Source organism: Pinus tabuliformis, chromosome 3_2, assembly GCF_031772625.1.
Source record: "Pinus tabuliformis cultivar Carrire ecotype Pingquan chromosome 3_2, CPIR1, whole genome shotgun sequence".
NCBI lineage: Eukaryota > Viridiplantae > Streptophyta > Pinopsida > Pinales > Pinaceae > Pinus > Pinus tabuliformis.
This window is the reverse complement of record NC_142302.1, coordinates 448,104,762-448,176,850: the sequence shown is the minus strand read 5'-3', so window position 1 is coordinate 448,176,850 and position 72,089 is coordinate 448,104,762. Positions and strand designations below refer to the sequence as shown.

General features: G+C 38.6%; 1 protein-coding gene and 2 pseudogenes across 1 annotated transcript; all 3 read left to right on the top strand.

Moving 5' to 3' along the window:
• The first annotated feature begins 15,762 nt into the window (after positions 1 to 15,762).
• On the top strand, positions 15,763 to 16,295 carry LOC149181240 (ammonium transporter 3 member 1 pseudogene; annotated as a pseudogene).
• Positions 16,296 to 22,882: 6,587 nt separating this feature from the next.
• On the top strand, positions 22,883 to 24,781 carry LOC149181239 (uncharacterized). The gene is made up of 4 exons (XM_089414127.1): positions 22,883 to 23,187; positions 23,313 to 23,453; positions 24,324 to 24,440; positions 24,632 to 24,781. Exons 1-4 carry the CDS (start codon positions 23,044 to 23,046, stop codon positions 24,779 to 24,781), a joined length of 552 nt encoding a protein of 183 aa, XP_089270253.1. The 5' UTR covers positions 22,883 to 23,043.
• Positions 24,782 to 55,758: 30,977 nt separating this feature from the next.
• LOC149181238 (nuclear pore complex protein NUP50B-like) lies at positions 55,759 to 57,397 on the top strand (annotated as a pseudogene).
• The last annotated feature ends 14,692 nt before the right edge of the window (positions 57,398 to 72,089 follow it).

Below are 72,089 nucleotides of genomic sequence, written 5' to 3'. Positions count from 1 at the left end.
CTCCCTTGAGCCTATAAGCCAGCGATTGTGGTCTAATTTTTCCTGTGACAAGCCAACGACTATAACCCAGAAACCCTAAAACATATGCGAGCCTCAGACCCTGTAATTTCAGACCTTTGCGAACTTCTTTTGTTGTCCTAGCCTCAGACATGTGCAAACCAATCAATGAAGAAGAGAAGAAGAAAATGCTTGGTGATGTCCACACAAATTTTAGGTCACTTGTATTTATAATCTTGCATGGGTGTCATATTTGCTTTAGGGCTGACCTGTCCAGGTGTGCATATGTGGGCTTTTCTTCATAAGTACACTTTCCCTTGTCCAAATTTGATTATCTTTAGTTCGATTTTGGTCCTCTCGAAAAGAGGAATTCAATGCAATCATCATGTCAATCAATGATTTTTCCAAAGTGGAATTTGATTGTAGTTTCATAATTTAACACCGAGAAACGTCTTCTTCTTGTAGGATCTCCCACTTGATGAGGTATTCTTTAATTACTTAGGAACATAATCACTTTTCTTTGGTGGAAATGACAACTTCTAGTTCTAATACAACATCTTCCTCACCATTCAATGTGGGAAATGTTGTTTGATGTTTCCCCAACACCCTTTTTAGAGAGGAAACATGGAAAAGGTAATGGATGTGACATTTTCAAGTAATTTTAAACCATAAGTTATTTAATTGATTTTCTTGATAGCTTGATATGGTCCATAGAACTTAGGGGCTAGCTTTTTTTTCCCTGTTGTTTTAATGATAATTGTTTATAAGGTTGAAGCTTCCCATATACCCAATATCCTTTGTGAAATTATATTTCTGACCTATGTTGGTCAACTTGTTACTTTATATGTTTTCTTGTGATATTTAAATTTTCATTTAGTGTTTGAGCAACTTTTGGGTTCTCCTCCAATTGATCCTTTAAAGGTATAATTTTTATATCATTTATGGCTAACTCCCATTTAAGGGATTCATAATCATGGAGAGCTTGAAATGGTGTCTTTTTTGTTAAAGTGTGATAAGTGGAATTATACCACCATTTAGCCAGATGTAACCAATCAAACCATTTGTTTTTCTTAACTATTACAAAACAACAAAGATATGCTTCCAAACATTTATTGACAAATTTATTTTGGCCATCTGTTTGGGGGTGGTAGGCTGAGCTCATGTTGAGGCATGTCCCAAATTGTTTGAAGAACTCCTTCAAAATTTTCCTTTGAATTTGGCATCCCTGTCACTGACAATGATCTTTGGAAACCCATGCAATTTGTAAATATTCTTGCAAAATGTTTTTGGCAATTTCTTTTGTTGTTTGATATCTTTACGCCCATGAAGTGTGCATATTTAGTGAGTCTATCTACCTCCACAAGGATTTATTTCTTCCCATTTGACATGGGTATTCCATCAATGAAATCCACCAATATTTCTTCCCATTTCTGGTTTGGAATATGCAAGGGGTGGAGCAATCTTGGTATCATAATATTTTCATTTTTGTTTCTTTAGCATTGATTGCATTCTACTACATATTTTTTAATGTTCTTGTACATCCCTTTCCAAAAAAATGATTGATGTAAATTATAGTAAGTTTTAAAAAATCCCACATGTCCAACTGCTGGTGAGTCATGACACTCCTTAAGAACTTTGGATTTGAATTTGGAAGTTGGACTTAGATAGATTCGTCCTTTATACCAAAGGATGTCATTCTTCCATTTGAATTTTGAGTTATGAATAAGATTGTTGATTAGGTTACATGTTTATGGATTCTTTGCATAATCACTTTGAATTTTGTTTAACCATTTTGGAACTATAGTTGAGATTGCAAATAATAATGGATCTTTGTATTTTCAAGAGAGAGCGTCATCTGTGACATTGCTTTACCCTTCTTATGTAGAATTTCTTAATCAAAGGTAGTTATTTTCTCCAACCACTTATGATGTTTTGCTAAAAGTGTTTTCTCTTATAGAAGGTAATGTAGGCTATTGTAATTTGTACATATCAAGAATTTTCTTCCTAGAAGATATTTTTTCCATTTGGTTATGGCATGCATAATAACAAGCATCTCTTTATCATATGTCTATTTCAAGTACTCCCTTTTACTTGGCTTCCTTCTCTCAAAAGCTATGGGATATCCATCTTGCATTAATATGGCTCTTATTCCAAACCCAGAAGCATCACATTCGATTACAAAAGGTTTTGAAAAATTGAAAGTTGATAATACTAGTGTTGTTGACAATATTTCCTTTAATACTTCAAAACGTTGTTCTGCTTGATCATCCCTCAGGAACAAATTTTTCTTTAAAAAGATTTGTCAGAAGAGCAGTTATGTGGGCATAATTTCAAATAAATCTTCGGTAGTATCTAGTCAACACTAAATGTAGAAATTGCAAGAAATTTGCTATTGCTAATGGAATTGAACTAAAAACAAGAGACACAAATTTCTTATACTATTCCACGGAAAGGAAAACAGATGATATAAACACACACAATAACATGCAACCATCAAAACACAATGATTTTACAAGGGAATCCAACTGGGAAAAAACTCCTCCATGGCTTTGCATTAATTCAAATGAGAATATGGATCAATTACAATGTCTTGCTTCAATCCTGAAGTACACCATGCACTTCAATTCTGATCTCCTTCTCATTGACCTACTTTGACCAACACTTAGCCAAAATAGGCCTCTGCTTTCCTCCTATTTCCTTGCGCAATCCTTGAGGGAATTAGCCCCTAAAAAATAGGATAATTCCTTATTTCCTTATGCAAATCCTGAAGGAATTGACCACCTCCTTAGTGCAAAAGCAATGTACACTCAACAATACACAATTATAAATACAAATGTTCCTTTTCCATCCACTCAACTAGGAAATCAAATTCCATGCATGAATGGATATAGTTTTAGTTGATTGACTAGTTAACTGAGAGATCACTGAGTTAACAATTTTTATAACCACTCAACTGACCTTTAACTAACTCAACTAATGTCTTAAGCTTAGTTAACTGAGTTTAATTGAAAATAACAAAACGAGATTGCTAGATCTTAGCAATCAACTCATGCACAACTCTACTTCTAGCCTACAAACTCGAATTTACTGGCTTAACTAGTAGACAAGGCCATGTCACTCTAGCTAACTGCAATCTAAGTCATCCTGATAATGTCGAAAATCGAATTTCTCCATTTGACTAAGGCACAAGTAAGATGAAGCCTTTCCTTGCTACAATTTAATCACTCCCTCTTAGCAAGAAAATGATTCTACACAATCCCAAACCTACTCCAGTAGGAATGTACTATAACAAGACTCCCTCTCACTATTTTTGTTGCTACTGCAACAACTACAACTGAGAAGCATCCAAAATACTGAATCAATTGTGTCTCTAAGCTGCAACTATCTCCTGAGCCTTTGATTGCTATTATCATGCAACTATCGCCCAAGATCTGACTGCATCAACTGACACTAATCCTTCTACTGTTGAATACTATAGGCCCATGTAGCAAGGGTAATGATCCATGAGAAGAGTATACTGCAATTGTTGTTGATCTCTTATGGACCCTGCCCAAATATTTGCAACTCTAGGACTAAGGCTCTACATCACCCCACCTCACTCCTGGAGGTATAACTGCATGCATGGCGAAATCTACCTCTAGCTTGTAGATATTTTTCACTCTAACTCCAATCTGTTTCACTTGTCCAGTAGCAACATGCTTCAAAAAAACTTTTCCCTTATTGAACACCACATCATAACCTTGTCCTCCAATACAGCTACAAAAATCAATTTTTTCTTCAGCCCAGGCACATACATTACATTTTTCAGGTGAATATGGGAGCTTGACTCCCTCTTAAAGGTGACAATACCAATTCCTTTGGTACTATACCTCCCATCATCTCCAAATTCTATGTGCAATTTGAGATCCTTCTCCTCTAGGCTACTGAATAATTCCTTGTTTCTTGTCATATGATATGAGGCACCAAAATCTAGGTACCACTCACTCCCTCTTATTGTGCTTGCCATGCAAGAAAAGAGGGTGAAATATAACTCGAATTGAGATGCCATAACATCTCCTCCTGCTCCTACTACAATCTCCTTGCTAGATCTCTTGTGCGGAAACTTAGTTGCATGGTGTCTATATTCATGGTAGTAAAAACATTTTATTTTACTAAGATCTTTCTTCTTGCCATGATTCTGGTTGGATTTTTCCTTGCCTTAGGCCTTCATGACCTTGGCCTTCTTTCCTCTGCTTGCTAGAGCAAAGTTTTCTTCCTCGTCAGATTTGGATGTGACACCATCTCTAGTGTTTCTTTTGATCTCCTCCTGCACCAAATCAGTCGAATGTCTCCCCCAATCTGGTAACTTATCTCTTCCATTAACTAATCCTGATAGTTGTGCTAGGATTTTGGAAGGCCAATGAGTTTTAAGCTCACAAGTTTAGATGAAGGCGCATTTTCTCCTAATCCTCCAAGTTCATCTCAAACCTAAGTGAATCTAGATAGGTACTGAGGAATGGTTTCATTTTTTTGCATTCGAATGCTCCTGAGTTTATCTCTCAATGCCAATTTCTTGGCATCACTGCTGCTCTGGAATAGATTTGTGAGAGTTTTCCACATTGCAAAAGGAGTCTCCTTTCCATGCAAGTTTGAAACCACATGATCTATGACACCCTCCAGAATAATCCTCCTGGCTTTTGTTGTGTCTTTCTTCCACTGAGCAAGTTCTTGTGCATCTGATGCTGTTGGTTTTGGAATATCAGTTTGTGTGTATTCCCATACTCCATTGTCATCCAGGACAACTTCCATCCTGTCTTTCCAAGCACAAAAATTCGAGGTGCCCTCCAATGCATACTCAAGCCTCAATCCATTGAAAGACATTGTTCCTGCACTTGAGAGGATCTACACCAAAAAACTCCACAAATCGAAATTTATCTAAGAGAGGATTTGGAACAAGGTTTCTATATAGTCTTTTGTAGCTCTGATACCATGTAGAAATTGCAAGAAATTTGCTACTGCTAATGAAATCGAACTGAAATCAAGAGACAATTTTTTTTCTACTATTTTGTGGAAAGGAAAACACACGATAGAAACACATGCAATAACATGAAACCATCAAAACATAAGGAACACAATCGTTTTACAGGGGAACCCAACTGGGAAAAAACCCCTTTGTTGCTTTGCATTAATTCATTGAATATGCATCAATTATAATGTCTTGTTTCAATCTTGAAGCACACCCTACACTGCATATCTAATCTCTTGCTCACTGACCTGCTCTAACCAACACTTAGCCAAAATAGGCCTCTACTTTCCTCCTATTTCCTTGTGAAATCCTTGAGGAAATTAGCCCCTAAAAAATAGGATAATTCTAATTTCCTTGCACAAATCCTGAAGGAATTGACCACCTGCTCAGTGAAAAAGCATTGTGCACTCAATAGTATACAATTATAAATAAAAATGCGCCTTTTCCATCCACTCAACTAGGAAATTCAAATTCCATGCATGACTGGGTCTATTTTTAGCTAATCGACTAGTTAACTGAGAGATCAATGAGTTAACAATTATTATAACTACTCAACATACCTTCAACTGACTCAACTAATGACTTGAGCTCAGTTAACAGTTCAATTGAAAATAACTAAACTAGATTGCTAGATCTTAGCAATCTACTCATGCACAACTCTACTTCTAGCCTACAAACTCGAATTTATTGACTTAACTATTAGACAAGGCCATGTCACTCTAGCTAACTGCAATCCAAGTCATCCTGTTGATGTGGAAAATCAAATTTCTCTATTGGACTAATGCACAAGTCATATGAATCATTTTCTTGCTATAATTTCAACACTAAAAATTCTCTTTATTTGGAGACGTTAACTAGTTTAGGCCTTTCTTTAATTACCTTTGATTGTATTGGGATCTACCTTTACTCCTCCTTCGGATATTATGTGTCCAAGGTACTCTACTTCTTTTCCAAAGGTACATTTGGACATCTTTGCATAAAAATCATTTTTTTAGTACAATAAGAACTTGTTCCAAATGTTGTAGATGTTCCTTCCATGTTTCACTATATACAAGAATATCATAAAAAAAATTAGCACAAACTTCCTTAAGTATGGTTTGGATACCTCATTAGTAACCTAGAAATTCGTCGAAGCATTAGTTAAACCAAAAGGAATTACTTTAAACTCGTAATGACCTTCATGAGTTCCAAGGTGGTTTTTCTAGTATCTTATAATCTTAGTCTGATTTGGTAGTATTTGAATCTCAGGTCTAATTTTGAAAAATATTTGTCTCCATGAAGTTCATCTAACATTTCGTCTATGAAGGGAATAGGGAACTTGTTCTTAATTGTTATGTTGTTCAATCCTCTGTAATCTATGCATGGTCTAAATGATCCATCTTTCTTCTAAACTAGAATCACAGGAGCAGTGTAAGGGCTTCTACTTTTTGTAATGATACCACATTTTAAGAGGTCTTGGATTATTCTTTCAATTTTGGTTTTCTGATGATGTGGATATCTATATGGCTTAACGTTGATAGGGTTTAACCTTGCCTTGACTTTGATTATGTGCTTAGTTTACCTTTCAAGAGGCATCCACAAGGGAAGATCTTAGAACAACTTCTTGTGTTTTTAATTAATTCCTGAATCTCAGTTTGTTCGTCACTAACTACTTCTAAGGACAGTAATTCCATCTGACGACATTAGATAGTATATATTGGTGTTTCTTTCTTAATTAACTTCATCATCTGCTAATAAGACACAATTTGATTATGGGGTGACTAGAATCCAAATAATTTGTACCTTTGTCCTTTCCATTTGAACTTAATAAAGTGCTCTTGATGATTGTCTAAGTGCCTAATTATTGTATCCATTGTATTCCTAAGACTACATCTACTCCTCCCAAAGGCACAATATAAAATTGAGGCTTTAAATTGTAGTTTTGAATTTGTAGTTTAACCTTATGGAACTTCTCCACGTCTTCAATCTTCTTTCCATATGCTACCATGACCTTCATATTTGGCATTGGATATATGAAAAGATTAAGTCTTTTTTCCAGGTCCATGTCAACAAAATTATGGATACTTCCAATATCTATTAAGACCATTACATTTTTTTGATATGTCCTTTTAATTTTAATATTTGTGGTTGGGCTATCCCTATGATAGGCGCAAGTAATATTTGCGGCACTTCTTCATTTTCAAAATATAGGGAAAAGTTTTGAGGATTCTTGTCTTCCTCCTATCTGAATCATTTTTTGATTCACATGTATATAGTTTATTTGTGTTGTTTCTTTTAAGACATTTGTGTTTGCGGTCCCATTTTTCTCCATAATATTTATACTTTCCTTCCTTTAGTATTTGGATTTCTAGACTAATATTTTAGTCTTCTCTTAAATGAGGTGGAAGGTACTCCAATTTTTTTTGCATTTTTAGGTTGTAAGGCCTTCCATTTTGAGTAAACTCTATCAATGGTAGTAATGGTGATACTTTAATTTTTTTTCTCAATTGCTTTTGCTTTATGAATTACTTCTTCCATGGTTGTAATATCATGAAGCTAAAGTTCATTCAGGAGGTACATTTTAAGTCCAGTAATATATGATTGAATAAGGTATTGAATTGATAATTTAGGAACTCTTGTAGCTAGTGTTTCCCATTCTCAAGCATACACATCCTCTCTTCCTTTTTGTTGTAGTTTGGTGAGCTGGGTGAAGAATTCTTCTTCCTTGATACACTAGAATCATTTAAAGAATCGATCTTTGAATTTATTCCAATTGGTTGTATATGTTTACTTATTCCACCACATATACTAGTTATATGTGTCACCTTTAAGTTGCATGGATGCACACTTAATTTTTCATTGTCACTATAAATCTTGTAAATTTCAAAATACTTTCCTACTTTGTTGAACCATGCTACACTAATCTTCTCATTATCATCAAATTCTGACAATTCAAAATTTTCCATTGTTGGTATGTGATAATTGATTGGTTGGGGTATGATGGAAATTAGTTAGGAATCATCATATTATGAGGATTAGGTATATTGATTTGTGGTTTTGGTACAACAGATGAAGGTGGAGACTTGGGAGTGTGAGATGGACTTGATAGGTTTGATGTATTCAAATAGTCTTATTGTTAAGCAACCACGTCATTTCTTAATTATATGAGTTGGATTAGAGCACTCATCATTTGATTGTGACTATGAGTGATTTGTTCGTGGTTATGATTGACCAAGCCTTGTAGGTTTGCTTGCTTCTTTTGAATGGCATCATAATTTTGGTTGAGTTGATCTTCTAACTCCTTTTGTTTCTTCTATAGCTCCACATATCTTTCATCATTTTGGTTAATTTTCTTCTATAATTCATCCAATTTCTTGTTGAAATTGCTCATTGTCATCTTTCGGGTAATCGACAATGTTTTTTGATATATCTTGACTTACTTCTTCGAGATTTATTTATTTTTTAATTAATAACAACAACAATAATAAGAATAATAATAATTTGATATGTGTGTGTGTGTGTGTATTAAATTAATAACATAACTTCTAACAAAATTAAATATATTTATTTTAAAACTAATAAAAAACTTTAATTAAAAACTATATTTAAATTAAAACTTGCAATATTAAAATTAACTATTAATTTACCTACAACGTGATTTCAAATTGCTACGACATGCTTCCAAATTACTAACGTTGACGAGGGAACGTGTGAACAGAGGCGATGGTTAACTTGGTAAAAGGCAATGTATTGGTTGGCGTCGACAACAATTTCGACACAAACAAAATAACAAGGTGGACAAGGTGGAACACGACCTATGGTAGAATAATTGAGTAGTTAATCTATTGAGTTAAACAACAAATAAGGTGGAACACTACCGATGGTGGATTGATGGACAATTGGATAGTGGAATTAGTTTGACAACAAATGGTAGACAACATGTTAAAATTTCCATGCCCTCTAGGTCTGGTATGTGCCCTTTCTAGGAACACAACACACTAGAGAAGCCCAACACAAAAGCATTTTTCACAACGGAAAAACCAATAATAATACACAATATTTATGGCCCAACTCTTGATATTTATTAGTCCACTAATAAAAGAATCATTGGGCTCTCATACCAAGGATCATGGCCCTTCAGAAACCTTGATACAAACTAGTATACATAGTATAAAACTAGGGCTTGAGGTCTAGTCCTTCAAACCCTTGATCTACCCAATAAAATGCAAAGACAAATATTGACTTACTTGCTAATGGTAGTCCTTTGTAGTTAGCCCTTCCAGTCCTCTTTTCCATTGCTCTTGGTTGTCCTTTACCTCCTAGATCATACATATATTAGCTCCATTAAACCTTTATCACACAACTTCTCTCAGTAGGGAAACTCCTTCAATCCATTGTATAAATATTAGAAAAAACCCTCTTGCTATTAGGTCTTTCCTTTGACCTAAAAGTCTTCTTTTATCAACCCTTTTACTCTTCCTTCACTTCTTGCTTGCTACAATAACCTTCTCTATTTCAACCAATCCACAAGGCTTGTTGTCCACCATAGTCAACACTTCACCCTTCACATCCCGCTATATCCACAAAAGGGCTAGACTAGCCTATAACCTGTGGCCAACCCTAGATTCTTGCGACCTTGTCACAAAATCAACCCATGACCTACAACTAGGCCCGAATCACTTTGTTGTTCATATCTGACTTGGTTCTAGGCCTCGATTTTACTACAGACAAATTTGGCCTTCCTACTTCTACTTATGCGGCCTGAACAAGGGTCTGTCCAACCCTCTGCTAGGGCTTGGATCACCCTCAAACATGCATAGAAAAACAATAAACTTATCTTGAACCCTCATCCTTCTTGAGGAGAGATACTTGGCCTCTTCTCTAAGACAAAATTCACCTTCTAACATAGAAACAAACCAGACTAACTCATCCTATTCTTGTTGCGACTCTCTTTAGGGCTTCTTTGGGCTCACATGATCACACTCACGCTTGTGGTTTGACCACTGCATTGGCCTCCTATATATAGTGTTCATGAAGGGGTGAATTTTCAACCCCAAGAGTCATGTCACTTGGCTCCTAGCCAACCTGAGCCTGCTCAAACATTGAAAATATTATTAATAAAACTTCTTTTCTTGTTCTAAACCCATTGCTTTGGGTCCAAAACCCTAAACTTGGTTAACTTTCCCAACAAATTCCTTTTTGTGGGTTTTCACCACTCAGAAATACCTTCCGAGCTACCCAAATTTCAACACTCCCTCTTAGTGAGGAAGGTATTTCCATCACACCTTGAAATATCTAGCTCCATGACTTTCCTTGCATACCCATGATTGTCCTTGCATGAGTCATGACTTTCCTTGCATACCCATGACTATCCTTGCATGAGTCACGACTTTCATTGTATGGCCATATCTGTCCTCACATGTATCACATCTTCTTTTGTACTATGCCTAGCTTTATCTTGCATGGTGCATGATTGTCCTTGCATGCAACATGACTTTTCCTTGCACCACCATGAGTGTTCTCACATGGTTCATGATTGTCCTTGCATGGGTTGAAAACTCCTCTCTCTCTCTCTCTATCTTGAACATGAAATATTTAGACTTCCATTGGGCAATTGACGCTCCTTTGCAGTCTCCCTTTGAAGCTAGACTCCCTCTGAGTCTACACAACCTCCACTGGCTCACTCTTCTTTCTCTCTTGGAAAGTGCTACTGCTAAACTTATGTCCTTCCAAATTCAATACCGAGTTGCAGTCGAACACTAGGTCTAATCCACTCTAGACCACCGCAACTCAACTCTGCATGAGTCCTCATCCTCTTGGGTCAAATACCTCATGTGCACATGGCTCCATTGTCGGATGTGCAACTCCACAACCCAATGAAGATATTATCTCACGATCAACTTACCATCCACACGAAACTACCTCATCCATGCCAAAACACCTCCTCTATTGAGCCTCCTGCTCCATGTCTAGGCAACACGTTGCTTCCTGTAACAATTTCACAACTCCCTCTTGAGTTGATACCTTGTGCACACTCTGATCCACCTTCCCTTCAAAGTAGCTCTGATACCATGTTAATTTTTCATAGGCCCTAGATCTGGTCTATGAATGATCTTAGCACATAAACACACTAGGAATCCTTAACTAGCAACTTAACATAAAAGAAATATAATAACAGTGAAATCAATAAAGTACACAAGTTTTATGAGCCCAAATCTAGATCTTTATTAGTCCATTAATAAAGAATCCTTAGGGCTCTTATACCAGGGATCATGGCCCTTCAGATCTCTGATACAAACTAGTATACATAATATACAAATTTTAGGGCTTGAGGTCTAATCCTTTAGACCCTCAATATTCCCATCACAATAAGAACAAAATAGCTTGACTTACTTGCTTTAGTAGTCCTTTGCCTCCAGCCCTTTCTATCCTCTTGGTCCTTGATGTACCTAGTTGTCCTTTGGCTCCAAATTCCATAGAGAATGACTCCTTCCTTCCTCTTTTCAATCAATTGCTCACGGTAGGGTTTGTCCTTGAACCAATTATATATACTAGCCTTCATCACTTGTTATTAGGTCCTTATTCCTCTAACAGACCTCTTGTTTAAGCCTCCTACCAATAGTCCCAACCTTGTCACAAACATAACCAACCCTGTTTCATTAAATAACAAACTTCTATTAGGTCTAGGGTACTTGGCCCTCCACAAAACCTCCTTTACCAACCTTGTTATGCCTTCTTAAGGGTCTTGGCCTACCTGGGTCACGTTCAGCCCTATAACTAGGGCTAGGGAAGCTTGCAACCAACCCTAACTGTGCTTTGTGGATGCCTTAATACCACATAAAAAAACAAAATATATTGTGGCCCCTCTTCAATCAACAAAAAAAACTCAGGAGGAATTATTTCCTAGGTTGTGAATGGAATTTTCTACTATAAAAAAACATAAATTAGACCTCCTTAACCATGGAGCAGTTCAATTTCCTCTTGAACAGATACTCGATCCTCTTGAAGCTAATCTCTCCTTGTTGCGACTGTCTTGTTAGGGTCAGTGGCTCCTTAGACTTGGGAAGAAACTCATCACATGCCTTCTTTTGGCCTTGACTAGGCCTTCTATTTGACAATGACTAGCCTCGATGTTGGATCTAGTCCTCAACCTTCCACAACCATACTCGCTATCTACTCATCCTCACCAACTAACTTGGATTCCTTGCCAACAAACTTCAGTCTCCCTTCTAACTGGCTACGAATTGCACTAGATAAACTTTTCCTTTGAGTTGCAGAGCCTCTCTCAAATTTGCATCCTCTTCTAAGGGTTTTCACCTTACACAAGTGTAGTCCATCACATTTGTGATGAGCTTCTTCTTTGGCTCCTTATTTATACTTTTGTTTTAGGGTTTCTTAGGTAAAAACCTTTTAGGGTTTTTGCTCACTTACCCTTTAACATTAAATTAGAATAAAGAATTAATTGCCTTGGGCCCAAACCCACAACCTGGTTAACTTACCCAACAACATCCCTTTTGTGGGTTTTCACCACTCGGAAATACCTTCTAAGCTACCCAAATTTCAACAGGAGGAATTGACTGTAGAATATGGTCGACCTATGATGGACAGAGAAACAATGACTATGAAATGACAGCGAGTGGCAACGACTATGTACGAACGCGAAGAGGGCATATGACTATGGGTGTTTCATTGTTAGGGTAATACTTTGGCTTTGATACCAGATACTGCAAAGATCTCGAAGTACAAGAATTTTTGAAACAAAACAAATATTCTATTCATTTATTTTTATGGGAAAAGAAACCGATCTCCCTCTGAACGCGAGGGCTAGAGTAAGGATGTTAGTACCAAGCCATCCCACAAGTATACTCACTTAGGAGTTCACAAGGCACGAAGCTAATACAACAATATTCATAGACACAAAGCCATTGCAATAATGTTCATCATGTCACTAGCGAAAATTTGAGCCTTGGTGGGGAAAATAACAACTATTCTGCCCAACCACCTAAAATAACCCCAATTAACTTAATAGATATATATATATATATATATACACGAATCTTACTTAATATATTAGCTAATATGCCTCTTCGTGAATAATTGTGATGTTTAATCACAAATGTGGCATAACTATTATATAAAAATAAAAAGATATCGTTAAGGTCCATAATGTTGGTATGCCCATTTTTTTTTGAAGGCATGGTGCAAAGGAACCATATCATAGTTCAAACATTCTCGGCATTGACTTTTTTTTTTTTTTTTGTTAATTATGTCGAAGGCATTTTTCACTGCGGGTTTTGGATGTCCAAAGACCGTTCACTGAAACCAATAATAATAAAAATTTGACACGTGGAAAAAGTTAGCGGGAGGTCGCTTCACGTACTTACCTGACAAGGCAGTCTTGAATGGCGAGTCCTATTTCAGACCCCATTGAAACATAAATGCTTCTAACATGCAAGGGAAATAACAATTTTCTTGTTGCTAAAATGTCAAAGTCAATTTTGAAGGAAATATAAATGCAAAAAAACTGCTATACTCCCAGCATGTCAGACTGCATTTATGATTCAATGGGATCTGAAAAAAGACTCGCCGTCTTGAATACTAAGATATGTGCAGCTACCAACCTTCTTGTATGGACATGCCTGGATATTATATTCTTCCAGAAACCATCAATCATTGGAGTTGTTCAAGGCATGATAACCGGACTTGTCTGCATCACCCCGGGTGCTGGGCGATTCCGTTTCCCTTTTTTTCTATTCCGTAACGGTCGATTTGAGAAGCTAGTTCTATACTTTCTCTTATGCATTTGGGTTATGTCATTTCACGCCTCTTTGGGATTTGAAATAATTACTCAATGACTGTTAACTGCAGGCAATGAGTATATATTTACTTCAGATCAAGCATGCCCTGTCTTTGCTTTTTCTATGTTTAAATTTCTTCCTCCATGGCAATTTGGCAATTTACAGATGCTTTTCTGATGGGTAAAGAATTTACTGAAAATATTGTTGTTGTCCTGTCTTCCTATTTACACACAAGAAATCAAGTTTCCACGATTGTCAACTACAATACAGTTGCAGGAGCACCTCCGGCACCACCGTCCTCACTGTGCCCAACATTGCCAGAAGTGAGGCCGATAATCAATATAGTTGCCAACATGAAAAACCTGCTTCCCATGATTTTTTACTTAGCTCGTATTTTGCTCAAGGTTTGGGTTGGACTGACACCTAAATACAATTGTCTCATGGTATTGATACATTTTTCTCATGGTATTAATACAGTTTGTTCATGGTATTGATACAGTTGATACTGACACCTTAAGACAGTTGATAAGAATCTTTGTGTGATATTAGCTGCATGGCGGTGCAGGCAACAACTTATGCTTGAATATTTGTGTGGCAACAGTGATGATGCAGGGAACGACTTATGCTGGATCGACAGTAGTAGAAATTGATCTTTACTCCAAAATAGGATATGCAATGTTAGCTTTTTGCTAGGTGTTTAGTAACTTGTATAATCCAATTGATTTTCATTTAAACACGGTAGTCACAGATCTCCGGAGAATCCACAGTATGAACATTTTTATGCCAATGAGTTTATTTTCTTCCGTAGAAGTTCTAATCTAAAATTTGTCGAATGATGATTATATATATAGATATATATAACTTTAAAAACATGTCATAAAAAGTTATAATATTATTTTGAAAAGACATTTATAAAAATTAAAATAAATTTATATTTTATATATTTTATTATAATATTTATTTTATTTATAAATAGTAATAAAGTATATATAAATCCATTTCACTTACATTTACTATATATTAATATGGTTTTAGAATAGGTAATAATGGGTTTCTCAATTTTTCTAAAAGGGTTGATGTATTAAGAAAAGTCTTTCGGTAGAAATCACATAAGAGAAAGTGTTTTGAACCAACAAGTGTGGTTCATCATCAAGACCAGATGAAGATGCACACCATGACAAAGGCTTAAATTGAGAGCAATGTAGAGACCATACTTTCAAGTAACTACTATATTTGAACAATAATATTTAGATTATGATATTAATTTATTAATATATTAAAAACAAATATTATTAAGTAACGACTATATTAAACAGCTAAAGTTGATGTGTTTTTTTTGAAATCTTTCTTCAATTTCTAAGATTAACTCTCATTTATCCTTTATTTAAAGGTCTGTTATAGTGGTGCTTTTCCATTCATGGAATGCTATTACTTCCTGACCATTTTTAGTTCTATGTCAAAGTCAAGATCCATAGAATACAATTTTTTCACAAATTTAGTTGACTCTCTCAATTGAATAAGCATATAGTGCATTCACAAGGCCACACTAGAGTGAAATAATCTTAGCATGGTATCTAAATTGTTTTACATATTTTAATGGTTGATTCATCAATTTAGATTTAGATTTAAATTTATTTAAATAAATTTATATATATGGTGTGTGTGTTTTTTAATTTTTGTATTTAATTCATATGAAATATAGTATAAAACTCAAATATATAAAAGAAAGGAGAGATAAATCTTGAAAAATATCTTTTTGATAGTAAAAAAGTAAAGAACTATGTTTAATTGGTTCATCAAGTGAATGTTGAGCAACACTCCAATTACATGATCTTCATGGAAAATTTACTCCATAAGGATTGTTTAGAAGATCATCCATAACTTGAATGGGAAATTTTTCCTTCATGGTCAAATTTTTGAAAGCCCTAAAATAAGCAGACATGCACCAAGTGTCTTTCTTCGTTAACACTATGACTATCAATGATGAGTAAAGGTTTGTACTAGAATGTATGAACCCCACCTCAAATAGTTCTTATATGATATTTTTCTATTTCATCATTTTAAACAAAGTACCCCACCTCAAATATACCCCACCTCAAATAGTTCTTATATGATATGTATTTCACACATATGCAGTTGAAAGAGTGTTGGGTGGAGCACTCATTGGCCTCTTTGCAAAGCCTATTCTCTGTTCATTATTCCTTGCAGTAACAAATTCTAAGGGAGCATTTTATGGCATTGGTATGCAATTTATTAAACAAATCGTGGGAGCTAGTTTTATCATAGGATGGAACATTATTGCCACAACCATTATCATACTACTTATTAAACTATTCATTCCATTAAGAATGCCAGACGAGGAAATTTTGATAGGAGATGATGCAGTTCACGGAGAGGAAGCTTATGCTCTGTGGGCTGATGGAGAAAAGTATGATAATTCAAGGCACGGATGGTATTCTGATAATACACAGCATTTTAACGACGGTGCAGCAACAGGAGTAACTGTACACTTGTGATCCTACTTCTTTAGATTTGGTATGGAATGTTGATGTTAAAGTCACAAGTGTATTTCAATCAAAGCAAATTGACTCACCACTACTTTCCCTGCATGTATCTGAGGGGAAGCACGAGATATGTGATATGTCCTGTAACGAGCAAAGTTATTTGTTTTATACATAATTGATTTATTGATTTAAAGCTCTATTCTGTGTAATACATTCCGTTGAAATATTTGCTAGTGTTGGCCTTGAATTATTGAATTATTAAAGATGAATAAAAATAGGAATTTGGAATGCACTAACATATTGGAGGCAGTTTCTTAAAAAAATTACTTTTATGTAATTTATATTATGATTAATTTTATTTGACTCATCTTAAATGGTTCCTTTTACATTGTTTAATTATATTTAAATTAAATTTAAAATTTAAAATTTAAAAGATCTGTGATATTATTAATTTTTTGGTCTTAATAAAATTATAATAATTTATTTATTTTTAATGCTTTTTAAATATAAAAATAATTTATTATCTTTTTAAGATTGTATACATTATTAATACATATTAATCATCATCATTAATACTCAATTCTAAAATTTGAAAGAAATAAAAGAAATGCTAACACTCTAAAAGGTTAAATGCGCTGAAATTTGAGATATTTTATTTTGTTCAAACATAATCGACATGGCTTATGCTACAATAATCCTTTCATTGAGAAGAGAAACGTTGGACATGGGCAAGTTGATGGGATCTATAATCATCATTTGGAAACTCAATAGTGGCTCCAACCTCCCCTAGGCAATCCCTGCCTGGTCAATTTTTTGTCTAACTCTTTGAAGTTTTCCTTTGAGTTGTGTTGACTCGACTTGTGAAAGAAACAATGTGAAAACTAATCCATTTTGTCTTCATAGTTTTCCCTACCCAGCATCACAACATAATAAACCAACAATTCCCTCAATACTCAAAGAATTAATTAAGGAATTGTATAAATTTTGTGGTCATTTAGTTATTTACCTATGTAATTTTCCATAAGTCATCTTACTCTAGGCATAACCAAATGCTGCAATGGAAAATTTCCATCACTAAGTAAGCAACCAATGAAGAAGAAGGTTACTCTTTGTAATCATAGTCCCAAATATAATCATCTAAATAGCTCATTTGAAATCCTCATTTTCTCTACATTAACTGTGTCTCAGTTCATACAATATGATTAGTGGATTCCTTCCCATTTCTTTCATTTCACGCCAATAAGTTCACTCAAAATTGCAACTATCAACTCAATTGTTGACATTGTTGGTGTTGTTAGATCAACTTCTCCTACATCCATCATATGCCAACATTATGGCTTACAAAATCCCAAAAAAACTCTCGCCTTCTATGACATGTTAGGTTGCATCATCGATGTCACCTTATGGGGCGTGCAATGCCATGTTGAAGGGGATGGAATTTCTGACCTTGGCACCTCAAAATCCACTCGTTCCTTCTAATCAAAGGGGATCATGTCATCGAGTTAAATGAAAGGACTATTGGAACTGTCCCCACTACTTTCCTTCTTCTAAACTCAAATATTGCCGAAACACATCAGTTCCAAAAATGGTTTCAGGAAATAGGTTCTAATGCATCCTTGCCTTCACTAAGTCAAAAATACATAGGTGTCTCTAACAGTCCCCTCAAAACAAAAATAATCGATAAAATTATTGCAATCTCCCACTCCAAGAAATCTCCATGGATTGTCATATGTGCTACCACTACAAAATTAACATGGAAGATATTCACTTCCTTGCATGCCCCTTTGCATTGATGGGATGAAATGCATGGAAATGGTTGTCCAACAATCCAAAAACATGTGGCATTACATGAAATATTGAATGTGGCTAAAACTATGTACTTTGTCTTGAATTGCATGACCATACTAGCCATCTAGAAAATGCCATTGCTTTCGACGATATTGCAACTAAATTCTTGGCTGCAACAATAAAAGACTTTTTCCTCCTTTCAAGAGAGATAGAATCCATCTTAGAAATCTCCACCAAGATCAAATGTCATCATTTATTTTTCACCCTTTCTATTAAAATAGACACTTTCAACATCATTGAACGCCTCCTCCCAACCCTTGCGTACTTTCATTTATGTTCAAAATTTATTTCATGCCTTTTAAAAAGCCCAAAGAAATTGAACTCCTCTATTATGTACCTTCTACCTGCAAGGATTTCCATTATTCGAGGACCTTTATGTTAGTGTAACTTTCTTCTTAAATTTACTCTCGTGCTACATTATTTAGAAGATATATAGAGACTCAAATTTTGATTATATTTCATTATCCATATATTTCACTTGATTATTGCTTTCCACATTCCCCGATTTCGACGTTCCTTTGCACCTCTCGGTGCAATTGCTAGTGTTATATACTAGGACAAGATCTCCCTCAGAATAAAAAATGTTTTCACATGTTTGTCAAATTGGGTTTTTAATTTTTTTTTGGCTAATTTGATGTTGGTATGCATATCTTAGTGTTAGTATTGCTCTAAGAGGCGTTTGGCATGCTTGACAACAATCTCAAGAGATATAATCTCATATTTTATAGTTTTGAAATCATAGTTGAGTTTGAATGGTGTAATTATTATCTTGTTGTTGGCAGGTATCACCTATTAGTTAACTTCGTTAAACTTGAATTAATCTTCCAAAAATCAAATTACAATGTGTAAGGGTAACATTATAAAATACAAATAATTATTTTCTTTAATTAATTTAATTTAATTTAATTTATTTTAATTCTTATTAGTTCACTTGAGTTGCGTCTTATTGTGTAATCATAACTAATATATAGACATGTACTACTATTACTTTTCTCAGCCACTACAATTAATATCCTACATACCTCCACTCCACTACCATTTCATGGCTGCCACATTTTATTTCGGTTTTGACAAGAATTTGCATGAAAAGAGTATGTATTCAATGTGCACGCAGAAGCTCGAGAAACTTCCTAACGTGCTTAGACATGAAAGTTTACACATTTTGTTCGAAATTTCTCAATGGTTCACATATGCAGTTAATTCACTAAGTTCAAGGAGACATGTGGGGAGCCCTCAGAGTTTTTCGTAAATGGGTATGGGGAAAAGAGTTGGGTAGAAAGAAGAAGTACTACATTGAGGAATTCAACCCTATGTGTGATCTACAACAAAAATAGTTCATTGGAGCTGGCATTCTGTGGAGTGCAAAGGTTCTTATTGCTCAATTAAGAACCAACTCGCATCAAATTCAGTGTGAAACAGGACGTTGGAAAAGGCCTAAAGAAGCTTGTGAAGAACAAGTGTGTACATTTTGCACATCTAGGGCAGTGGAATTAGAAAAACATTTCATTTTGGAATGTGATACATTCAAAGGCATAAGAGAAAGTTATGGGAATATGTTAGCAATGATTTCTTGGCATTGTCTAAACAGCGAGGGGATCGTTGGAAGGTTGGGCCAGCTCATCATCAATTTAAATAAGAAAAGGATTAAATTGTAAAATGTGAAAAGCAAGGAATCGATGGTCCCATGACTATTCTAGTCTCATGGACGTTAAAATATCATATCATTTCATTTCCTTAAAAAATACGATTCTTTCTCTATGAATTCATCTTAAAATGACATTTTCCGAACCTCAATACTTTCAAAATCCACTTTAACAATGTATGAAAAAAACCAATTTATAATAAATCATGATTTTTATATTAATAAAATATTTTAATTTTAATATTAATAAAAATATATATTTTAATATTAAAAAACAAATTAAACCAAAATAATATTCAATTTCATTCTATATAATCAAATTTTATATTATAAAAATAATTATATTAAAATGCTTCAAAATTTAGATTTTTTTGGTTTAATTATTTTCTTTTAAAATTAATTTTAATAATAATAAATTAAAATATTATTGTATGAGAAATTTTATGTTGTCATACAATATAATATTATAATATAATATTTTAAAAAATGAAGTTTCCATTTTAAATAACATAAAATCAAAGTTAAAGAAAATAAAATTAATTATTTTTTTATAATAACATTTAAAAGAAAAGAAAATTAATTATTTTTTTATAATAGCATTTAAAAGAAATTACTTAGTTTAAATCTATTTTAAATATAAATTTATAAACATTAAATGAAATCAAAATTTTATTAATGTGTAATATTTTTAATACAGATAAAATATATAACATAAAATTAAATAATTAAAAATTTTAGTTTTTTCCATACTTAATAAATCCAAATTTAAATAAACTATAAAAATATGTAAAAAGAAATTAACTGAAATGTAAATGTTGTCTCATTAATTTATCTATATTATTAGATTTGATTTATTATATTAAAGTACAATTTCAATTTCAAATATCATTGTGATAATGATGTAGAATTTGGTATTATTATTTTTTAATTTTTAAAAAATAATATTAAAATATTATAGCAATAAATTTTCTTTGTAAATTATATAACATTTTCAATATAATTATTAAAAATTAAAAGTAAATTAATTTTAATAATCTTCTCAATAAAAAGTAAATTAATTTTAATAATTTTTTCAATAAATTATATAATATATTTCACAAAATTATAGTTATTTGGAACAAGATTTCCATTATAACTTTGGATACTATTTATTTTTATTTTCAGAATAATAGATCTTTTTGGAACAAAATTCCTATTATAACCTTCAGATATTGATACTATTTGTTTTAAGGAGAATTCAAGGAGACTTCCACCTAGGTAGTAAAAGCACAACTAATAAACCTCTAAAGTTTAGTGTTTTTTTGGTGGAAGTAGTTCTATTAAATGCAAGTATATGATAACAAGAATGTTGAGATAATTTTCATTATTTTATTAATAAACTTTCTTTCTTTTTTTGAAAATAATAGTACATCAAAGCAATAACTAAAATTAAATGGTAGTTAGAAGACATAAAATTAAATTAGTTATCACCATTCAACATCAATAACCTAGTGCATAATTGTTCTAAAAGTTCCTCTCCATCCATGCATAATCTTCCATTCACATGCATGGATAGAGTTGTGACGAAAACTTTGAGTTCTATGAGCTATTTATAAATTGCAATTTTTTCTTTTATTATCATTTACTTTAATGGATTATATAGTACACATTGATAAATAAAATAACATATTTAACAATAACATATATTTTAATTTAACTATATTTAAAAGAAGTTAATTTAACTATATTTTAATCTAAGATCACACATCTATCTTTTCCCATAAGAGCCTTTATAGAAGGTAGTTGTAACTTTTGTTCAAAACAATATAAAATTTCTATACAAAACTATGGAAATAATAAATTAAAATGAAAAAAATATGATATTAAAGTTTATAAAAAAACCCATCCACAAATAGAGTTCTTACTATGTTTGCCTAGCCAGAGATAATGCAATCATGAAATATTTTGTTATTTTAATTGCAATTTTTATTAATATAAAGTTGTATATCTTTATTGTTTCTTACTCTAATCTAACTATATTTAAACTAAGCCAAAATAGCTATTTTGTAGCCTCATTTAAATGTGGAAGCTAATTCATATTTGTGGAAGTTCAATAACTAAAATAAGTGGCAAGAAACAATACCCACATACCTTGTTTTAGTTACAATCTTATTACATATTAGTATTTTGTTATTTTAATTGTAATTTTTATTAATATAAAGTTGTATGTCTTTATTGTTTCTTACTCTAATCTAACTATATTTAAACCAAGTCGGAACAACTATTTTGTAACCTCATTTAAACGTGAAAACTAATTCATATTTTTTGAAATTCAATAATTAACCAAGTCGGAACAACTATTTTGTAACCTTATTTAAACGTGAAAACTAATTCATATTTTTTGAAATTCAATAATTAAATTAAAAAAAAATGGGGGTGGCTAGTCCCCTGTAAAAGCTTTATATTAGGCTGTATGTACAATTTTTTTACATATATATACAGCTGATCCATCACATCCAACAACATATACCGATAAACTATGCCAATATACAATCATGAATATACGTATAGGCTGTCGCGCAGCATCACCATAGGGAGCGAACGCGGGCCGGGTGCAAGTAAGCCGACTATCCCAATTGCCGCACTCAGGTGCAAAATTCAATAATTAAATTAAGTGACAAAAAAAATACCCATATCATTGATGCTAGTTTGACTTGTAATTATCCACTATCATTGTAACATAAAATTCACTTGTAATTATCCACTATCATTGTAACATAAAATTCACTGTTTTGTTTGTGGAGTGTGGTGAACGAATAGGTGAAACTAACTTTGCTAATAAAAACTTGAATGCATTGTTTTCAGATAAGTGTCTCATAATTCCAAAAAATCAACAATTCCCTAACATATTTTTTAAAATCATCAACAACCACCTTGACTGAGTGAGGATTAAACCTGGTTTATTAGTTGTTTTTATTATAATGTCACAATTAAATTACCTAAACCATTTACCAATAATGAAATATATTTATGTAATTTTATAATAATGTTTTTAAATTATAAAAATATCATCATATATAAAATTAAAATTGTAATAATTCTTTAAAATATCATCTCATCGTACTGAAAACGTGAATCACTGTTTTATATCCCAACATATCGTCGAGGACGTTCCAATTCTTTCCTCCTCCAAAATCCATCTCTGTAGCTATCCTGTTACATTGGAAGATGGTGTAACGACCGAGCTCACTCTACCCATAGCCAAGGTCTCACGTGTGCGCAGAGATAAGCATGGACGTGTTCTCTCATCCAGTAAGCACAGTTACCCTCGCCAACAGAAGCAGCTTCTTTCACAGAAAACCACACTACGGCTCCTTCAGAATGGGGAACCCACCAGTTCCACCATTCCGTAAAGTTTTCCCACGAGCCCTCATGGTAAGCTGCCCCACTCTCAGCCTATCAAACAAAACTTACAAGAAGTGATGTCACATACAGCCCAAACTAAAGGGAGTTACATAGACCTTTGAAATCCAGCTAAAGTTATGTAGCGATGGTTGCAGGCACCGGGCCAGAGGCCTTATACTTCTGTGATGATTATTCCAACTGGAGTCGGTGCTGCCATTGGCGGATTCGCAGGGGATGCTCTTCCTGTAGCGCGAGCCATGGCTTCTGTTGTCGATTGTTTAATATCACATCCCAACGTAATATTTCACCGCCTCTGCAAATAAAGGATTTTCTTTAACTGCTAGTTAAATATCTGCGAATCTTATCTTCTCACATCCGCATCTGTTCAATCTCGCTAAATTTTACCTTGACAGAGCTGGATAAGGGCATCTTTTCACTGCCTGAGTATCGGAGATTTGTCAATTTACGGTTTTCTTTACATTCTCATGGAATTCTTTGACGATTCTGTCAAGTTTTGCGTTTTAGGACAACTTTAAACGCCATGGCAGGAATTATTCTAAGTTTTGAAGAAAGGCGAAGTAATTAGGATTTAGTGCGGAGGAATTTGAGATTTGTATTGATGATCACTAAAAGTACAAAAGTTAAACACCACTTGACAGAAACAGCATGATGACCTTGTACGGATTGTCCCGGGGCAACGACAGACATGAAACTTTCATAGTTCTATTTTTGTTATGATTCCAGCTATATTTCATTGTTCTTGCTTTTTTTATAATTCCGAGCAATTCATACAATGTTTTCTCCCCGCTGCTTAATTTTTGTCCAATAAGACGTAGTGTAAATGATACTCAAATGAAAATTGAGCAGAACAGAGTGGGGGGCATAAAAGCAACTGAAAAATGAAAATGAAAAAAAAAAAAAGAGGACAACAGCAGCATGGAACGAAATGGCATAAACATATGTGTACAAGTATGTTATCCGAAGAAGGAAAACCCTAAAGAGTTATATTTTATTAGAAAATATTCAATCAAATCATTATCAGATACATGTGTGTAGAACTGTACACCAGTTTACTACTTGCCAGTGCCAAGTGTCCCTTAGTTTGCTATGATATGAGCTGTTATGTGAATACCTTCAGTTTTGATTTTAATCCACATAATGTGTAGGTTCTGAATGCTGCAATGCTTTACTGGCCAATGCCTAATACACTGTATGTAGAGGGGTATGCCCTTGACAGGTTTGCTGAAGGATTATGGGGACTTCAACCTGTCCATCAGAACAAGGTATGTCCTAAATCTATTCTTTCTTATATATATCTATATATATATATATATATATAGACACACACACAAAAGTGTGATGAATGCTTGTGTTTTATTAATGCCCAGGATGCACAAATCATCCGTTGCAACTGTCTTTTTTTCATTTAGTGTATTATTCATCTTTGATTTTTTGATATTTTGGGTGTAACCAGGTTGGATTAGTTCTGGATGCTGGAATTGAAGAGGATTTACGGGTACGGCATTTGCAAGTAGCTGATGCTGCTCAAGCATCTTTAGGTCTACCCATAGTGGAATGTATAACAACAGACGTTCCTTTGCAGGTATTTGCTTCCCTCTCTTAAATTATAAAAATAGAGTGGATATTGAAAATTAGCCAGTCCATTTTCCAACAACAATTTCCATTCAAACATATTCCCAATTTATATTCAATAACAAATATATATGCAAATACTACAAATCTGAGGGTGGATTAAATTTGCAAATTCTAATAATGGAAGAAGTATTCTTTATGTTGTATTTGTAAAAAATGGTAAGATATTATAAATGAGGGAAAATCCCTAATTAAAGAGGGAAATCTAACTTCTAGTTAGAATTAGAACCCTTATCACAGAAAGGTTGCCTTTTTACAAATATTGAATTATGAGACTACCAAGGCATAGGACCCAAAGATTATTGTAAAATCATGCACTTACATACAAAATAACTCATGTACATAGATTCTAACGCCTAATGAAGGTGTTGGGGTTAGGTACACAAAATATGGGCTTCTAGTGCTTTCTTGAGGACTATGACTATCTACTATAGAAAAGTCACTTGCTTAACGTTTACTCTTCTTGGTTGGTCATGACTTCACCAAGTTAGTGGTATTATATCGACTTCTTATATTAACCATCAACCAACTTTGATGGCTACATTCTCAATGGATCCCAAGGAACTCAAACTACTCTAACACCAAAGATATTCAATTTCTCTTTGATTGCCCCCCTTATCCAATCTTGCTTTCATACCAAGTATAATCTGGGATTTAATTTGTGTGGAGATTATTTAATTACACTCATATGTTCAACGGTTCTAAAGTGTTTGGTTTGTGACTTGGATAATGACATACGGAACTTGATATACCAGAATTGGTGATCAAGACATATATAGGCTTTGCCTCTTTATTGATTTGAAAACAAAAGCATGGTGTTGTAAGGGTATCTAAAACAAAATGGCACTAATGAGCGCTTGATATAAAATGGCACTGTGAGCAACCGATATAAAATGGTTTCATATGAGTTCCTCACGTGAAAAGCACTATATCAATTTGTAAATTGCTTTTCACGTTAAGTACGAGTGATGGTAGGCATGCTAAGTTGGTGGAATCTTACATTGATGTTGGTGGTGTTATGGGGTTAAAATACTCCATTATGAATCCTCCTAGAACCTCATCCACATGTTGAATTTGGGCATGCACACTTCTCATGGCACTTTAAACTCTTCAGCCTTCTAAAGGTAGGGTTGGGACTATTTTTGTGTTTTTGGATATGTTGTTTCTTGTTGGTTTAAAATCTCTTAACTACTAGAAAGATGGAAGTTGCAAAATCTGCACCAACTTCATAGAGTCTTCTATAAAATTAAATGATGAAGATGAATTACATATTTTCTAACATTGTGAAAGGGAAATGTTGAAAATTAAATAAACCATAAGAATGTGTTGAGAGGAAGGGCATGTCACAATGGGGGCCTATCCAATTGAAAGTATAAATATCAAATGCACCAAAGCCAAATAAGTTCATCCACGCACAAGTTGTTTAGCCCAAAAAGTTATCTTCAACACTTGTCCTTATCTGCTTTCTAGAGTTAAAGGAAAGAAGCTTAAATATTATAGTTTTCAAGAGTCATGGCATTGCATTACAACCTTTGGGTTGATTCCTGATCTATAAATGTGGGATTTCTACATGTCTCACCAACACGGATTATCTGTGGAAATGTATTTTGTCTTTGCAATTGCTGCTCAGAATTGATTACAAGGTATCTATTCTCAATGCAATTCTAAGTGCAAACTTCTCTTTCAAAGTTTCATGCATACGATTGTTCAGTAGGCATATAAGGATGCTTTTGTTGTGGTCTTTCTAATACCACGATGATTACCAATCAGGTCTGTACATGAATGGCTGTAGCCCAAGAGTGCTATGCTGTTCCCAATACCCACTGAACATAAATATATTCTCAGAGGGCTCTCAATGTGGTCTTCAATGGGCACTTGACTCAACGACAAGGCAATGGGATATAAATGTGTCCTTGCTTCTGAATTGTAGTGACCAATTACCAATGTTGCTCACAACAGGAATTTTATACAGCACTCCAACAATTAAGAGCTATATATATATATATATATATATATAGTGTTGCGGGGGAGTGCCCCTCCCCCCCCCTCGATTCCGCTCCCAATCCGCGCTCCTGGCAGGAGCAACTCGGGAGCGGGTCGGGAGTGCACTCCCTAAAAAAAAAAGGCTCCCTGCCTTTTCGGGAGCGTTTAGCCTTTTTTGCAAATTTTTTTGTGCAGTAATGTTCCAAATGCAATTTTTTTTCAAAGAAACAAATAAGTTTTGAGTGAGGCAACTTAATGATCAGGCCTATGGCCCTAGTATTGATATGCGATTCAGGGTAATGTTAAATCCTTAATGTAAAAGTGACATTCTCCTTAATCTCCATTTTCATCCATTTAAATTTAACATTACCATGAAATGGATCGGGATGTTTGAGAGTGGTTCTGACCTCATTGGATTTCATATGGAGAAAGTAGAATTTTAGATTTCATTCAAAATCCAGTAGACTTATCAGTTTTTCAGGATTTCAGCATTGCAATGTTTCCATTGAATTTTGTCATGTATTAGGGTATGGAACTCGTATTTAATCAAGAGCACCAATCCTCTATGTACCTTGATGTTAGTGACATTAGTTGTCGAACTCCTCTATCACGACCCTCCTAAAAATGTATGCATCACTCAGACAAAATCTTGACTTGACATGCTATGCTTTTTCTATCTTATGTTAATGCTTAGAGGGTGATATTAATGACAAAGATCCCTATACAGATACAGAGTTAATGACAAAGATACCTCTGGATATTAATGCTTAGAGGGTGATATTAATGACAAAGATCTTGATTTTCCAACAAGACTAAAAAATTAGACATTTCTCGTGGTGGCAAGAGGCCCAAGCATAAGCAATAGATAATAGATTTACTTGTCTTTTCTAGATTGAGCAATAGATAATAGTTTTGATTTAGCGAGGTCAAAGAAGGTGGAAACAAGCAAAATTAGGTTGAATGTTGACTTGGAAGTTGGGGCAACCCTAGTTGAATGCAACCCTTGTTGTAGCCCTAGTAGCTTGCCTCTCATTCAAACCCTTTTGCTCCAGGAAATACCATAAATTGTTGTGGTCAGTCCTAAGCTAACCATAAATATGCCACCTACCAAATATTGTCTAAACTTCGCCAAGGCATGCATAATGGTGAGCCTCTCCTTGTCGTAGACGGAGTAAAGCCTTTCTGGCTACTTGCGCTTCAGACTCTCAAATGCTATTGGACGTTTGTTCTGCATCAAAATAGCCCCTATGCCTTCTCTCATAGCATCACACTTGAGCACAAAGGGCTGAGTGAAATCAGGTTATGCCAAAACTAGGCAAGTGCCCGTGACCTCCTTGATCTTGTCCACTGCCTGGTGTGCCCTGTTTGTCCATCTAAAAGCTCCTTTATTCGTCAAATTTGTTAGGGGTGCACCCAATTGCGAAAACCCCTTAACAAAGCGTCTGTAATAACTGCTTAGCTGCATGCATCCTTGTAACTTTGTAAGGGTCCTCGTTGTTGGTCAATCTAATAGGCCTAGATCTTTTCTTGATGTATTTGTACACCTTGTGCACTGATCACATGACCCAAATATAGGATCTTTGTTATGCCAAACTCACATTTTGACTACTTGGCATATAGCGATTGCTCCTCCATAATACCCATTACCACAAAATCTAGCAGGCCTTGGAGGGGGAAACCCTATAAGACAAAAGCTAGACACAGTGCTAACAATGGGGTAGAGGCCCAATGTCACCTCAGCAAAAACCCCCTACTATTTATAGATTTTCATTGACGGGAGGAGTCCCGGTAAGGATGAGATCACTTGAAATAGATATGCTATGGATAAGGTGCACGATGATCTCACTAGGACTCATTCGAAGAGAGACACAATCAAAGTTGAAGGCTTCACAAGAAGCAATTCGCTCTCCATGAAAAGACCTAGCAAGGAGGGTTCAAGACCTAGGGTGCGATGTTTTTAGGCAATGATAGAAGCTCCAAAGGTCAAGGTCAATGAGAAAAGGTTCGCTATGATGGATTGCAATAATTACAAGGCTCATGAAATCTTCAAGAAAGTTCTCAAGTTGAGGGAGAAGAAACTAGTGTTTCCCTCTTAGCGCTGTTGAGAAATCTAGGGGCAACAAGATTAAGTGATTTCTCTTACTTTGATAACTACTTGTGATGTTATTTTACTTAACTTGATTAGCTTCTTCTTTCACTTGACTATGATTAGTGTTCTTATCACCGAACAACTACCAAACAATAAATAACAATGAGACAAGAGGACACAAGATATAGGCTATCATCCATGGCCAAAACCTCTCCTCTTGAGAGGAAAACCCACAAGAACTCTTATCTTCTTATAAAACTTCAAATGACGAATTCCAAGACCTATGACCCTTGAGTAAGATCCCTCCAAGACCAAGCCAAAACTTTCCTTTGAAGAACTTCTTCTAGCAAAGTCAACTCAAGTCAAATCAAATTCACAACTGCTGCAACTCTTCCTCTGACCTCAACTTCGGACCTACAAATGTGATTGTAATTTCAGCCTGTAATTTTTGGCCCTTGTTGCAAAAACCCTAGGTGGCACGTGTGAGGTTTTATGGTGATTTTGTCCTCCTCTCTCCTTCACTTGAGTAGTAGCTTCTTCTCTTGCAACTCGACTTACACAATAGTACCTCTTTTACTTGTTTTCAGCCTCTTATTGTGACTGCAATAAGTTGACTTTTGCTGCAACAAATAGTACCCAAACTTCTTCGCATGTGTGAAGAATTTCAGCCCTAAAACAATCTTCAAATTTCGGATTCTCCCTTCTAGAAGTCTTCTCTTCCTTCATTGGCTTTAGGTGACCTCTCCTTGCTTTGATTGAACTTCTTGATGCTTGTATATATGCACTTTGAATGAGGCCTAATACTTCTATTTATATGCTTCTTAGAGTGCCCTAATAGGCCAACTTGTCCTTCTAGGTAGATCGACTTGTTCCTTTTGAAGGCCGACTTGTTGTAGCACTATGACAAGGTCTTGGAGGGTCTTTGACTCTAGTTTGACTCAACTAAATTTTCTTTACAATATGTAACATGCACAACAGGGTCTTCCATACATGACAATGACTCAATTGACTTCATGACAAACCTAGAAGGCACTCAATGGGTGCTTGACCTATAAAAATAAATTATCCTTGAGCATGAAACCCATGCCTCCAAAATGACAATAATAAATTGATTTTTCTTTTTACATCAAATACATAAATCATGATTACATATGTCATTATGAAGACCGAACCTAGTTTACATATTTCAACACTCACTCTTAACTAAGGAGGTATTCATAATCCATACACGGTACTTGGACATTCTCAAACTAAAGAATTCTCATAAGAAGAGTCGGATTGGTAAGCCATCTCATAAGCTATCTTATCAGTTTATACCAAAGCATCTCATTATACCAACCAACATTGTCACATAACAAGGCCTTGACTAATAACTCTATCTCTCCACAAGATCAAAGCACGATGCTGGCGAGACCAATCACTGATAGACACCATCATCATTATCTCTCAAGGCACATACCCCACTTGGGTGTTCACAAGGTATGTCCTTTTCCAATAATTCCTATCTTGGAATAACACATCCTCAAGGAATTTCCTCTTCAACTACTCTTACCTATTGGATGCCCTAACCACATCCCTAACCACATCCTCAAAGAGTATCAGAATCAATCTCAGATACTTACCCAATCCTCCATTCTTTCTTCACAACATGAAGACAAAATGATGTGTCTATCTCTCCTTCTCAACTAGGGAAGATATACTCATTCATATAAAAGGAATATACCCAAGCTCCCTCTTAATTTGGGACTTGTTACCAACAACAGCGATCTGCTCTTTGGTGGAGATCATGGTACTATCAATTGCTTATAGGGCTCCTCCTTTCGATGTCATGAAATTCATCTTCTTCATTATGGAGCCTTCATCTTCTAGATTTTCTTCGTAGGGCATTGACCATCCATCACTTTCCTTTCAACGAACCATAGTGTTGAACCAATAGTCATGTCATCCTTCTTTGCATCAGAAAGTGATATTCCAGTCCACATTTGGCTTTTCTTCACATAGCTACCTCTTCCAAGTCATGTTTCTTTCAGGATCTTCCATCCATTCCCATGAGTACTAGTTGTAGGTGACATCTACAACTCTCTTTCGGTAGCCCTATTTCAACCCAACCAGATGTTGTTCAAAAAATAAAAAATGAACATCAAATCAAAGTTACCTTTTATGATGGTCTTTCATCATGACATCTGCTTCTTGCAACATCAACATCCTGCACATTCGTAAACACATCTCCAAGACTTTCAATGTCAAGGGTCTCCTTCCTTTACAGACTTTATCAAAGTCTTCATATCTTCTCTATGGAGATGTCATAGCTAATTCTTCTAGTTATCGGATGTTGATCACTTATCTTATCTTATGTGACTATAGTTGCATTTCTCACGAATTCTTCTTCCTTTCTTCACATATTACTCCCCAGGAACTTCTATACATAGTTCTTTCATCTTGTCAACCACCTCATATTCCATATGAGGACATATTATGTTGATTTCATCTTATCAATATGTGAACTAGTTCAAGGTATTGCCTTCATGCATCTTTCTTAAAGGAAGAGATCCTTCTTCTTTGATCATGCTCATGAGATAGAACATTCAACCATGCTATTTGCAACTATATGATGACATGACTTAATCTATCAAATATATACATACCTCTTTTCTTCTTTTGGTCATCTAGACTTCCTTCGACAACTTCCTTTTTGAAGGTACTTCAACCATCTTGACATGTTGCACTCCTTTGTCACCATACCATCATCCTCCTAAACAATGGATCCCACACAAGGTGGAATTTAATCATCAGCAAGACGCTTCTTCCAAGTAGAAGTGAACCTTCTAATGAAGATTCCAATGGAGGATATTGATTATCCTCATCCTGCAAATGCTTATTTCTAATAATGATGATGTATGATGATGATATTTTTCTATCATGCTAGATGACTTTCTTCCAACCATATATACTACGATTTCGGTTTCCTTTTCATGCTTTCAATGAGGATATCATGAGCTACTTCCTTTCCATCATAATGATTGCTACAACCATGTAGACTTCTACTTCCGCTATTCTTTCAAGCTTCTATAATGATGTCACGATCTACTTCAATCGTATGCTTCTAATATGATGTTGTCATGTCCCTTCTCAAATATGTTAGTCATGGGGTGCAGCTACACAATTTTGGCATCATTTTGGTTTAGGTGGAGGACCCCACACGCAGAACTTAGGAACTATAGGAAATTCGACTTTATTTCTGGTAGCTAGTGGAATGTAGGGGCCACCCACATGAATAATTCGAACTTGGCCAAGGCATACGTTGGAGGGAATCGAATTAGTGGAAGGAGGGACCCACAAGAGGCTAAGGGGACCTAAGGTGATAAAAGGGGAAAGATCTCTCATTTTATAGCATCTTGAACATGTGCAAACAAACACCCATTTGTATGCTCTGTTGCTTAGCGAGTCTACCGACTGTTTAGCCACGAATCTCTCACGCGGGAGATTCAACCTCTTCTTCGGGGGACCATCTGTGCCCGCCCTAGGGAGGCTGTTACACAGGAGTTTTCAGGGAGTTCGGTACAGTCACACACTTCAGCCATCAGCGCAGGGAGGAAACTGCGTATTCCTGGGTAGCCAGAGAACACGCAGGAGGAGTTGGAAATCAACAAGGGGGATTCACAACTTGCTGGGAGAGCTGGGAATAGATCAGCAAAGGGATTCACAGCTTGCTGGGAGAGTCGGGAGTTGAGGAGGCAACATAGAAAAGGAAATTTTGCTGGAGTAGCAGCCAGCTAGACCAGCGCAGCAGTCAGTCGAAGTTCTGGATAGAGGTGCTGTGCAGAGGCCTCTGTAGCAACAAACTCGTGGTGTTGGGAGAGCAGTCATCTGGGCCAAGGGTCATCCGGGAGCAAGGAGTTAGTCAATACAGGTGAACCCAATGTTCTAGGGGTATTTTCAGAGGGATTTGTAGGTTGTTTCCTACAAGTCGAATTTGGTAGTAGCAGTTGGGGAGAGGCTCTAAGGAGGCCGAAAATGCAAAGTCAAAACCAGAGAAATTCCCTTCTGGGTTTTTCCGGGTTTTGTCCAAGGAATCTAAGGTTGAAAGGACATAATTTTCTGGGCGGTTTTTGGGCACATTCCAACAGGTCGAAGTTCAGTAGGACGACAATTTTATTGTGAGTCGTGACAACGCAATGCTGAGTGGTGCAACAACTGGGCAGCGTTTAGCTCAGTTATTCCATCCCCAGGGTTTGGTCCAACTTGTCCTTGAGACAAGCCCAGGTGCACCACTCCATTTTATATTGTACCTATGCTCTCAGATTTTATAATATATGGCTCAACAATTCTAGATTTACAGTGTTTCCATGGATGTATAATGCATGTTTTTAATTTTATGTTGTTGCACTGTTTATTTGTTTAGAATATCACTCATATTACCACTTAGGAACATTACAGTGGTATCAGAGCCTAGTTCTTGGCTCAGTTGTGGGGTTGGTTTCCTATGAGAGGAGAAGACCGGGAGAACATCACTTACCGGAGGTAGAGGTACAGGAGCAGAGAAAGGGAGCTAGAAATTACGCCAGATACAGAGGAAAGAGGGAAAGCAGTGGCCGAAGAGGAGGAAATGGCAGAGCCCAAGAGCAGGGAGGAGATGGCTTTCGATAGCCTCTTGAGGGCTTTGAGTGACTTGGCCAAGGGGCAGAAAGACATGCTGGAGGAGATCAAATCACAGAACAGAGACAGGCCACACCTAGAGGGTTTTTGTGTGGAGAAACTTCTGGGGCTTCTCAGCCTTTCGATCACCCCTCACCAGCAGCGCAATGCCCTTCAGTTAGTGTGCCAACTAGGGCTACACTACCCTCTTTCGTGCCAATGGCACAAATCGAACCAGCAAGGGAGGAAGACACTCCCCAGATGGGGGATTACTTCAGAGAGTGGCAGGCGATGGACGAAGATTTCAAAGAAGCCCTCTCCTTCAGAGATTACTGCAAGCTCAAGCAGAGTGAGAGGAACAAGGGGTACGGAGGACAAGGGACCCAAAATTATGAGTTGCATAGAACTATAGGGAGGATGTATTTCCCTACATTTGATGGCACTGGCAAGTGCACAACCAGGGCTTGGGTTGAAAATATGGACACATACTTCCAACTCAATCGGATGACGAAGCAGGGAGCCATTAACATGGCAGCGCTGCACTTGGAGGGGGAAGCCCATGACTGGTGGTTTCACGACCTGACTACTTTGGGGCATGCCCAAATAGTTTCGTATGAGGACTTCACCAGGAGGGTGGTGGAGTGGTTTGATCAGAGGGACCCAGAGGCATCTTTCAGGGAGTTGACACAACTATGCCAAACAGGCAACCCAGAGCAGTACCCAGATTTTTTGCGTGTGCCAGTGATGGTCTCGGATCTGTCCGTGGCAAGGAGGGTATACACCTTCATTGAGGGCTTGCTTAAGCCTATGCATGGACTAGTGAAGTCAAGTAGACCCTCTACACTGCAGGAAGCGTTTGTGTGCACCAAAGATTTACAGGGAGGCATCCCCAAGACCAGAGCGCCATTTCCTGCACGGACCCCTTTTCCATAGAAGGGGCATGAGACTAGACCCCCACCATCGAGGACCACACAGGGGAGGGGGCAGCTAGATGAGGAGACATAGAAGGACCTCTGGAGGAGGAAGCTGTGCTTCACATGTAGAGAGCCCTGGGCACCTGGCCATAGGTGCACAGCGGGTAGAGCACATTACATTGAGGTCTTTTTTGACAGTGACCAGGAGGACGAGGTGGAGCAGGATTGTGGTGGGACAGATGGAGAGAGTCTAGGGGACAGAGGGCCACCACCACCACCTCCACAGGGAGGGGCATCTCTTGCCTCATCAGGAGGAGTCCTTGCTTCTTTATGTGGGATTCCTAAGTTTTTGACACTCAGGATCAGAGGTACGGTACAGGGATAGAGGGTGTCGGTACTGGTGGACAGTGGGGCTACCCACAACTTCATAGATGCATAGTTGGTCCAGAGGAGGGGCCTCACCACAACAGAGTTTGAGGGGTTCTTCGTCCTAGTACCAGGTGACCGTACCATCCAGTGTACCAGATACGTGCCCTCCTTCACAATAGTTATGGGAAACTACTCGATGACATACCACTTCTTTGTGGTTGATATGCCAGACACCAACGTGGTGATGGGTGTTCAGTTTCCCTTGGGCGAGTCACGACAGATTGGAGGAAACTTGAGATGGAGTTCATGGGGTTAGATGGGAAACTGGTGGTCTTGAGAGGCATGCAGTCTTATCTGCCTTAGACAGTTTCGGCCCACAGGATGGAGGTAGATCTTCGGCATGGGGACATTGCATGGGTAGTCGAGTTGAGGATCTCAGAGGTTGGGGGACAGGCACAATCACCACCAACAAACATACAGGCTCTACTAGACAGGTATGCAGTAGTGTTCGAAGACATTTTTCCAGGGCAGCCACTGGATAGAGGGTTTGAGCACACCATTGAGTTGGAGCCAGGCATACAGGCAGTCATCACTACTCCTTACAGGCGCCCCAAAGCCTATAAGGACGAGATAAAGAAGGCCATTTAGGAGCTGCTTGCGTTGGGCCATATCAGGCCTAGTTCTAGTCCTTTTGCTTCTTCTGTAGTGCTGGTGAAGAAGGATGGCATCCTCAGGATGTGTATCGATTACCGAGCCCTTAACTAGAAGATCCTCAAGAACTGGTACCCCATTCCCCGCATTGATGAGCTAATGGATGAGCTTAGAGGAGCCAAGTACTTCTCTAAGATTGATCTGCGTTCGGGGTACCACCAGATCAGAGTTCGGGATCAGGACATCCTAAAGACAACATTCTGGTGCCACTATGGGCACTTTGAGTTTCTGGTCATGCCATTTGGACTGACCAACACTCTCGCCACATTTCAGTCTTGCATGAACCATATCTTTTGGGGACAGCTGAGGAGGTTCGTTCTAGTATTTTTTTATGACATCCTGATCTATAGTCGGATGTGGGAGGAGCACCTCCAACACTTGGAGGAGGTACTGCACATTCTGGAGGAGCAACAATTTTATGCCAAGCTCTCCAAGTGCGAGTTTGGATTGATGGAGATGCTTTATCTCGGGCATATCATTGGAGCAGACGGAGTGAAAGTTCACGAGGAGAAGATTCAGGCCATCTAGGATTGGCCAGTACCCTGAGATGTGACTACGTTGAGAGGATTCTTGGGCATTTGCACTTACTATAGGAAGTTTGCCAAAGGGTTCTCGCAACTGGCAGCGCCCTTGATCGACTTGACCAAGAAAGGGGCCTTCACATGGACTGAGGGAGCACAGGCCACCTTCGATCGCCTCAAGGAGGTGATGAGCAGTTGCCTTGTTCTGGCACTCTTGGATTTCTCCCAGCCATTCAAGGTGGAGTGTGATGCATCAGGGGTAGGACTTGGAGCTGTATTGTCACATGAGGGGCATCCCATAGCTTTCGAGAGTCGGAAGCTCCTACCGCATGAGTTGTCATATTCCATATATGACAAGGAGATGCTGGCCATTATGCATGCATTGGCCAAGTTTCGCCAGTACTTGGTGGGCAACTGATTCCGAGTGAAGACTGATCACAGCAATTTTCGACATTTCATGTGGCTGCAGGGCCTCAATGGCAGGCAACAGAGATGGGTCAGCAAGGTGTAGGCCTACGATTTTGACATTAAGTATGTGCAGTGCAGCACAATGTGGTAGCCGATGCTCTATCCAGGAGATCGGTTGGGCTATCTCTCATGAGCATTTGCCAGGATTGGAAGGCTCAGTTGTTGGTAGAGTACTCCAAGGACAGGAAGGCCTGCGAGGTGCTGGAGGGGACACATGCAGATGAGCGTTACCGTGTGATGGATGAGGTCATCTATTACAAGGGGCGCATTTACTTGGTGCCCAACTCGCAGTTGAGGGAGAGGGTACTCTAGGCAGCTCACGATTCACCACTGTCCGGACACCAAGGGTTCTGGAAGACTTACATGGCTGTTCGGGAGAGGTTCACGTGGAAAGGCCTCAAGGAGGACGTGCTGCAGCACGTAAGGGAGTGTGAGGCCTACCAGTGGAACAAGGGGGAGCTGACTCACCCTGTAGGGCTACTACAACCACTTCCCATTCTGGAGGGGAAATGGGAAAGTATTTCGATGGATTTCATCATTGGGCTCCCCACGGTATAGGGGAAGGATTGCATATATGTAGTGGTCGACAGGTTGACCAAATTTGCCCACTTCTTCGCCATCCCCACTAGATACACGGCTGCACAGGTTGCTGAGTTGTTCTTTCGGGAGGTTTTATGATCCAAATGGATACAATAACACTCTCTAAGTCTTGAAATCTTAAAATCATGCCAAAGATCCAAATAATCGCATATGAAGAACCCTTAGAATGGCGGAAAACCACTATCGGGAGGCCAAAAACACGGGAAAACAGTGAAAAAAAAGAGTATCGGAGGTTTGAACAAGTGAATGCACAGTAGCCGTTAGATTTGGCCGATCAACGGTCTAGATCTGATCGGCGAATCGCAATCGGCGATGGCAATCAGCGGATATCGGCGTAGACTACATAACACTTGTGATGGCGACTGGCGGAGTTAACTAGGACCGTTGATCAAGCGCGCAGATCAACGGCCCATGTTGCATCGCAGGATCGCTATCGGAGATTACAAGAGCACTTACAATGGCTCGGGGTTATCGCGATGTGCGATTGCGATCAATCGCATCGCGATATCACAATCGGGGCTACACAGGGGAGTGGGCATATACACATACACATCTGCGATCCGATGAACCGGACCCGACGGTTATATAAATATTATTGCATAAGATTTGAGATCCGCAGAAAAGGCATTTCCAATGTATTTTGCGTATTTCGTTCATTAAACGAAATACAAGGGGTGAAGCGCCGATGTGATAAGTCGGACCCGAAAGGGTTCCTTAAGGCTATTATATATTGTTTCAAGTCCGGAGAAAAGCCATTTCTAATGCATTTTCACAGTTTTAACGTATTTCTAAAATACAAAGGGGAACCTTGGAGCAGGACCAAAGCGACTTGCGATAACGATTGAGGATGGACTCGATAGAGGAATAGACAGTATTTAAAGACTTTTGAAGTTCGAAATGAACTGTGTTTTGGCGGAATTTCGTGGTTGTGAATGCATTTTCCTGTGTTAGCAGAAAACGACTGCGTTTGGGATTCCGAAGGATTTCAAGGGCCCAAGGCACTCTTAAGTTACAGAATAGGTGGTCACCTCCCCTTTAGGCGTTATGTAATGATTGTGTAACACTATAACACTAGAAGAGGGATTCGGGGAGACAGAAGCCGGGGAAACTGAAAGCCGAAAAGCTGAAACGAACAGGCAGTGCAGTTTTGGCTTTAAAGCCACAGACAGAGAGCAAACAGAGGCAAGTAGTATTGCAGGCACTGCCGAGATAGAGCTAAGACAGAGACAGAGAGTGATTCAGAGAGTCTGTGTACTCAGAGAAAGCTTGAGAGGTTCAAGCAAACTCTTACTGTTATATCTATTGTGTATTGAGTCTCAAATTGAGCTCATACTGTTGTAAAAACTCTGCTTGAAGACATAATAGAGAGGCCACCATTGAAGGTTGGACTAGGAGATGTAGCCCAGGAGTATTGGGTGATCCATTGCATAAAATAACATAGGAAAATCCATGCAAATGAGTCTGTAGTACCTTATTAATTATCTTAGATCTCATTATCAGATCATTTTCAGGCTACATGGGCTCCCCAAGAACATTGTGAGCGATAGAGACAACAGATTTATGGGTGGATTTTGGTAGGAGCTCTTCAGGTTGGTTGGGACAAAGCTCACTCCTAGCACCAGTTATCACCCTCAGACGGACGGCTAGACGGAGAGGGTCAACCAGTGGTTGGAGGGGTACCTGAGGAATTATGTGACAGGTCAACAAAGGACGTGGATTTGGTGGTTGCACTTGGGCGAGTTCTGCTACAACACCACGCACCACATGTCTATTGGTATGACTCCTTTCCGTGCCCTCTATGGTTATGATGCACTAACTTTTGTTGATGTTATTTTCGGAGACAGTCGGGCCCCAAAGGCCAAAGATTGGGTCCAAGAGAGCCAAGATATCCTCAAAGCTCTCAAGGATAATCTAGCGACAACCCAAAATCAACAAAAACTATATGCAGATCGGCACAGGATAGAGAGGCACTTTGAGGAGGGGGACTTAGTATACCTCTGATTGCAACCTTACAGACAGTCTACGCTAAAACAAAAGGGGGCCGAGAAGCTATAGCCACGCTTCTATGGGCCCTACCAGGTGACTAGGCGGGTTGGGGAGGTGGCTTATGAGCTAGAGCTGCCTTCGAGGAGTAGACGTATTTCATGTCTCATGCCTGAAGAAGGTGCTGGGACAATAGGTGACTGCAGTAGTTGATCTACCCCCGTTGGATGATAAGGGCCATTTGGTGTTGGAACCAAAGGCCATTCTAGAGAGCAGGGAGAGGAGACTGAGGAGTAGGACCATCAAGGAGTCCTTGGTACACTGGAAGAACTTGTCGGATGAGGATAACACCTGGGAGGGTGAGCACATACTAGGGCACCCGACTTTGAGGTTGCTTGGGGGCAAGAAACATTTGGGAGGGGAGGAATGTCATGGCCCTTCTCAAATATATTAGTCACGGGATATAGCTACACAATTTTGGCATCATTTTTGGTTTAGGTGGAGGACCCCACACGTAGAAATTAGGAACTATAGGTCGTTTGACTTTATTTCTGGCAGCTAGTGGAATGTGGGGGCCACCCACATGAATAATTCGAACTTCGCCAAGGCATGCGTTGGAGGGAATCGAATTAGTGGAAGGAGGGACTCACAAGAGGCTAAGGGGACCCAAGGTGATAAAAGGGGAAGGAGCTCTCATTTTGCAGCATCTTGAACATTTGCAAACAAACACCCTTTTGTACGCTCTGCTACTTAGTGAGTCTACTGGCTGTTTAGCCACGGATCTCTCATGTGGGAGATTCAACCTCTTCTTCAAGGGACCATCCGTGCCCGCCTTAGGGAAGCTATTACACAGGAGTTTTCAGGGAGTCCGGTACAATCACACACTTTAGCCATTAGCGTAGGGAGGAAACTGTGTATTCCTGGGCAGCCAGAGAACACGCAGGAGGAGTTGGAAATCAGCAAGGGGATTCACAGCTTGCTGGGAGAGCCAGGAATAGATCAATAAAGGGATTCACAGCTTGTTGGGAGAGCTAGGAGTTGAGGAGGCAGCATAGAAAAGACAATTTTGCTGGGAGAGCTGGGAGTTGAGGAGGCAGCATAGCAGCCAGATAGACCAACGTAGCATTCAGTCGAAGTTCTGGACAAAGGTGTTGCGTAGAGGCCTCTGTAGCAACAAACTTGTGGTGTTGGGAGAGGAGTCATCTAGGCCAAGGGTCATCCGAGGGTAAGGAGTTAGTCAATATAGGTGAACGCAACGTTCCAGGGGTATTTTCAGAGGGATTTACAGGTTGTTTCCTGCAAGTCGAATTTGGCAGTAGCAACTAGGGAGAGGCTCCAAGGAGGTCGAAAATCCAAAGTCAAAACCAAAGAAATTCCCTTCTGGGTTTCTCTGGGTTTTGTCCAAAGAGTCTAAGGCTGAAAGGACATAATTTTCTGGGCAGTTTTTGGGCACATTCTAGCAGGTCGAAGTTCAGTAAGACGACATTTTTACTAGGACAACGTAGTGTAGTGTGGTGCAGCAACTAGGCAGCCTTCAGCTCAGCTATTCCATCACCTGGGTTTGGTCCAACTTGTCCTTGAGACAAGCCCATGTGCACCACTCCATTTTATATTGTACCTATGCTTTCAGATTTTATAATATATGGCTCAACAGTTCCAGATTTACAGTATTTCCATGGATGTATAATGCATGTTTTTAATTTTATGCTGTTGCACTGTTTATTTGTTTAGAATATCACTCATATTACCACTTAGGAACATTATAGATGCCATCTTCCAATGTGATGCATCCTATCATACTTATGATGCTTCTCATCTTGATTGGAATCTTTAACCATAATAGAGGTCTTTTCTATGTACCTGAAGACCGTAATAGTGAAGATATATCCCTTCTTCCTTCCTGGATATCTTCTCATCAGGCTCTTCTTCTTCGGTGATATGAGCTTCATTCCTTTCTTTCCTTTTCTTGTTGTCCTTCTTAAGTTTAGGACAATCTCTCTTGAAATGCTCATCTTCCTGACATCCATAGCATTGGATCTTTGACATATTGATCTTCTTCTTTTTTAGAGGACCAAACTTTCCAAACTTTCCTTTTTCTTCTAGCCATGACAACAAATCCTTGAACTTGTTCATTTGATCCCACATCATTTTTTGCCTTTAACCTAGTTTCTTCAATCTTATATAATGACCAAAGTTCACTAAATGGGGTAGCTTCCTTCTTTCCATAGATGCTTGATACAAAGTTGCCTCATTCATCAGGTCATGCATTGAGCACAACGGTGGTCATTTCTTTATCGAATATTATTTTTCCTAACTCTTGTAGTTGGTCTCTTATTTGTGACACGCTCATAAGCTATGAGGCTATCCCCTCTTCCTTTGATACCTTCATCTTATATAGCTCAATTCTCAAAGATATAACTTCTCATGCAGTGCTTATGGAGAACAATTCTACCAACTTCTCGTAGATTTCTTTTCAATTCTCTAACTTTGCAACATGAGGGATTAGGGAATCCTTGATTGTTCTATAAGGATTCTTTGAGCCTTGATTTCCCCTTTCATATATTTCGATAGAGCTTGAGCTGCTTCTTGTGGTGGTTTGACGATTGAACCCTTAACATGTCCAATGACTTCATTTTCTGTGAGGATCAAGTCTATTCTCTTCTTCTATTCAAGGAAATTTGATGACCCAACCAACTTGTTGCTCTCCTTGCAGAATGAAGTCATTTTGATAGTAGATTCAAACATAAATATAAAGGTACTTACTTGTCAAGTGAAGATGCTTCTTTGATGATGATATCTTCAACTTGATGCCTTTCTTGATTTTGATGATAGTTGATGATGATAGCTTCCTTGAAGATGACAATACTTCTTCTTCTAGAGATGTCTTTCTTCAAATATGCTTGAGATGTGATCCTTGCTTCAATGAGAGGGAGATCACCTTGATGTCTTTGATGATGATGGCGACGCTTCTTCTTGCTTCCTTAGAATGTGGAGACTTCAAGATGCTTCTAATGTGTAGTCCTTTTTGGAGGTAGGGTTCTTCTTGAAAGTAGAGTCTTTGTGGTCTTTTTCTTGTTGTTGCTTCTAGATAGTATGATCCTTGAGATGAGATGGGTAGTCTTCCTTGATGTTCCCTAGATTTTTTCTTCAAGATAATGTGAAGACTAATCCTTCTTGATGGTTTGATGTCCTCTTTGATATCTTGACTTTCTTGATATTCTTTTTGATAATCCCACTTTAATCTGCCTTTCATTGTCTTGTCACCTTAGGTCTGTTACCATGTTGAGAAATCTAGGGGCAACAAGATTAAGTGATTTCTCTTACTTTGATAACTGCTTGTGATGTGATTTTACTTAACTTGATTAGCTTCTTCTTTCACTTGATTATAATTAATGTTCTTATCATCAAACAACTACCAAACAATAAAGAACAATGAGACAAGAGGACACAAGATATAGGCTATCAACCAAGGCCAAAACCTCCTCTTGAGAGGAAAACCCACAAGAAATATTCTCTTCTTATAAAACTTCAAATGACGAATTCCAAGACCTATGACCCTTGACCAAGACCCCTCCAAGACCAAGTCAAAACTCTCCTTTGAAGAACTTCTTCTAGCGAAGTCAACTCAAGTCAAACCAACTTCACAACTGCTACAACTCTTCCTCTGACGTCAACTTCGGACCTACAACTGTCATTGTAATTTTGACCTACAATTTTTGTCCCTTGTTGTAGAAACCCTAGGTGGCACATGTGAGGTGTTATGGTGATTTTGTTCTCCTCTCTCCTTCACTTGAATAGAAGCTTTTTCTCTTGCAACTTGGCTTACACAATAGTACCTCTTTTACTTTTTTTCAACCTCTTATTGTCACTACAATAATTCGACTTCTACTGCAACAAATAATACCCAAACTTCTTCATCGCATATGTGTGAGGAATTTCGGCCCTAAAGTAATCTTCAAATTACGGATTCTCCTTTCTAGAAGTCTTCTCTTCCTTCGTTGGCTTTTAGGTCACCTCTTCTTGCTTTGATCAAACTTTTTGATGCTTGGATAGATGCACTTTGAATGAGGCCGAATACTTCTATTTATAGGCTTCTTAGAGTGCCCTAATAGGCCGACTTGTTGTAACAATATGACAAGGTCTTGGAGGGTCTTTGACCCTAGTTTGACTCAACTAAATTTTCTTTACAATATGTAACATGCCCAAAGGTTCTTCCATACATGACAATGACTTAATTGACTTCATGGCAAACCTAGAAGCACTCAATGGGTGCTTGACCTATAAAAATAAATTTTCCTTAAGCATGAATCCTGTTACCGCTCAAACTAGCAGGGGACCTAAAAGGGGTTCCTATGAGGACAACTGCTAGGTCAAGGGCAACGATGGAGACTTAGCCCACTGTCACCACAGCTAAGACTCCCTACTCTTTACGGACTTTCACCGATGGGAGGAGACCCGGTAGTTAGGAAGTCACTTATAAAGTATAGATCAATGAAGGGGTGTGAAGTGACCTTAGAAACCCTTTCCCTAGGATAGAATGAAGAGTGGGACTTGCTTGCCTTTTAAGCAAGGGACTTGATTTTCTAGGGAGAGGGGATGAGGATTAGAGGGTTGAGGTAGAAGGATAAGACCTATGAAGGAGGTTCTCAAATCCCTAAAATCCTTTTGAGAACTTGGATTCTCGAGTAGTCCTTGATAAATAGGCTTTGGTGAAGAATGGGACCACACGAGGCCAAGTGGACCCAACCCAGGTTAGGGGATGGATTTAGGCAACCAATGATGTTCTTAACATGGCCAAGGTGAGGGGAAAGGATCAAACAAGAATTTTCTTCCAAAGATGTCAAATTGATCCTACTAGGTTCTAGCCTTGGGAACACCTAGGCAAAACTTGATCCTAGAGCTAGGGCTTGAGGTATTCGGAGATTCCATCATCAGAATTGCTTCAAATTTGGAGGAGAGCAAGGGGACCCACCAGTGCAATTGTATCTAGGAGATCAAAGTTTTCTTGTGGCCAGTTTCCTAGGAAATTGATGCCCTAGGTGACCTAATGAGGCTAGACCTAGGGAAAAAGGGAAAAGGGGTAAAAAGAGGGTTAAAATGATCACCCTTTTTGAGGGACAAATGCCTAATTCACTTGGGGATATGGAGTCAATGATAATAATGAAGAGGGATTTAGTTTCTTGTTCAAGGAGGCTCCAAAAGTCAACTTCGTCCAATGTTAGAGGAAAGAGAAGAAAAGTGACTTTCAAGCATTTATACTTCATACAAATGGTGCAAGCTTATCAAGATAACATGATCTCTAGGACATTTCATTCATCTAACAATGGCCCATACAAAGAATAAGCTAAATAGACACATAATTCCACATTTTGTACATGCAACACAGTCTTAATCATAGCGAAATTCAAATGTATGCAACAATTAAAAAAATAGCGTTAAATTTGCACTTACAATGTTAGAGAGTATATCCAACCAGCATCACATTTGCAAATAAGAAGCTCCAAGATAGAAATAGCCCAAATCCATACATCAAAATTCATCCATCATCCAAAATAATCCTCCAAGGAAAAAGTGTGAAATTCTCTAAAGATAGAGAGATCCCAAGTCAAGTGATGATACAAATGAATCCAACTAACTCCTATTTATACACCAATTAGGAGTTTGATTTAGCTAATGAGCCTACATTAGCCCCTAAAAATAAAATAATGTGCAAATGACATAACTTTGGTGACAAGCCCACCAAACTAGCTCACAAATGAAAAGATAAGCCTCTCAAGAGGACAAATAATAATCTATGCATGTCGTAGGGCCCTCTAAGAGGCCTAATGAGGTCCATGGGTGCCACAATGAAGAATAAGACCCTCAAAAGCAGTGGACAAGGGGTTGGCCCCTTGTAATAACTTGTGGTGCTCCAAATGACTGTGGGGGCACACAAGTGTCCTCATGGGTCTCCAAACAAGTCGAAGATGCCTGTAGGTTGCCCTCAAGGGCTAGGATGACAATGTAGGAGATGCCACATCATCGTAGAAGTCCTGGATCATCTGCCAAGTGTGTGGTGTAGATCTGGGGCTAACTGGGCATGATGGATCAGGTGCATCCTCCTCGTCCAATAAGTGAACCACGAGCAATCTCTGAATGGCTGTGGGGATCCATGAAGTGCAATCTGCTGCTATGGAGGCCCATGGCTCTCAACGCTCACCCTATATGTGCCAATGTAGCCCTTTGGAGGATTAGGACCCCGTATAGGGAGACCAAACCCCAAATGGAAACCATCTGCAATCTTGCATAAGATCCAATGCATCCCCTAGGCTTCCAGTACAACAAGTCATTAGAGAAATCGAGTAAATGAGCTTACCTAATCATGGACCACAGGTGGGGACTTCATAATGGCCTGCCCTTCCATAATGGGCTTTGGGTGTGCCAATGTCTCCTAAACTCCCAATGGGGTTAACCAAGTACCCTATTAGGTGGTTTCTGCTTCTAAAGGGGATAATATAGTCAAGGTACATCTGTCAAAGGTGGTGGCATGTGGTAGATAGGTGAATGATGTAGGGAATGAGAGGGGGCAGCCCTGGGTCACATGCTGGGACACAAGGGTAGCCAATAAGAGGGAAGCCCACACTTGGGTTTATAATGTATAGGAGGGAGCAATCGTGGTACATGAGGTGCCCTGACCTTGATTTTTCCACCCTTCTTTTATGCCTTTTTCCTTTTTTATGATTTTCTTTGATTAACTACTCGGAGCTCAAGGGGTTAGAGCATGATGTGTATGATATAACAGTGAATTAACCCCTTTAAGGTGGGGTGGTTCATTGCCCCCCAAGGGTTGGGACAATCATGGGTTACTATATGATGAGGAAGGTTAATAGAATCTGTTGGAACCAAGGTGACGACCATGATGATGAGGTAGAGCTTCATGTAATGGCTTTTGCCCATGTGCTAAATGCTTTTGTCCCGACCATCTTTTGCATTTTGTGGTACTTTTCCTGTTGAATGTGGCCATATATGCTTTTGACTTTCTTTTTAATTGCATCAATCTCCGGGCTTCATTCCAAGCCATGACCCAAGGTGTGGGCAAGGGGAAGGGGTGAGCTGACCCTATGTGGACCCGATGGAGGAATGTGGACCCAGGTGGGAGAAGTGATGGATGGGGTAATAATGAATGGAAAGGGGGTAATGTAAGCGGATAAGGGAGCGGGACCACGCAACCAAAATCGGGGTTTCCCATGAAATACCATCCTTGAAACAAGTGGTCAGTAAAAGAGATCCATGAGACTAGAATCCAAGGTTAAGTCCTAAAAGGGGTCTAGGGGACAGAAGCATAGACCTAGCCCATTCTTTTCGCCGAATCCCCCCATTAATCCATACCCAGAAGTGTCCATGATAAGCAAACTACAAGACTCAATTTCAAAATGACAAGGCATACCTTTAGCTTCGGGAGGCCCACCTTCAAACATACGATCATGGCAGATGGGCGAGGGACCACATGGCTGGCTCAGGTGGTGGAGAAATGGCACAATGAGCTAGTTGATGGCTGCAAGGGGCTGCTGGCTACCGATTGAGGACCATCTTGGAGAAATTTTTTCTCCTAGGGATATTACCCACAAAATGGTGGGTAACAAAACCCATGCCTCAAGAATGACAATAATAAATTTATTTTTCTCTCTACATCAAATACATAAATCATGATTACATATGTCATTATGAAGGCCGAACCTAGTTACATATTTCAACATGAGCAACACCTAGGGCAAGAGATTTTATGGATGAAATTTGATTGGATGCCCACCAAAATGATAGGTCATGTAGTCAAGACCTACCTCTTGATGTTTAGGCTCTCAAACCATCAAAAAGCCTCCTCCCTAAAATTTAGTTCCAAGCCCTAGATTCTCTTTCCTAGCCTTAAAAGGACCGAATTTGAAAAGAGAAAATTATGGAAAAATTTAAGGCTGATCACCAAAGCCTTGGACTAGTGCCTTTCCCTTTGGGCATATGGAGTCAAGGATGCTCTAGATAAGCCAAAATCATTGCTAAGGATGCTGAATTTGATGCCCTAGATATCAAAATTCCAACATTTACCCACTTAATGATAAATGGAGTTTTGTGGGAGAGCTTTAAAAAGATTCGCCAATAGGAACATTCATTGCATGTTATGCATGAGTAACATATGCAACATTCATCTAGATAGCCTTCAAAATTTATTTTCAACAAATTAGGGCACAAACTAGCATAATCTAGAAGCAATAGTTCCATACATTAGACATTCAAAATGATAATATTCAACAAAGAGCACTTACAAGATAACATGCAATATATCCATCCATTTGCCAAAGAATAGCTCCAAAGACAATCCAAATTTAGTTTCCACACATCAAAATGCATTCCAAGAATCTCCAATAGCAACAAAGAAACAAATGTGAGTTCTTGTAAGAGGTTTGAAATTTCCAAGTGTGTGATGATGAGAGATTCAAATGAGATTTCTCTAATATATATGTGGTCTAACATGATCTATTTAGCCTACAAGCCCCTAAAATCATAAAGTGGTGGGCAAGAAACACCCCTAGGTCACAGGTCGACCTAGTAACCAATGTAAAAACATAATAATCAACCCATAAAGAGGCTGAAATGTTGACGTCATGCATGCGAAGGCCCTTCTAGGGCATACGTTGGGTTCCTCCAACGCTAATTGAGTGTAGAAGGCTACAGAATCATGATATAGGGGTTGGCTCCTAGACCTCCATGCAAATCATCCTGTGGACCCCAGTTTTGGATTTGGGGCACAAAAGTTGGTCATGGGTCTCCTGGTGGTGAAATAGCATGGTTCTACGCCAACTTTGAGGGCTTGAGGATGGTGCTAGCCCTCCCATGTCTCAAGGGGTGAGACAAACCTCATCTGGGCCTCGGATCAACTGCCAAACCACGTGATCACTGCTAAGCTGGCTGTGGCATGTTGTCCCAAGTGCATCATCTCTTGAAGGATGTGGGGTGAAGTGCAGACTATTGGGGGTTTTGTAGCTTCCCATGGAATGAAGTGATGCTATGCAAGTAATAGGAGTCCCATGGCTCTCAAAACTTCACTTGTAGGGTGTCAATATGATCCTCTGGTGGACTTGGGCCCTAGTTAAGTTGCCTAATCCATAATAAAACCACCCGCCGATCACAAACAATATCTAGTGCTACAACTTATGACACTAGGTACATTTAATCATTTTTGCATCTAAGTGAACCAAGCTTGCAAGTAATGGGCAATGTGGCACTTCATACAAAGTCTCTCTTCCAGAATTGAGGCCTTAGTCACATAAAGGTGTTATCTCCCTAGGTAGGAGTGGCTAATAGATGAACCTATTAGGCATTTCCAACCCCCAAAGAGAAGTGACATGTCCTTAGTCATCCCTTCAATTGATAGCTTTTATGTGAATGATGATGGAATAGATGGGAAGAAGGGATTTTGGGGCCAAATGCCATGCTCAAAGGGGTAGCAATGCCGAGGAATTCCACATTTCAAGTGTATAGATGTGAGGAGGGAACATCTCTACAGATTGCATATTTAAAGTAAGAATTACAATAACATGCAAGTTGGACATGACTTAGTAGGTATGAAGTTGTAAATGACTTAGCAGAGATAACAATGTTTGAGAGTTGTTGTAATTGGGTCACTATCCCTGGTACGGGAGCCCAAAAGATCTTATTATTTTTTTATTATTATTAAGGGTGGCAGGGTGGTGCTAGGCAAGGAAGTTGTAGCTTCCTTCAGGAGGTTGTCGCCTCCTTCTAGTGGGAGCTGGTAAACCAAGGGTTGTAGCCCTTCTAGTTGTAGTTGGTAAAGCTAGAAGTTGTAGCTTCCTTTCAAGATATAAATAAATTGTTAATACAAATCTTGTGTACTTTTGATGTGATATGATTGGTTAATGCTCTGTGATATTAAATTGTTAGAAAAAGTGAAATACTAATTCACCCCCCTTAGTATTTCCAACAATTGGTATCACAGCAAGTTACCTTCAGAACAATCTAATCACTAGAAGGAAGATCATGAACAAATATGGATGAAATGAAATGCCTCTCCAAACACAATTTAGGTATTTGATGGAAATGATTATGCATTATGGAGCAATAGCATGGAAACCTACTTGAAGGATTTAGGAGTGGATGTTTGGCTCTCCATTGTTAATGGCTACAAGAATCTGAAAAATCCTCCAACTGATCTAGATGAGAAGAATTTGTTCAACTGTAATTCAAAAGCTCATCATGCCATCACAAGTGGATTGTCAAGAACCATAAGGACCAAGGTGATGACATGCACCACAGCTAAACAGGTTTGGGATAAACTTAAAAGTCTTTATGAAGGTGATGATAAAGTCAAGTAGGTCAAATTTCAACGACTTAGAGCACAGTTTGAAAATCTGAAAATGGATGAAACAAAAAATATTGCAACTTGTTTACTCAGAGTAGACAAAGTTATTAACGCCATTAGAGGATTAGATGAAGAAGTCAAAGAATCTTTGATCATACAAAAGGGGCTAAGATTGCTTCCTTTGAGATACAATGCCAAGGTATCTACCATAGAAGAAACCAAGGCTTTGAACAATATGACAATGGATGAATTACATGGCACCCTTCCAGCATACCAAATGAGAATAGATACGAAAACCAAACAATCAATCATAGAAGCAACTTTCAAAGCCATGAAGAAGACAAGAAACAAAGAACTCAAGGTAGAAGGAACACTAGGCAATGAATCAGATGAAGAAGAAGCAAATTTTGTTAGGAAGCTCAAGAGGGGAACTGGAAAACACAAAGGTAAGTTACCCTTTAAATGTTTCAGTTGTGGCAGAATAGGTCATTATGCTAAGAGATGTCCTTTTGGGGAAAATAAAAGCTTCCACAAGAAAAATCTTTATTCTAAAGAAGACAACAATTATTTAGATGAAAGTGATATAGAAGAAGGGGATGCAAGAGAAGTTCTCTTCATAACCCAAGAAACCCAAAATAATGATCATGATGAAGAGGTCATTGATTCAAATGAAGAAACAAAAGAACCAAACATGAAAATAGATTCTTTTTGGGGACTAAAAAATGATTCAGAAACTGAACAGGAAGATGATGATCTTAAAGAAAAATTGAAGAATAATGAAAAGGAAAATGCGAAGCTCAGAAACAAAATTAGAGAATTAAAAAACCTACTTGAAAAACATGATGAAGAAAATATCTCTTTAAAGGTCCATCTTGAAGAAGCAAAAAGAGTTGAGGAAGTAATAAAGATCCAGATGAAGAAGAAAGAAGAAGATTGTAAGAAGCTTGAAGAGGAAGTTGTGTCATTGAGGGTTGAAGTTGATAAGCTCAATAAGAACTTGAACAACTCGCTAGTGATGGATAGCATTCTTAGTTGTCAAAGACCACCAGGCAATAAAACAGGTCTTGGTTATACAAGTACATCTTCAAGCAAAGAGGACATAACTGTTGAAATTCTAGTGATGCAATGACTAGAATAGTTTTTCACAACTGATAACTACTTCTATTGATACAAACAGTTCCTTCTTTATCCTTTAATCAACAAGTAGCTATACATGAAAAATTTCAACCATTAATTCTTCAACAAGAGCAGTAAATAGAGATCACAGTAGACAATGAACAATAGACAATAAGCAAGAGACAAGAGACACCAAGATTAGGCTCACAGCCAGGGCAAAACCCACAAGGGGAAAACCCAAAAATTCTTTCCTTATGAGAGAGAGATTTTGTCCATCAATAGTACATCAAAATGTTCCAATAAATCCAAAATAGTCAACAATGAAATACCCAATCAAAGTCTGCTCATTAAGAGGAGAGAGATTCTACTTCTATCCAATGAGTAAGGTCTGCAAAGAGGCCGAAACTTAGGCCTGTAGTCACTATGATAGGAGGCCGAAGTTTTCATTGTAGTTACCACAAAAGTCTGCCAACGAACTGTCAAGAATTTGGCCCTAAAACCCTCAATCAACTTGAGGATAATGTCATAACAAAAGAGCAAGCTATCAATCAGATTCTTTTGTAGGTTTTAACATAACAGATGCCAAAAGATGCTGAAATTTCCCAAGTCAAGAGTAGTCAACAAAAGGAGTCAACGCAGTTGTAATGAAAACCCTTATTTGACCTTCGCATGTGTAGACAAGTTTTGAGATTGCAGATTGAATTGATGTGATTCATGGTGGACAAAATGAGGGTCAATGGACTTATATAAATAGGCGTCATGTGAGGGCTAATTAGCCCTAATGGGGCTGACATGTAAACCTTATAGGAGCTGACTTGTGGGGCTTAGATGAGCCAACTTGTAGGTTACCAAAGATTGATTTCTTTATTGTGTTTGCAATGAAAAATGCCGATCATAGCTACATCATATTTTAACAATAAGCTCCAAGCCTCTGAAGGAAGAAACTAAAAGGGAGTTTAGAAATGTTGCTGCTTCAAGAAGTTTTGTTGATATTCCCAAGAACATCCATCACGAAGAAGATTAACAATGGATTGAACCACCTCCAAGACAGAACAACTTCAGAATATCATCCTACTCTCCTAGATATGAGAATATTTTTCTTGGTCATTGTTACTCTTGCGGAAATTTCGGACATAAAGCAATTCATTGTAAAATCAATACAAGATGCAATTATGCAAGAAGCAAGAATGATTATGGATTTGCAAGAAATGACCATAGATCAAGAATTGTTCATGGATCTACCAACAAAAACTACAATCCATTTGAACCACTAATGAATTAGAACATTGTATGCTACAAGTGCAATAATATTGGTCACAAGGCACAGGATTGCAGGCTTGTGAAAGAAAATGCTCCAATCATAAAGACAAAGAAGCCAACTATGATATGGGAAAGGAAAAAGAAGGAAGATTGCAATCTAGCATTGATCGTTGAAGATAAAGAAGATGAATGGTACATAGACAATGGATGCTTGACACATATGACAAGAGATCAAAACAATTTTTGTCAGCCTAAAAGGAAAAAGCAACAGTGTTGTGTTTGGAGATAACTCCTCCATTAAGATACTTGGAAAAGGTGTAGTAAATCTTGGAAGTGAACATGTCAAAGCAACAAATGTTTTGTTGGTTGAGGATTTGAAGCACAATCTCCTCAGTGTCAGCAAAATGTGTGATCAAGGGTATAATCTCTTGTTTGATTCTCAGAAATGCAAAATTAGAGAAGAAGACTTAGGAATATTGGTTGCAACAACTACAAGAAGACCAAACAACATATACATTCTAGATCAAGCAGAGCAAAAGAAAATTCCATCCAAGCAAAAGAGCTCCAGGAACAATAAAGAAGGAAAGGACAAGAAGACAAAATTAGTGTTGAATGCGATGTATTCAGGGGGAGTAGCCCAAAAGAAACAAGTCACCCTTTGCCCTCGATGTCAAAGGGAGAGAAAGGAAGAGAAGCATTGAGACAAGGGGAGCGTGAGTGTTGACATCATTGACAAAGGGGGAGATTGTTAGAATAAATTGTCATTGATGTCAGGGTGAATGAGCCATTGGTACAGTGCACTTGTTTGATGATATGCATGCACAAGTTAGTGAATTTGGATGCAAGAACACTCTATATTGGTAGTCGTTTTCATGCCATGTTGTTTGATAAGTGGTACACCTTGTGGGTCCTCTTCGTTGGAAAGATATTCAAGTTTGAAGTTTGTTGCCCCAAATATTAGGTGTGCTGCCAGTTCATGCTCCAAGAAACCATGGTCTAAATAGTTCATTGTTGCCCCTTGAAGATCTAAATTATGATTTATTTTGCCTTTGTCCGTATGGCCCTCATTACAGTCCTCATTTTCAAGACAAAATAATTAATTTTCATCCAATTATCTTTAGTTCAGCTCTTGTAAATGGAAGTGACTTTTAAAGTGAATTATTTATGTCTCTAGGATCAAGTCGACCCCAAAATAGGCCTCTCCAAACTATATATATAACCTACCTGTGGAGCATCAAAAGCTCATGAATTTGGTGCATCTGGATAGATATATCTATGGAGTAGCTTGTGGTTAATAAAAGAAGAAATCTCCTGATATGAAGAGCAAGGATCAAGGCTAATGGAGTGAGTATTTCTCTGATCTGAAGTAGGAGACCGAGATTTTTGTTGAGGCATTTCTTTGAGTGTTGGACATATCTTTTGTTTGATTTCTAAGGCAGATGCAAGCTTCTGAACAAATCCGAACCTGAGGCTTCACCTGCGGCAAAATTCAATCTGCCTGAGGTAGACTTCGGCCTGCTCTGAGGCCCCCTTCTGAGACAGATTTTGGCCTCCTTCAAGACTGTTCCTGAGGAAGAATCTGGGCCCCTTCCTGAAGCAGACCTAGGCTATATCCTGAAGCAGTTCAGCCTGTGTTGAGGTAGTTTTCTAACACTGTAAGTGCATACTTTCGTTTGATTTCTGAGGTCAAGTTCAAGGAGAAAATGTTCATTGTCCAGGACTGTTAAAAGGCTTTATCCGAGACAGATTGAGGTCTGTTCAGAGGCCCTATCCCAGGCAGACTGAAGCCTGTACAAGCAGCCATTGAAGAGGAGATTGGAAGAATGTCTAAGGGTAGTTAAATTACATTCCTTGAGCAAAATCGAAGGGCATATTAAGGGCACCTTCGAAGGCAGAGCTAAGGACAATTTTCAGGCCATATCAGTGAGTAAGGAGGCACATACAGAGTCCTAAAGTTCTACTATAGTATTGATGAACTGAGGTATGAAATAGAATCCTTCTTTCATTATTGGACTGTATTTTCTTGAATATCTCTACAGATTGTGTTAGACACACATGGAATGTGAGCAGATATGAGTGATAAAACAGTGAATTGCATTTACTATTAACATTGATGGACATTTATAATACATTCTTGTGACTGTTGGATTCATCTTCCAACATCTCTTGGACTCCTTTTGACTGTTCAACTTCTTCACTATAACCCTTAGTGGATTAGGTTTCCAACATTCCCCCCCTTAATCCGAAGGGGTATGTACGAGTCCAAGAAGAGAGATATAATACAACATACAATAATGCATGACAACAATAGGCTGAATGTGCTCTCTAAAATGAAAGTATAAGGTGGGAGAACTTGAGGTTTCAACCGACAGTGGTTTAAGGATTACCAGCAACACTGGAACGCTTAGTGCAGTTCCCAGAACTCTTCCAAATCTGGCAAGAAGCTGAAGTCTTCTGTTAGAGGAAGTGTCCCCAATTCTTTGAGGGAGAAGCTCAACCTGAAGAGGGAGGTCTCAACCCTGCATAGATGGTTTAAGGCTGACCACCAACCAAAGGCATGCTCAGGGGCATCTCTGTCTCTGGCTACAACTTTGAATCTGGTATGGCAGGTTGTGGCTTAGGCTCGCTTGATGTGGCTTTGAAGCTTGTAGATGACCATCACTTCCCCCCCCTGTCAAATACAAGGTGAGATGATGGAGAAAACTCAACTGCAAGACTTTTCAATACTCTAGAAGAAATTTTGACATATGACTGAAATATCTTCTTGGCTGTTGAATCCCATTGCCAAGAAGTGATCCATCCAAGATGAATCTTTGTTCTTGCAGGAGGCTTGTTTTTGAAGCATTTGTTTGAAGAATGAGTGGTTTTATGACAGTGCTCACATGGATGAAGATCAAAACAATGATCTTTCATATGGCCAACTCGGTCACAATGTTGGCATTTAACATTATGTTGTTGTTGCTGTGGAAGAGGAGCAGAATCTGGAACATCTGAAGGTGAACTGTCATGAAGGAATCCAACACTCTGAAATTGGATGGGCTTTGAGTAATCTGGAATATGAAAGGACACATCCTTGTCATATCCAAGACCAGTTATGTGCTTGTTATGGAAAAGCTCTTCCCAAGGTCTGATGATGGGCTTGGGAAGTGCAGGCTGAATTTTTGCTTCTTTCTGCAAATCTACTCCTTTATTGGGTACTAGATTGATTTTCTGCTTATGGGAGTCTATCTCAATGTTATGAATAGAAACAGGTTCAGAATGATGACTCCACTACTATAATTCTTCTTGCTGAAGCTGAGATTCAAGTTGCAAAAACTCTATCTTTTCTTGTGCACCTTGAAGACAAATTTGAATATCAGAAATAGTGTCCTTGCTGATTTTAACGGTGCTTTCAACACTAGACACGATTAGAGTTTTCAATAACTCTAATACATTGTCAATTTGATCCATTTAAAACTTAAAATTTTCTTGCAATTCCACCCTTCAACAATTAGCAAATAGTAATGAGGAAAATAAATACTGACTTGAGGTCTTAACTCATATGCTATTGATTTTGCTAAGCAAAAACAATCTTCTAGCTATGCTTTGAACAAGGTATATAATAATCCTGATCTTATGTTTTGAGACAACACTGGTTAATCCACACTCAACATACAACTCAATATTCCACAAATGCCTCAAGAGGATTTGAATTTGATCATCCCAAGTCCAAGTCCTTTATGAGGGTTGCTTCAAGATCAAACAGTTTTCCAACCAACTCCAAGTGAAGGTTCATCGAATTGAATCCTCTTCCGGTGAAATGCCTAATCCATTTGCAACCATAGAATTGGTTCCACCTACTGCTACTCCGCAAGTGGTAGATGCCTCTGAATTCGACAGAGCTTAACACAGAAGAGCCAGTTCATGCTATTCCCGTAAAGGCATTCTGGGCATTAGAGAGTTGCTGGAATGTCTTGTTTTTCCTTCTCCAGCTTCTCCTTTGACACTAAAATAACACCATTTGGATCAACCCCAAAGTTTAACTTTAGCTCAACATCCGCTTTTGGTTCTCTATCAAGTACAGGGTCACTGACTAGCACATGATCCTTGTTTGGGACAAAGCTAGTCAGTGATGATTCAGCTCCAATTGATTCACCTGGAACTACAAGTGACAGTGCAAAATCGCTCTAGCTATTTGGAGAACCAACAATTGAGAAAGCTTCTATGGCTGGAAGTGGCTTCGGTAGTCTTGAAGAAGTATCAATAGAAACACGTGAAGAGAAAGAAAAAGCAATGTTTACTGTTGATGCTTCTCTTTTTCAGTATATAAATGGGGGATGGAAGGAACGAGGAAAGGGTGAACTTAAACTGAACATCCCCACAGTAGATACTGGAAGGGCAAGGCTTGTGATGAGGTCAAGAGGTAACTATAGGTTGATCCTCAATACTAATCTTTATTGAGATATGAAACTGACGAGTATGGAGCAACACGGTTTTTCTTTTGCTTGCATCAACAATGTAGGTGATGGTAAGGATGGCCTTGTTGGTGTAAAACCTAAGTTGCACGAAACGGGGAAACGCGGAAGCGAAACGAAACGGGGAAGCGAAACGAAACGCGACCTCCCCAAATTTTGGAAACGGGGAAACGCGAATATATATAATAATATATATATATATATTAAAAATATTTAAAAATTATTATTATATATATGTGCAATCATAAAGCATGAATGATACATTTACTTACATAAACATTTAAACATTAAGATTAAATTTACATCACATTTACTACCTGGAAACCCTAAAAAAAATTAAAAACAAATTAAAAAAAAAAAAAATAAATAAAAAAAAAGTGTTTTTTTGGGGGAAACGTGGCACAGACAGCCTGGAAACGCGTTTCCGGCCGTACGGCCAAGTTTCCGTTTCGGGAAACGTGGCCGTACGGCCGGAAACGCGTTTCCAGGCCGTACGGTACGCGGAAACGCGTTTCCGTTTCGTTTCCGTACGGAAACGGACCCTGTACCTGCGTTTCCTGCAACTTAGTGTAAAACAGTTCTTTTTGGAAGAGTTGGTGATTGCTCCACTCTCAGCAAACACACTTGCTAAGAGAATTCCCTCCTTCTAGCGCTTCCAGAGTATACATATATATATATATATATATATATATCTATATATATATATATATATATATATATATCTATATATATATATATATATATATATATATATATATAAGCCAATGCACCATAAAGACTCAATCAATACTCTCAGTGTTCAGCCAAATTTAACACAATTCAATGTTCAACGCAGAATAGCAATGACAACATGTAAAAACTTTACCATAAAGAGAACTGACCGACCTTCAATGCATCAAGGACTGGCTAGAGAAAGCACATGTAGTATTCCAACACATGGACTGAGTGCTCCATTCAAAGATTAAACTCCTTACGGACTTTAAGGCTCAATGTGCTGAGAATTCAACAGATTTCTACCAATGTATTGAAACTTCGTACAGAGATTGCTAGGAGATGAGCCAGTGTATCGATACAATACAAAGAGGATAAACTTAGAGGGAGAGAATCAACAGAGTAGATGGGCAGAGATCTAGTCATTGGGCAGGCAGAGAGACAGAGCTGAGAAATGTTACCTCTATGCTGACAAATGCTTAGAAAGACACAAACCCACAAGCTTCATTGAGACAAAGAAGTGCAAGTTTACATAGGCCACAAAAACAATTGGATGACACAAGATTGAGCAAATTACAAAGGAACTCGCTCCGATACCATGTTAGACACACATGGAATGTGAGCAGACATGAGTGATAAAACAGTGAATTGCATTTACTATTAACATTGACGTCCATTTATAATACATTCTTGTGACTGTTGGATTCATATTCCAACGTCTATTGGACTCCTTTTGGCTGTTCAACTTCCTCACCATAACCCTTAGCGGATTAGGTGTCCAACATATTGCATATTTAAAGTAAGAGTTACAGTAGCATGCAAGTTGGACATGAATAAAGGGCAGATACGAAGTTGTAAATGACTTAACAAAGATAGTAATGTTTGAGGATTGTTGTAATTGGGTCACTATCCTTGATATGGGAGCCAAAAGGATCTTATTATATTTTTATTATTATTAAAGGTGGCAGGGTGGTGCTAGGCAAGGAAGTTGTAGCTTCCTCCAGGAGGTTGTTGACTCCTTTCAGTATGTGCTGGTAAACTAGGGGTTTTAGCCCTTCCAGTTGTAGTTGGTAAAGTTGGAAGTTGTAACTTCCATTCAAGATATAAATAAATTGTTATTACAAATCTTGTGTACTTTTGATGTGATATGATTGGTTAATGCTCTGCGATATAAAATTGTAAGAAAAAAGTGAAATACTGATTCACCCCACCCCCCTCTCAGTATTTCCAACAAAACACAAAGATAAAAATGTCTCCAAGCATCATGATCATCCTCCATTTTAGGAAACTCACCAATTTATGAATCAAAGCAACTCCAAGGGTCCAAAATCCTAGTGTGCGTGGCACACATTATCTCCATGGGTGTTAAGGGAGCAACATGGTGCCTCGTCTCCCTGTTGAAATTTCTAAGTCTATCCGTTAGAATTTAATCTGTATTCTTCTGGTTTATTTCTTCTACTTGTTTAAATTCAAACAAGCTATTTAAAACATATAAATAACGAAATAAGCACAATACAGTCTCAACATCTACAGATCATCAGTGGAAAGAAAACAAACACACAAGTGACACCATTATTTTTGGACAAATGTCCCCATAAAAACCCAATGCGGGAAAAGCAGTGCCACTGTTATGAGGGTTTATTATTATGCAGTATTTCCTTGAGTACAACTAGGTGCCAAACTGGCTCACCCAACAATGAAAAACAACTGGTAGTAATACCTCTCTATTCAAAAACATGTATTCAAAAAACCTGTCCCACGAAACCCTCTCTAGCAACTCTGAAGCATTGCGTCAGCCTCCTGCTGCTCTGCATCAGCCTCAGAACCCTCAGCGTCAGCCCTCTGAGGCATTGCACAGCCTTTGGGACCCTCTGCGTCACTCCTGTTGCCTTCTGCGTGGATGATGCAAGCCCTCTAGCATTTGCGCTATCTCTGTTGGGCTCTGCGTGGCCTACTCTGGCTGCTGGTTCTCGCTTTTTGCCTCTGCGCTGGTCTCTCGGCACTCTCGGCACTATCTCTACCTCTCTGTCCAGTGCTCAGTGCCCCTTGTTGCTGATCACTGATTCGACTTTGCTTAGCAACCCCGCTCTAGCAAATCGAATGACTGATCACTCTGGTGTGTTCTCCAACTGACCCTCAAGCCTTCTCTTATAATTTTCTTGTTGGTCCTTCAACTGCCGAGATTAAATCTCTAATCGGCGGCTAAAATTAGATTTTGCTTGATTCATGAGTTTTGGAACATTCTAACCCAATTTTATATTAATACCCATTAATATTTTTTTTCCTAAGTTTAGACTTAGGAACTCCATTAAAAATATTAATTATTTTAATATCTCCCAAATCAGGTACAATCTGTCCAAACCATTTTTGGGTCTTGGAGATCTCATGTGCTTTAGCCTCTCCACCAATTTTCATAGCTAGAACACATCTGATGCTACCCCAAATCAACACTCCCTCTTAGCGAGGACTGTGCTCTAGTAATACTCCACACTGAGCATCACTCTGATTGTACGACACCGATACCTGTGTTGATGCTAGGCCTCCCCGCCAACATCCTCTGTACTGTTGCCCATGGCTCTGCCACTGTCACTGCTGCATCCATACGACAGCCCCCTCTGCATCTGTGTTGCTACTAGTCCATCCTCCCAACAATACATCTGCACTGCATCCCCCTCTCATCATGCTGCATCGTGCTACTGCACTGCAACTCAGTTACTGAGAAGTAAGTAACTGATCCACCCAACTTCTGACATCCCTGTTAGGCTAGAAACACTCCCGATGCTGAAGCTCCCTCTGCCGCTAACAAGTGCTCCCTCTACTGACCTTTGCACTGCTGCAACAACTCCCTGCATCTCGCACCGTTGCACACCTCTTTGTGCCATCTTGCACTGGTGCAACACTCTCCGTGCCTCTCACACTGTTGCAGCCTGCTAGCCTCGCGTTGTCCGGGGACTCCTGCACTGTAGCACTCTCTGTCGCTTCATCCGCATCTGTCTCTATCGACATCCGCCAGTCCTGCTACTCTCTCTTCGGGGCTCCCATAGCAAGGTATAATCCAAGAGGTTGGGTACCTCAAGGATCTTGCCCCTCATCGCCTGTAGTCCTCCTGACTACAACTCGATGTCTCCCCACCTCTTCTCTAGAGCACTCATGGCAAAATCGCCATCCTCCTTGACTTCTTTCTCCACCTTCGCTGGCGCTGCCTTAGAGTCAGATGCCTCTCCCTTGTTCTTCTTCCTTGGACACTGGTTCACATAATGACCCAGTTCCCCATAGTGGAAGCACTTGACCTTGGAGAGGTCCTTCTTCTTCCTCTTCTCCTGCTTTCTCGTAGATGCCAGAGTTGCATCCTCTTCCTCTTCCTTCTTGATCTGGACTCCTTTGCTGCTACTTCCCGTCTTGGTCAGCCTTCTGATTTGTTCTTGACGAAGAGCTGCCCATAATTCTTCCCAATCTGGAAGATTTGCCCTGCCCAGTGTGCTTTGGACAAATGTATCCCACTCCTCGGAGACTACGTTTAGTGTGGTTCTTACAATCAACTCCTAATCTGGTGTGGCCCCTATGGAAGTCAGTTGGTCTTGGATCTCCTTCAACTAAACGAGGAAGAGATCTATCTGCTCTCCCTTTTGCATCTGGTATGATCGTAGCTGATTCTCAAGTAGCATCTTCCTGTGCAAGGAAGTATGATGGTACAACGTCTTCAAGGTATCCCATATTTCCTTTGCCATCTCCTTCTCGACAATATGTTGGACCACATGATCCTTGACCCCATCAAGGATGATGCATTTTGCCTTGGCCATTGCCTTCTCGTACCTTTCATTAGCTACCGAGTCCACTGGAATAGCCATTACTCTCAAGGCGAAGCCCTTGATGCGATGTCTATCTAGAATGGACAGGATCCTGGCCTTCCAGACCACAAAGTTGGATGCTCTATCGAGCCTACCTCGATCCCTTAGCCCATTTACGATCATTCTCTGCTCTTCTCTGTCAACTCCGAGTCTCTCTACTTCTTGCCTAGAAGTTCTCGGTTCGACTCCTGTTGAGTCTCTCTATTTCCTGTCTGGAAGTGCTCGGTTCGACTCCTCCGAGTCTTTCTAGTTTCCATCTGGAAGTTCTCTTCTAGATTCCCTCTGCGTCCCGATTTCCCTCCTAGAAATCCTTTTGCCAACTGTCAAGTTGCCCCTCTCTGATCGTCTGTGCAACTACAACACTGATCCGGATTCCTTGGCTAGAAATCTGCCTTGGTAGCAACTCCCTCTACCGTGGTTTTGCCCTGTTAGGTACTATTTTGACCACAGTACCCCACCAGCTTCGCTTCCGCAAACTGTCGACAGCTTCCTTTGCCCTGACAACTGAAGTATTGAGCCTCTTGGCTCTGCGCAATCTCGGCACCGACAAAACAACTCCCTCAGCCAACTGCGTCAACCCTCCTGGCCTCTGCGTGAGCCTGTTTCTGCCCTCCTTAGCCTCTGTGCTGGGCTCCCTCAGGCCTGGACTGATGATGCATTCCCACTGCATCAACCCTTCCTCTGTCGCTTTCTGCAAGGATCAACTTTGTCACTTGGGACAGCTGAATCTGCCTTGTCAGACATTATTTCTCCCAACTCTTGGAGTTGGTCTCTTATTTCTGACACCCTTATAAAGTATGAGGCTATTCCTTCTTCTTTTGATATCTTGATCTTGTAGAGTTCTTGCCTTAACGAGATCCCTTCTCCTGGAGAACAATTCTACAAGTTTGTCATATATTTCTTTTGATGTTTCTAGTTTTGATACATAGGGAATGAGGGGATCCTTAATGGATTCTATGAGAATCCTTTGAGCCCTTACTTCCCTTTCATGTACTTTGCAAGAGCTTGAGCTTCTTCCTTTGGAGGTTTTGTGATTGAGCCCTTAACATGTTCCACAACTTCATTTTCTATGAGGATTAAATTAGTCCTCTTCTTCCATGCAAGAAAGTTTGATGACCCAACCAACTTATTGCTCTCCTTGCAAAAAGACATTTTGATAGATTCAGATGTGGACATAAAGATACTTACTTGTGAAGATACTCCTTGATGACAATATCTTCAATCTGCTGCCTTCTTGAGTTTGATGATGATATGGTAATAGAAGATTTCTTCTTGAAGAAGATGTCTTCCTTCAAATAGTGATCCTTGTCTTAGAGAGAGGGAGATCACCTTGACTTCTTGATGATGTTAACAACTCCTTTCTTGCTTCTTTTGGATGAGTAGACTTCAAGATGTTTCGATCTTCTATTTGAGTAGAGATAAGGGTCTTTTGAGATCTTCTTCCTTGAGATGATGATTTGAGCGAGGTTCCCAAGAATGCTTCTAGTGTGGGCTTCTTCTTTGATCGATCTAGGGTTTTGACACTTCCTTCAAGATGATGATGAAATCCTTGTCTTCGAAATGCCTTGGAGATGAGAGGATCTTCTTGATGCTTTGAAGCCCTTGATATTCTTCTAGAACTTCGGTTCTTGAGTGTCCTTTATTGAGCTGCCCTTCCTTGACTTGTCACCTTAGCTTTGATACCATGTTGAGAAATCTAGGGGCAGCAAGGGGTGATTTCTCTTCTTGATAATTGCTTGTGATGTGTTTTTAATTTCACTTATTTAGCTTCTTCTTGTACTTATTATTATTGATGTTTTTCTATCATCAAACAGTTACCAAAACATATAGAACAATGAGACAATAGGACACAGTATGTAGGCTATCAGCCAAGGCCAAAACCTCTCCAACTTGAGAGGAAAACCCACAAGAATTCTTCTTCTTATAGAATCTTCAATTGATGAATTCCAAGACCTAGACCCTTGACCAATATCCCCTCCAAGACCAAGTCAAATCTTTCTCCTTGATGTGCTTCCCTTTCACAAAGTCAACTTTAGTCAAACTCGCTTTCTAATGGCAGTAGCTTCTCCTTCGACCTCTTTCTTGGACTTGCAACTTCTTGACTGCAACTCGACCTTACTGCAAAAACCCTAGGCCACACGTGTGAGTGAGAATATGGAGAAATTGTCCTCTTTTCTTCTTCGCTTGGTAAGATACTTCCTCTTCAACAATTCGGCCTGCAATATGAACTCTTTGTCACCCAAATTCAGTCCTCTTAGAGTGACTGTAATTTTTGGTCTTCTTGCTACAGAGAGATGCCCTAATATTCACATGTGTGAAGGAATTTTTCCCTAAAACAGATCAGAAAAATCTTCGCTCTTCCTTCTTCCTCCTTTGCTGGGTATTAGGCTCCTTGTCTCTAGATCGAACTTTTGTGATGCTTGAGTGAGTCCCTTTGAGAGAGGTCGAGTCCTCCTTTATATAGGTGTTGTTGGGCTCCAAAATAGGCCGACTTCACTGGCAGGCCAACTTGATAATGCATATAGGCCAACTTGACTTGTAGCTTGTATATTTGGTCTTGGAGGGGTTTCCTTGACAATATTTAGACAAATAATTTTCTTACAATATATAACATGCCCAAATGGGTCATTCATACATGCCAATGACTCATAAGCCCTAGAATCTCTCAATGGGAGCTTGACCTATAAAATAAATAAATTCCTCTTGAGCATGAAATCCATGCCTCAAGAAAACCAGCATGGTTTCTTGCTTTCTCTAAAGGTTCCTTTGAGGGTAGCATGTCTATCAACATCTTGTAGAGCGCCACGAAGCCATAATGGTCTCTTTCTAGCATGAGGATCAGATGGAGGAGGATCCAAGTGGTTCCATGGGCTCCTTGAGTTCATCAGCAAGATCAGGTTCATGCTTAGGATCTTCTTGAGTATCCAAGGCATCATCTTGACTTTCAACATTAGCAGGAGGAGGAGGAGTGTCTCTTGCCTTTCCAAGAGCTGCATCTTCATCAAATGTTACATCCCTGCTAAACTCTATAGTTCTTTGACCAGGCACATATATTCTGTAAGCTTTAGAATTTTCACAATAACTGACAAACATACCTTTCTTACCTGAAGCTTCCAGTTTGTTCCTCTTTTCCTTTGGCACATGAAAGTAGACAGGGCAACCAAAGATCCTCAAGTGCCCAACTTCAAGCTTTTCACCAGTGAAGACTTCTTCAGGAGTCTTGTTGTTTAAGGCTTGGTGTGGAGATCTATTTTGGACATAGACAATAGTGTTAGTTGCTTCTCCCCAAAGAAACTTTGGTAGCTTTTGATCATTCAATATAGCTTTGACTTCTTCAATGATAGTTCCATTCTTTCTTTCAGCCACACCATTTTGTTCTGGTTTATATGGTACAGTGGTCTCTTTCTTGATTCCAACTTCTTTGTAGAAGTCAATGAAATCATTTGAAATGAACTCTCCTCCGTTGTTAGATCTGAAGATTTTGATCTACTTTCTAGCCTGTTTTTCTACCAGAGATTTAAAATCTTTGAACATGTTAAATGCTTGACTTTTGTTTTTCAAAAAGAAAATCCAAGTTTTGTGAGAGAAATCATCCACAGATTATATAATACAAGTAGTCATCAAGCAAAGTTATAGGCATAGGTCCACATAAATTAGAATGTACAATATGAAATACTTGATTGGTTTTGCTTTTGCTTGAAGGGAATGGTCCCTTTACATGCTTTCCACTTGCACACCCTTGGCAGACTCCATCATGATCCACTCTAATTTCTGGCATTCCAAAAACCATCTTTCTCACTTGAGGCAATGCTTTATTGTAATGTCCCTTCTTATAATCAATTTGTCATAGGTTCATTGTTCTACAATTTTGACAATTTTGGAAGCCATGGGACCCATAAGATTTTTGGGAAAAGACTTAGGAAGGAAAAGGAGGCCAAATATTTTGTTGGTAAAGCGGGGGCCACCCACATGAGGAAACACGCACTTGGCTAAGAGGAAAGTTCGAATAGCCAAGAAGGGAAAGTTGAAATGCTAGATGGAGGGACCCACATGGGGAAAAGAGGCCCACGAATTATAAATAGAAGAGGCCCAACCTCATTTGGTATCTTTTGCCTATCGAACTCAACTCAGTTGCTTGAGCTGCTTAGCCGGGTCACTTGTTGTTTAGCAACGAGTTTTCCAAGCGGAGAACTCACCCTCTCTTCGGTGGACTACGAGTGCCACCCTAGTGAGGTTCCATTCTACCATTTTGGAGGAGTGTTGGAGAGGATTTAGAGCATAACACTCAGCCATCATTCAGCTAGTGCATATTCCAGGAGGACGCAGGAAGGGAACATGTGGGAGCTATTTCAGGGATCTTCCGGGGTGCAATTGCCAGGAGAATTTTGGTGAAAGAGTTTCAGGGGAATACTAGCCTTTGGGAGAAGTTTGGGAGTAGGAGCTTGCTGCTAGAGAACAATACGATTTACCATACCCAAGGCAAGCACAAAAGCCTCTCACTGGGCACACGTGGGAGTTTGTGGGCCAAGTATTTGCTGGGAGAGATAAGGGAATTTTTGGGGGAAGAGTATCTCAACGTTTTTGGAGTGATTTGGAGGGGATTTTCTGAACATACAAGCAGGCCATACTTTCCAGCAACTGGAGGAGGATGTGGCTCTTGGGAGGCCGAATTTCTGGGGTCAAAACCAAGCCAAACCCTTTTTGGGTTTTGGTGGGTTTTGTTTGAGGAGCTTGGGGTTAATTTGGTAGAATTTTTTGAGCACTAGAGGTGGGGTTTCCAGCAGCATCTTTACAACAGACAACACAGTTTAATGCAGGGCATCATTGTAGCAACTGTTTCTACCATCTGGGCTTGACATTTTATCACCTGGGCTTGGTCACGCTTGCCATTGAGGCAAGCCCAGGTGCACCTCTTCCACATTATTGTACTATTGCTCCCATATCATAATAAAATGGCTCAACTGGTTGTTATTTCTGGACTTTTCATGGGTGTGCACTGAATGTTTGAATTTTATGGTGTTGTCTTTATTGTTTGCTTTGCATATCACTGTTTTTCCTAGTTTGGAACATTACATTTATACTGCAGATGAGCAAACCTTTAGTGCCAAAGTTCACATTGATGATTGTTGTCATGAATCAATGCATGGATTGGTCTTCCATTGACTTTATAAAGACCTTCAAATCTCGATCCCAAAGTGAAGGCATCTCTCATGCTAGATCTCATTGGCCAAGTGAGAACTTTTCCATTTATGAAAGCAACTTTCATTCCTTTATCTTCTAAGGCAAATATAGATACAAGATTCTTTTTCAAACCAGGTACATACAAAACTTCTTGAAGAGATATAGTTTTACCTTGATCTAGATGAAAAGAAACAGAACCAGATCCCTTTATAGGATATGTAGAGTTATCTCCAAGTATGATTTTCAGATTTGTCTCCCTCTCAACCAAATTTGAGAGAACTTCTTTATAACCAGTAAAGTGCCTTGAAGCACCATTATCAATCAACCAACTATCACAAGAATCTACAGGAGAGGAACTAGAAAGAGCAGAAACAAGAAAGTATCGTGTCTCAACTACATTATTATCATACCTTGGGTTCCTTGAAGTCTTGGAAGAATGGTAGCTTTCTTTACGAACAACAAGAGCTTCTCTTCTTCTTCTATAATTAGATCTAAAGTTGTTGCTACGATTGTTGTAGTTGGATCTTGGTGCTCTTCTGTTTTCAGGATAGTCACAGGCATAGTGGCCATGCTTATGGCAGTTGTAGCATTGAACTTTTGATAAGTCCTTGTTCCATTTATAGGAATTGTTGGATCTGGGAGCAGGCTTTCTTGAAAAATGATGACCTCTTCTTCCTTTCTGCTTCTTGTCTTGGACAACAAAGGTAGTAGGTTCTCCCTCTTCATGCTTGGGAATTCTTCCTCTGGAAATCATTCAAACTTCTTCTTGACTGCACTTTCCCAGGAGCTCATCAAATGTGGGAAACTTATCATTATTGTTGATGGTAGTAATAAAAGTCTCCCAAGTAGGAGAAAGACCTCCAAGCATAATCAACACCAACTCTTTATCAGATACAATTTCACCAACAGTTGACAACTGATCCTTGATTTTTTATATCCTCATGAAGTATGCTTGAAGGAAATTATGAAGACCGAATCTAGTTATATTCTCCAACATCTCCCATGGAAAGATAGATAGGGCAAGAGAAATTATGGAGAGATTAGCCACCCAGAGGAATGATTTTGAGGCAACCACTTCTACTCTTGATGTTGAATCCTTCCAATGCCAAAAATTCTCCTCCTAGACAAATTTTCACTAAGCCCTAGATGAGGTCGCTTGTCCTTAAGAGGGCTGAAAATAGAGGGATAAGGAGAGGGAAAATTAATTTATGGACAAGATAAATCTTGATCACCTATTAAACAAGGCTAGTGCCTAGTCCTTGGGTGGATGGAGTCTATGGATGTTAAAGATTGGCTAATCCTTGCAAAGGAGTAAGGATATTTTGATGCCCTAGTAACAAAACCATAACTATTACCTTTGTGAAGGACCAATATTCACTTGGAAGAGCTAGTTTAAAGATTCACCAAGGGGATTTTCATTCACATATTATACATGAGTAATACATGCAATGATGATGCCTACTCTTTATACAATTTATCTTCAATAACAATGGTGCAATAGAAAAACCCTAGGTCATCAATATAGTTGATAATATCCTCAATATTTCACGAAATATCGCGATATTTTTCCTAAAAAGATATATTGTCGGGTAAATATCGCGATATTTTCCCCAAAAAGATATATTGTCGGGTAAATATCGCGATATTTTCTATTTTGAAAATATCATGATATTTACGAAATATCGCCGATATTTCGGCAAAATTCACGCAACAACTAAAATATCGCCAGGCGCGCAGGGTCGCGGCTACAAAACCAATTTTTTGACTTTTAATTGGTCATTTTGCTTTGTTGGTCTTGGAGAAGGAAGGGGAAGAGCTTTGTGGTGGTTTTCAAGGAGGGATTGAGGATCAAACAACCATTATCATCACCAACCAATTTTTTTTTGTGGATCAAAGATTCAAGATCAGTGAGACAAACTTCATTTCTTCCATTAACAGGTATGTTCTTAAAAACCCCTATGTTAATGATTTTTTTCATAGATTTAGGCTTATGCTTGCTTGCCTCTTTGCCTACCAACATTTTGCTTCTTTGGTTTTTTGTCATTTGCTATGATTTTCATGCCCATGAACCAATTCAAGGGTTTTCTCCATATTTAGAATTTTGGACAACAAACTTCATTTTTTTTTCAAACTTTCTTATGCACCCTCTTATTGCCATTTTTCATTGCAAATAATGTAGTAAAAAATTGATTTTTTAAAATGAGGTGGCTGCTATTTTTTGTGTATGGGGGTTTAATGCCAATTTTTTGTCTTTTTGGTGCCCTAGGTTTGAATTTTGATGTTGTCCATTAATCCACTACAAATATGCCAAAGCCCTTGGACCCATTTTGGCAGTATGGGGAACCTAATGGTGGGACAAATCAGGCATATCTTGTTGAAAAATGTAACTAGGTTCGGTCTTCATAATGACATGTGTAATCATGATTTTATGTAATTGATGTAAAGAAGAAAAATAAAATTATTTTTGTAATGCTTGAGTCATGGGTTTCATGCTCAAGGAATTTTATTTTTAGTTAAGGCTCCCATTGTGAGCCTTTAGGATGAGTCATCATGTCATAAAAGTCTATAGAGTCAATGTCAAAGATGAAAGACCCATTTGGGCATGTAATTTATTGTAAAAGAAAATTTGTGAACCCTCCAAGACCACGTCACAAGGTCACCTTGAAGTCGGCCTTAAGATGTTTCTAGTAGGACATGTCGGCCTAGGCAGCAATTCAAGTCTGGTTATTTTGGACGTGCTGACCACTATATATAGGCATCTCGACCTTCATTTGGAGACAAGAAAATTCAATCAAGAAATCTACAATAGGAAGAGGTGTGAAGATCATAAGGAGCAGTCTCATAACCAGCGAAGTGAAAGGCAAGAAGAGCGAGGAGGTTCAACACTGTTTTGGGTAATTTCTCCTCACATGTGTGGCAGAAAGTTAGGGTTTCTACAGTAGGGATATAACAGTCTCTAGAGAAGCCATTAAGGAAGCCATCAAGCATCATTCTTGCTAGCCGAAGCCTCAAGGAGGAATCTCCAAGTCAAGTGAAGAAGAAAGGGTCTCCAAATGATCTCAAATCAAGTTCACACGTGGGAATTGCAGGACTGTGGTAGGAAGCCAAAAAGTCAGAGTAGTCGAAGTTAGCAGTACTAGAAGCCAGTTTGACCAAGTGTTGACTTGGGCAAGAAAGAGAAGCAGTGAAAGGGATCTTGTGACTTGGTCTTGGAGAGGTCAAATAGGTCAAGGGTCTTGGTCTTGGTATTTGTCAAGTAAAGTCTCTATAAGAAGAAGAATTTGTTTGGGTTTTCCTCTCAAATTGGAGAGGTTTTGGCTCTAGCTGATCCCCTATATTCTGTGCCTCTTGTCTCTTTATTGTTTATGCTTTGGTCCCTGTTTGATGAAGAAGAACACTATAATAATCTAACTAAAGAGAATATCATAATCTAATGAAGTAAAAAGCATTCACAAGCAATTATCATTAGAAGAGAAATCACCTAATTTCTATGCCCTAGATTTCTCAATGTGGTATCAGAGCTAAGGTGACAAAGTCAGGAAGGGAATCTTATCAAGGGAAACTCAAGGATCAAATCTCGAGAAAGACATCAAAGCAAATATAAGAAGATTGTCTTGGAGTAAAGATCTACAAAGAAGTATCAAAACCCTAGATCGAAGAAGAAGTCTACACTAGCAGAAGTCTTGGGATCCTCAAGTCATCAAAAGGACCACAAAGACCCTACTCAAGATGAATGGACTTATTACTAGAGAAGCAAGATCAAGGACGTTGTCATCATCTTCAAAAGTTCTAAGGCAATTTCCTCTCATTGAAGCAAGGACCTTACCATTGAAGAAGATCATCCAAGAAGCATCAAGACATCATCAAGAAGTCATCATTGATCATCATTAACAAGGACATCACCATCAAAGGATATAAAGTGATCTCCCTCTTTGTAGGGTCAAGGATCATTCTTGAAGAGAACTATCTTCATCAAGGAGAAGCTCTCTATTAACTATATCATCATCAAAATTCAAGGAGGCAACAAGTGGAAGAAGCATCTTCACAAGTATATTTATGTCTGAATCTGTCAAAATGTCTTTTTGCAAGGAAAACAACAAATTGGTTGGGGCTTCAAACTATCTTACATGGTAGAAGAGGACAAATCTGAATCTCATTGAAAATGAGGTGATGGATCGTGTCAAAGACTCTATCACCAAGCCATCGAAAGAAGATGCTCAAGCACTTGCAAAGTTTATGAAAGGGGAAGTGAGGGCTCAAAGGATTCTCATAGAATCCATTAAGGATCCCCTCATTCCATATGTATCTAAACTCGACACCTCAAAAGAAATATATGACAAACAGGAGAAGTTATCTCTCTAAGGCAAGAACTATACAAGCTAAGGATATCAAAAGAAGAAGGAATAGCCTCATACTTTATGAGGATATCTGAAATAAGGGATCAACTTCAAGATCTGGGTGAAATAATGTTTAACAAGGAGATGACCATTGTAGTACTAAATGCACTACCAAAGGAGTGGGGTAACTTTACTTCAAGTATTTATGGGAAGAAAGAAGCTACTCCATTCCAGGATCTATGGTCACTATGCAAGATTGAAGAAACTAAGTTGAAGGCTAAAACTGATGTGGGATCAAGTGAGAAAAATCAAGCATATGTTGCTATGACAAAGAGAAGAGGAAAGTCTGGAAAATTTGGTCCTCAGAAAAAGAAGAAGAACTTGGCTAAGGTTCAATGCTATGGATGTCAAGAATATGGGCATTACAAAAGAGATTGTCCTAAGCTCAAGAAGGACAATAAAAAAAGAGGTAGAGAAGAAGCCCATATCACCAAAGAAGTGGAGGAAGCTGAAAAGAAGAAGTCCAAGAAAGAGGAAGTAAGAGATCTCTACTATGATTGAGATAGTCTTCCTCACCTAGTTCTTTTCAAGTTCCTATTTTCAAGTTTTCTGTTGTAAGATATGGCTATCATGATTCACTAAGGAAAATGATAGGATGCATCATGGCATCATAGAAGCATTAAAAGCAAGAGCTCGTGATCATAGAGAAAATTATTGAAAAAGAAGTCTATGGCAGTCACCTATGGAAGGATATAGCTCTTGGTAACCTCATTAGAAGCATAAGTGGCACTTATGGGAAAAAGAAGAAAAAGTTATCTAGCACAAAACTCATCATACATCAGTGAAAAGGAAACATCTGCTGAATGAGGATACTCAAGATCCTCTATTGGAATCTTCATTGGAAGGTTCGGAAATCAAAAGGAAGCAAGGGTTTCATCGAGAATTCCATCTTATGGGAATTCATGGGATGATGGTACGATGGCAAAAGAGGTGAATCGGATCAAGGGATCGAAGTTCTTTCAATCAAGGAAGTTGTTAAAGGAAGTTTGGATGACATAAAGAAAATGAGGTATGTATGCTTATATTCGATATTATAGAGTCATGTTATATGGTTGCGGGTAACATGGATAGATGCTCTATCTCGAGAGCATAATCAAAAGAAAGGATCTCCTCCCTTGAAAGGATGTAGGAAGGCATGGGTCACACATTGTCTAAATGAAATCAACATAATATGTCCTCATATGAAATATGAAATGGTTGACAAAATTGGAGGAATTATGACTAGAAGTTCTTAGAAGAAAAATGTGTGAAGAAAGAAGGAAATAGATTGTGAAATATGCAACTATGGAAAAGGCAATCAACATCTGAGGAGAAAGAGATTTGACTAGGATACCTCCATGAAATATATGAAGACTTTGATGAAGTCCGAAAAAGAAAGAGACCCTTGACAATATATATCTTTTGGAGGTGTGTCAATGTGTATGCAGGATGCTGATGCAAACTAGAAGATGTCATGATGGAAGACCATCACAAAGGTAATTTTGATTTAATGTTCATTCTTAATTTTTGAATGATATCTAGATGGGCTTATGCAAGGCTGCCAAGGGAAGAGTTATGGATATCTTACAACATTGATGTCCATGTAGTAGGATGAAAGATCCTTAAGGAAACATGGCATGAAGGAAGGCCATAATTGGACTAATGGATCACTTTCTAATGAAAAGAATGATGACATGACTCATGGATGA

Bases quoted from the DNA above. Each gene is read 5' to 3' on its own strand.
- LOC149181239 (XM_089414127.1), top strand. From the start codon at position 23,044: ATGGACGTGTTCTCTCATCCAGTAAGCACAGTTACCCTCGCCAACAGA. The intron at 23,454-24,323 runs GTAATATTTCAC...CATAATGTGTAG, and splicing joins GTTTAATATCACATCCCAAC to GTTCTGAATGCTGCAATGCT. The intron at 24,441-24,631 runs GTATGTCCTAAA...GGGTGTAACCAG, and splicing joins AACCTGTCCATCAGAACAAG to GTTGGATTAGTTCTGGATGC.